We start from the raw sequence: 72,089 nt of genomic DNA, 5'->3' as shown, positions 1-72,089 counted from the left end.
ATGTGTCGAAAGCCGAGCGCGGCTTACACGTGATCACCAGGATTTTGAACTTTACGGGTGTCACCCAGAACGGCTGCAGTGGTGTGCGCCACATTCCGGGCCTGTGAGGATGCCCCGGTTTGGTGGGACATGGTGTCTCGCATTCACGACGTCACCACCATGACTTGGGAGAGGTTCCAGAACTCTTCAACGCGAAGTACTACAATGAGGCTAGAAGCGCCAAGAGAAAGGAATTCGTTCACCCGACTGGCCGGGAGAACATGAGTGTCACCGAGCATACTACCCGCTTGACCTACTGGCGAGGTTAGCCCTCGGCATTGTGCCGACCGACTTCGCAGGAAGGAGAAGTATCCGGACGGGTTGAATCCCAAGATCGTGCATGACCCGATGATTACCATCGACTACGCACCACCTACGCCGCATGGTGGGAGAAGGCACCGCGAGCCGAGGGCGCAAAGTGATGTATGTCGCATTCGCCCAAGATCTCGGCTGGTGGCGAGCTCCTACCCCTCCCGCATCGGGCGCAGCGGGGGAGTAGTGGTTCGGCCATTGATCGCAGGAAGAGGGCACCCACCGGCTCCGGCGCTCGAGTCAAAACAAGAGGTTCCGTGGGAACCGTAACTCGCAGGAGTCGTCCCGGTGTGGTAATGAGACTCGCTTCTCCTATCCCGAGTGCCCTATCCGCAAGAGGCATCATCGGGAGAGTGCAAGGGCAGGATGCTTCCATTGTGGCATGCCCGGCACTTCAAGAGGGAATGTCCCCAGCTCCGCCGGAGGCACCGAGAGCTCCAGCCGATGCCCACTCCGGCCTGTGGTATTCACGATCACGCAAGCCGATGCATGCCACCATCACGCCTGTTACTGTGTCGATTTTTATTAACGACTCGTTTATTCAGTTGCCGTTTGATTCGGGGCTACACGTTCTTATGTGGCGGCCGCAGTCTTTAGTAAGTTGGTGACCCTTTGATAGATATGAGTCGTGGTTTGGAACCCCGTTACTCCGGCGAGAATTGGTTATCTCCAATAGGTGGATTAGGTCTATGCCGATCGATGGATAGATGGTAGAGAGTTAAGCGCCGATCCGGATAGAGATGAGCTTAGTCGAATTTGATATTATTTTAGGAATGGATTTCCTATCTAAATATTCTGGGCGAGCATTGATTGCAAGAGGAAGATGGTGGTCTTCCAACCTAAAGTGAAGAACCGTTCGTGTTTGTGGGTTCTGCCTGTGTGATCTCGGATCCCGTGATCTCGGCCATGTCGGGCCGAGAGAATTATTGCACTGGGTGCTTAGGTTTCGGCCGTGGTGGTGGACACCACTCGGCCGTACACCATCTCGCCGTAGGACATCACAGGGTTCGGGAATTTTTGGACGTTTTTCCCGAAGAACTTCCAGTGGTTACCACCTCAGCGGGAGATTGATTTCGTGATTGACTTGGCACTGTGGGTGGATCCGGTTTCTAAAGCCCCGTATAGGATGGCTCCAAACTCGAACTTAAGGAGTTAAAAATTCAGCTCCAGGGGTTGCTTGACATAGGGTTCATTCCGCCCCGTTGTATCACTGGGGAGCCCCGCTTTGTTCGTGAAGAAGAAAGATGGCTCTATGAGGATGTGCATCGACTACGTAGAGTTGAACAAGCCGACGAGGAAGAATAAATATCCATTACCTAGGATCGATGACTTGTTCGATCGCCCTGTGGGAAGACTCGTCTTCTCTAAGATTGATCTCCGGCTCGTTATCATCGGGCTGAGGATCCGAGAGGAGGACATTCCAAAGACGGCTTTCCGCACTAGGTATGGACACTACGAGTTCCCGGTTATGTCATTCTGACTAACCAATGCTCCCCGCAAAGATTCATGGACCCGATGAATAGAGTATTCAAGGATTTCCTCGATATCCGTGTAATCGTGTTTATCGACGACATCCTCGTGTACTCTCAATGCCGAAGAGGAGCATGAGTTACATCTTCGCATGGTACCGCAACGACTTCGAGAACATAGACTCTACGCCAAGTTCAAGAAATGTGAGTTTCGTTGTCTCAAGTGTCCTTCCTAGGGCACATAGTGAGTAAAGATGGGATCAAGGTGGATCCCTAAAGATCGAATCCGCTCGTGATTGGCCGAGAGACCGAAGACAAGGATGCAGATCGAAGCTTTTTGGGATTAGCCGGGTATTACCGTAGGTTCGTGGAGGGGTTCTCCAAAATTTCAATGCCCCTAACCGAGCTTACAAAGAAGAATCAGCGATTTATTCGGTCGATAAATGCGAAGCTAGTTTTCGTGAGCCGAAACAGAGGTTGATTACCGCTCCGTACTAGCTTCGCCTTCGAACGAGGAGAAGTTCGTGGTCTATTGTGACGCATCCAAACAAAGGTTTGGGGTGCGTATTGATGCAAGCCGATCGGCTATCGCTACGCCTCCCGTCGCTAAAGGATTATGAACAGCGATACCCGACTCATGATTTAGAATTGGCCGCGTGGTTTTTGCACCGAAGATTTGGCCGCATTACTTGTATGGAGAGAAGTGCGAGATCTATATCGATTCATAAAAGTCTCAAGTATTTCTTTACTCGTCGAAAGATTTGAACATGAGACAGAGGCGTTGGTTGGAGTTAGTGAAGGATTATGATTGCGAGATCCTCTATCATCCCGAAAAGCCAATGTGCTGGGCCGATGCCCCGAGTAGAAAGCGGCCCGGCAGGTAGCTAGCATGGTTCGCATCTCACCTCCGCCAGCGAGGATATGGTCGTCCAGCATTGAGTTTGTGGTAGGTCGCCACACAACTTAACGCCGCAATCCGATCTGTTAGAAAGAATAAAAGTTGCTCGTACGACTGATCCGAGTTAGTGAAGATCCGAGATGAGGTATCACGGCCGGCTGCCAAGGACTTTTCAAATCGTATAAAGGGGATGCTTTTGTATAAAGCCGTGGTTTGCGTCCCGAACAAAGGTGGACTTGAGGAACGAGATCTTTGAGGAGGCTCATTCTACCCCGTATTCTTCCGCATCCCTAAGCACCACCAAGATGTACCAAGACTTGAAACCGTACTTCGGTGGAACTGCATGAAGAAGAATTTGGTAGAATTCGTATCGAGATGCCTCACGTGTCGCGCATCAAGGCCGAACATCGAGACCAACAGGTTGTTGCAGCCTCTAACCCTACCGTAATGGAAATGGGAGGATATTGCTATGGATTTTGTGGCTCGGGTTACCTAGGACCACGGTATGTTTGATTCCATCCGGGCAAGGGTGGACCGATTTACGAAACTCGGCTCATTTTCTCGCCTAGAACAACATTTACAAGGGATCGGGCCAAGGCGTAATTATACGTCGTGAGATAGTGAGACTTCACGGGTACCGAGTTCATTGTTTCTGACAGGATCCGAAATTCACCTCCAAATTTTTGCGAGTTTGCAACGGCAATGGGTACGAAGCTAGAAATTCAAGCAAGATTTCATCCTCGGACAGATGGTCATCCGAAAGGACAATTCGATATTGGAGGATATGCCGAGAGCCTCGTGTTATGGACTTTGAGGGTTCATGGAATAAATACCTACCGTTAGTAGAGTTCTCATATAACAAATGCTTATCGTAGCACGATAGGATGGCACCCTATGAACCGTTGTACGGTAGAAAGTGTAGATCCCCTATCCACCGGGATGAGACGGGAGAGGAAATATCTAGGTCCGAGTCGGGCCGCCGGATCAATGAGGCAATAGAGAAGATTAAAGCTAGAATGCTTGCCTCCCGCAGCGTATTTAAGAGTTACGCAGATCCGAAACGTCGAGATGTCGAGTTCCGAGCAGGGACCATGTGTTTTTGCGAGTATCTCCGATGAAGGGGATTAAACGTTTCGGAAAAGAGGCAAGTTATGCCCTAGATTTACGTGACCTTTCGAGATTCTCGAGAAGATAGGTCAAGTGGCATATCGGTTAAGAGCATTGCCTCCAGTCAAGAGTCAGCAAAGGCACAACGTATTTCATGTCTCAATGTCGAGAAAATACGTTTCGTACCCCTCTCATATAATCAAGCATGCGAGCCTTCAAATGATATGTCCTATGAGGAACAACAAGGCATCCCGGATAGAAAGGATAAAGTCCTTCTGGAATAAGACCATAGCGTTGGTCAAGGTTCTCTGAGAAACAGTAAGGTGGAAGAAGCCACTCCCGGAGCTAGAATCGATATGCGAGCTCAATATCCCGTAGTTATTCAGTTAGATTTCTGGGACGAAATCCTTTTAAGTGGGGATAGTTGTAAAGCCCGCTTTAGTTAATTTGGAAATTAGCGTTATTTATGTTAATCAGAAATTATTTATAGCTATTTAAATAATTTATTATGGAATTCGTATATGCATGAGTATGTTATCGCCAGCTTTTATATTTTGCATTTCCGTGGTCCCGTATTTTGGAACGCGCGTTTGGCTCAAATCACAACTTAGTATGTTAGTATTTTGGGGATTCGGTTTTAGACATTGGGAATGTCTAGAATGGCCGGAGTTTAGAATGTCCCAAAAATACCCCTTTAGTATGATTTTAGTGATTTTATGGTGGAGGGGCAAAAATGGTCTTTTGCCCCATTAGTGTTTGGTTTTATGTGATTTATTAAATGAAAAATAAGTATTTATTTTATTAAATGTTGGCTGAAATGAGTTTAATTAAATGGCTTTATTATTTCCAAGTTCCTTCATTTTTAACACTTAGACAAAAAAATAGAAATTTCAAAAAAATCACACATTCAAGCTCTCTTTTCCTTCTCTCCATTTCTATTGGTCTTGGCTGCTAGGGGCAGAGGTTTTTCTCTTCAATTCTTGTGATTTTCTTCTCATCTAAGTGTAATCCAATTGTAGTTAAGATCCTTGAACTTATTCTTCTATGTTTTCTTGAAATTAAGTGAAAATAGTCGAGTAAATGCATGTGATTTTCGAGAGATGTTACTGCTGTGTTATTGTTGTTGATTTATGAGGATTAAAGCATGATTATTGTTGTTGTTTAAGCTATGTTAGAAGCATGTAGGTTAGATTGTTAAGCCTTGAGTTTTCTTTGCAAAAGTTATGAATTTTGAGAGAAAATGCCATGCTTTGTTTCTGTGAATTGCTGGTTGTTGTTGTTTGTTTTCAGAGCTTATATTATGCTAGTTTAGGTTGATTTTAGTTGGTTGGCATGCTTGTCTTGGTGGTTGGCTCAAGCTTGAGTTTGGAACTCAAAGCTTGAGCTCCAATGGTGAATTTTGCATGTGGGGTTTCTGGGTAGGTTTGATACTCTAGAATGGTTATTTGGGACCCATGAGGAGGTCCGGAAAGTTTGGGATCAATTGGGTTCGAATTGGTCAAGATGTGAGAATTTTTGGTTGTTGCCATGCGAGGAACCGACTCCATGAGCATCCGAATTCTCGATGGGGGTTCGTATTTTCTCTAACCGGAATTCGGCTGGCAACCGACTCCTGATGGGGGATTTTTCGTAACCCTAGTTTTCCTCGTTTTTGGGTTTTTAGGGGTATTGCCATGCTTTTTATCGATAGGGAAACTTTTAGTTTCGAGTTTTAGTCCCCGGGAAGTGATTTAGCGTGTCACTTATAGCGTTGTGGTTTTTATGGTTTAGGAGCCAGTAATCCGCCGTTCGCCTTCGGGCCTCCAAATGTTGACCGCAAGACACCCGAAATCTAATCCAGTAAGATTAGTATAACAAGATGCATATGTAGATTACATGTTTAGCGTGCATGTAGAAGCTCATAGATTACATTAGATATGTATTAGGCTTCGAACCATCCAACCCTCGTCACGTCGGCAGCCGGAGTATGACCAAAGAATGTGAGTATGACCGGCTTGACCGATCAAAGTCGACACTTGGTTGGTGGTTCCGTGCTATTGACGTATCCCGTCTGCAGACAGGCCGGAGTATGACCAGGGCCGAGTATGACCGGCTCGACCGATCGTGAGGATATAGTAACACGTCTGCACAGTCGGAGTATGACCAAGCAATGGATGACCGGCTCGACCGATCAGCAGTTGTTACGTGTCAATAGTACCGTCCCCCGAACGTTCAAACCCGCACCATGTTGACATGGCGTAGTGCTCGCACCATGTTGGACATGGCAAGAATGACTCGCATCGTGTTGGACACTAAGCTAGTTTTATGTATGATATTATTATGCTTTTTCATCGAGTCCGTCGACTCACGCTTATGTGCATGTGTAGGTAAAGGCAAGGCGCTTGCCGATGGACCGTGAGCGAGCTTATGAGATTGTACATGTCTGCTGGGCTTAGGGCCCCGGAGCGTACGATCTCTGGACAAGACGGCCGAGATTTTGTAATTGTCGTTAGACGACTTTATTTTGATGTAAAAGTTGAATGTGCAAAGGAAAACGTTTGTAAATATTTTATAAATCGGGATCCCGTGACTTTTTGTAAAATGGTTTATAAGTTATTGAAAAAGCAAAATTTTAATTAATCACGTTTTTCCATAAACCTCGTTGATTAGCAACGAGCTGCACAGTACGTTTAAAAATCACGTAATACGCCTAAGTTAGTTAGGGTGTTACATGTTCCTTCTGGTGATGCTACACTTAAAGGAAAGTGTTTCTACTGCAATGAAAAAGGTCATTGGAAATCCCAGTGTCCTAAACTTTTTGCAAAGAAACAAGGTATTTCCATTAATAAACTTTAAGAGTTTTAGTGAATTATTATCCAATTGGATTTATGATTCTGGACTAACTTTGTTTATTTTTTTTCTTCTTCTTATAGGCCAAGCTACTTGAACTCAGATGAGTTGGATCAGAAAGCTAGACCAAGGGTGAAATCGTCCAGATGAAGATGAAGCTCTTCAATTTATTTTTTGAATTAATTGTTTTAGTTTAAAGACAATTTGGATTTCAAATTTTAGTTAGGGATATTTATCCCTGTTTCTCTCATATTGTTGCAATACTTTTTTTTTCAATTTATTATTAATAAAGTTTCTTTATTTTCGAAATTCAATATTGCAAATTATGAGATTGAGCTATATTTAATTTATCTTCATCAATTATTACCACATTATATTTGTATGTTTGTATGTGTAAGTGTTTTTATTATTGATGCAAATTCTATAATATTTACAACTCTTCATAGAGTTATATATATAAACACTAGAAACTATTTCTATGTTTATTAATAATTGTTAATTCTAATACAATTATTAAGAATTTGTTTAATGAAAAGATATTTTGATCTGATAGGGGTGGAGAAAAGTTAAGAAAACTATGCAGTTCAACGACCTTTTATATTTAATGAACTCTGGATAGTATTCAACTCCACATAAACTCTATCACACTAAGAGAATCATGATCTTTACAACCTTTAGGGGTGGATCATAATCTCTATATACTTAGAGGTGGAGGTTATCCATAGTACCCTATATGTATATTTTTAGGGGTGGAGCATGTTGGGTTTTATGCCCTAAATAAAACTCATTTCAATATAATCAGATTTACTTATTAATATAGATCAGAAATAACATTTAAATGTTGCATGGTTCACATGATTTATTTCATGATTATATGTACATAATGTATAAATTCATCTGAAACCCTTTTCACATACTTGATCCTGTTTATTGTGCCGTCAACACATTGGAAAGTAAACATGACTATGTGAATAAAGTTTCCTAGATTTATCAGACATAGGGTTTTACTGATATGATAATCTACCACAGAGTTTACTTGCATTTGGAGAAATGCTATGTTCTTTCCAGAGCATTGGTTAAAGTAAAGCTCAGGTTGGATGCATGGAGTATGCATCGAAAGGGACCGATATTGAACTTTGACTTAGATTTATTAAACTTACCGTAATATCTATTCAAGTCAATATCGCCTAATTGATCCTAGATCAAATGTTCTTAATCCTGTTATGATTAGGCTCAATCTTGAAAGGCTATTCGTGTTCTTTGATTTGTTAGTTAAGCCTACTTTTAGGTCAGGGTGATACGTACATTTTGGGAACACGGTAGTGCAATTGAGTGGGAGCGCTAGCATAAACATGGAATCTATAGCTTCTATCTGGTGAATAGTAAGCAAAGGATGATCTCCTTCGAGCTTGACCAAACGAACATAAATGGTGGAGTACTCATTTCACATAAGCTGAAATATCATTTATACGGGGTCAAGTGTTTTAAGGAATAAGTACATTGTAGGGTGTAACGGTAATTTAATCCCTTTACAGTGTAGATCATTCATATAGAGGATCATTGATCACATTAGGATTATAACAATGGATAACTAATGATGTGTCCATATGGTGGAACATATAGAGCATTCTATATACTGAGAGTGCAATTCTGAGTTCTATGCGTGGATTCAACGAAGAATTAATAAGTTAGTGAATTTTAGTAATAAATTCTTGATCTACTTATTGGAAGCTCGGTTATATAGACCCATGGTCCCCACACTAGTTGAGATAATATTGCTTGTAAGACTCATATAATTGGTTTTGATTAATCAATTATAATTCTCAAATTAGACTATGTCTATTTGTTAATTTTTCACTAAGTAAGGGCGAAATTGTAAAGAAAGAGTTTTAGGGGCATAATTGTTAATTATGATACTTTGTATGGTTCAATTAATAAATATGATAAATGACAATATTATTTAATAATTATTTATAGTTATTAAATAGTTAGAATTGGCATTTAAATGGTTGAATTAGAAAATTGGCGTTTTTGAGAAAATCAGATGCAGAAAAGATAAATCTGCAAAATTGTAAAAAGTGAGGCCCAAATCCACTATGTAGGGTCGGCCACTTTTATAGGTTTTTTCCCTCTGATATTTTCATTATTTTAATGTCAAATAATTCAAACCTAACCCTAGTGGAATGCTATAAATAGATAGTGAAGGCTTCAGGAAAATTACACTTTTCTTCTGACACTTCTGATTCAAAAAAAACTGAGCCTCTCTCTCTCCCTATCTTTGGCCGAACCCACTCTCTCTTTCTTCTTCTCAATTTTGAAAATCCTTAGTGTATGAGTAGTGCCCACACACAGCAAGTGATACATCAATCATAGTGAGGAAGATCGTGAAGAAAGACATTCAGCAAAAGGAGTTTCAGCATCAAAGATTCAGAGAAAGAGATCCAGGTTCAGATATTGATAATGCTCTGCTACAGAAAGGAATCAAGGGCTAGATATCTGAACGGAAGGAGTCATTATATTCCGCTGCACCCAATGTAAGGTTTCCTAAACTTTATATGTGTTTATTTCATCGTTTTAGAAAGTTCATATTTAGGGTGTTAATAAACATACTTGTGAGTAGATCTAAGATCCTGGTAAAATAAAATCCAACAACTTGCCTCAGAGCCATGGTAATTGATTTACTTGTAAGAAATTTGGACTTTAAAACGATTGTTTGTTTGTTTTTGGATGGTATCATGTTGTATTGAGTGTTATTTGATGATTGATTGGTGTTTGTGAATTTTCGTTAAAAATAATTGAATATCTGTTTCTGGAATTATTTTTATTGGATATTATGGAAAAAATTAAGCAAGTTACTTTTTTATAGAACTCAATTTCGATTTAATTTGAATTAGTGATGATTTTTTGAAGATTCGAAAAAATCGGAATTGTGCTGAAATTTTCCTGCGATCGCGAAAACTGTCCGTACAACTCACAATTTTTTCGTTTTTCTTCGTTTTTTCATGCTTTTTCATAGAATTAACTTCCGATTTTTTGTGTAGTTCTGTATTTATACTATGACTATTCCTAATTCAATTCTAATTATCATTTTGAATTAATTTAAATTTTTTTAAATTTAATTCAAGATATTAGTGTAATTTGAATTTAAAAATAGTTAGTATCTATCTTTTTTGCTTAATAATATATCTTATTTTTTAAATTTGATTATATCTTATCTTATTTTTAAATTTAAGGTCAGATTTAAAATATTTTAAATTAAATCTTTCTTAAATAATTTGACCTTATTTAAATTTAAAATAAGATAACTATAATCATGTAATTTTAAAAAGGTGTAAGATATTTTGCTAACTTTTAAATTTTGTTATTTTATTATTAAATTACATTTAAAATCTGAAAAAAGATATTCATTTATCTTTTCTAATTTTTTATTTATAAAATAACATTTAAATTTGAAAAGTAGTTAGCAAATTTTGAAATGATTTTAGGTTGGTTGAAACCTAATTTTTCAAAATTGTAGGTTTAATTTTAAATTTTAATTTTTTTTTAATTTTCGAAATTTTTTATTTTATTTTAAATTTTCGAAAATAAATATTTTATTTATTTAATTAATTATTTCGAAATTATTTATTTATTTAAAATTAAATAAATCCTACATCCAACTATGTAGCTAACCTTGTTGCAGGAGTATGTGTTTTAGCTTGTTTGTAAGTTTTCAAAACCTATTATTACTTGATTGCAAATAGCCATGGTTACTTTTTGCCAGATCTAATGAATTGATGGCTCCCTTGGTCAAGTACATAATTTGTAACATGTATATTTACAATCTTCTTTCATCTGTGTATGACCTAGCAACATGATAGGACCCATCCAAAGTGTGCATGTGTGAGCCTATGTGTTTAATTTCATTATAGATGCATATAGGTTGTTGTTGCTAAATAAAATATCATAGTTCTTGATAGATTTTATTTAGGCCCATTTAGTTTTTGGGCCTATTCAATTAATCACAGTTGTTCATTTTAAGGTTAAATTCCTCTCTTTTGGGCCTTGTGTGAGAGTTGGGAGCCATAGTAGTGGGTACGACATACTGAACCCAGCACCCCCTTACATAAACCACCCCAATTGTGAAGGCCCATTTGCAAGAAATTTGGACTTTAAAACGATTGTTTGTTTGTTTTTGGATGGTATCATGTTGTATTGAGTGTTATTTGATGATTGATTGGTGTTTGTAAATTTTCGTGAAAAATAATTGCGATTCTGTTTCTGGAATTATTTTTATTGGATAATATGGAAAAAAATTAAGCAAGTTACTTTTTTACAGAACTCAATTTCGATTTAATTTGAATTAGTTATCATTTTTTGAAGATTCGAAAAAATCGGAGTTGTGCTGAAATTTTCCTGCGATCGCGAAAACTGTCCGTACAGCTCACAGTGTTTTCGTTTTTCTTCGTTTTTTCATGCTTTTTCATGAAATTAACTTCTGATTTTTTGTATAGTTTTGTATTTATAGATTTACTATTTCTAATTCAATTCTAATTATCATAATGAATTAATTTAATATTTTTTAAATTTAATTCATGATATTAGTGTAATTTAAATTTGAAATTAGTAAATATCTATTTTTTGCTTAATTATTTATCTTATTTTTAAATTTGATTATATCTTATCTTATTTTTAAATTTAAGGTGAGATTTTAACTATTTTAAAATTAAATTTTTTTTTAAATATTTTGACCTTATTTAAATTTAAAATAAGATAACTATAATCATGAAATTTTAAATACATGTAAGATATTTTGCTAACTTTTAAATTTTGTTATTTTATCTATTTAAATTAAATTTAAAATTTGAAAAAGATATTTTATTTATCTTTTCTAATTTTTATTTATAAAATAACATTTAATTTTTGAAAGTAGTTAGCAAATTTTGAAATAACATTTTAATGTGTTCTGTTGTAGAGTTCTGAGCTCTGTTCCTTGCGACCTATTTTCGCTCGTCATACGAAGTTCTTCCTCTCTGGGTTCTTTCACACTTTCGTGTTCTGCTTGACCAGGTTGACTTTCATACAATCTTGCTCTTCTGCTTTGGTTAGTCTTTTCCCAAGTCTTTTGAGCTGGCTTCAAAATTTCTTGTCATGCTCTAATATGTTTTGTTCTAGTTGATCTGTTTTGCAGAAGGCTTGGGAAGAGACTAACCAAAGCAGATTAGCAAGACTATATGAAATAAATAGTTAGTTTTCCTTGTGAAAATAAGTACGATTTATCAATTCTTAAGCTCATTATATCTATTTTTGTCCTTGCTTCATTCAAGTCAATTATATTATATCTCACTTTATAAAATAAATAATTAGTTTGCCTTGTAAAAATAATAATTGATGAAAAGTTGAGCAATTCGAACAAGTATTTAAATTTATTTTGTTAGTTTTATACTTGTTAAATTTGAATAGGTACTTCCTTAGTCTTTTTGAGCTTTTGAACTGAATGTAGAGTTGAATGATTTGAGCTCTATTCTTATGCATAATGAATGTCCAATCTTTTTGCAATTTTGCCTGAGCATTTCTAAGCTTTGTCACATATGGTACTTTTTGAACAAAAGCAGTTTAGATTTATTAAGAAATAAGAATCGAAAGTATTACACAATCACGTAAATTTATTCAAGATAAACAAGAACATTAAATTGTGTACACTTGTCATAACTAAATTTTGATACAAATAAATATTCATTCATTCTCGATTCCTATAACTGAGCTCAAGCTTGATCATTCTTGCAGAAAGTTCTCTGATTCACTTGTAGAATTGATTGACATTGTTTCCTTGAACAAGAGAGATGTCCAAACTGCTTGCGTATTTATAGGCTGGACTTTCAACAGTTTGTAGTATTGCAATTTTCCCAATGACATAAGCTCTGCATGTAACGTACAATTTTTCCGTATGTATCTAAAGTGTCTTTTCTGGGACTAGTAGGTCAAGAATGGATGAATTATGTGAATTCTATGATAAATAGTTATTTTTGTGTTACTCTTGCCACTTTTAGAATTTTACGCGAAATGACTTGAAGCCGAAAACCTTAACCAGGTAAAATATTAAAAAATCGTAAAATTGGTAATTATACAAGTTATGACAACTATTAGGCTTAGAATGGTATTATTCGGGTATTGGAAATTATATCGTGAATTTCCAAGTTATAAAACTTCAAAAATGAGATTTTCAATAAAACAAGTTCGTCCATGTCCATGTGAACCTTGTATTAGAATAATTATTTGAAATAAATAATTATACAACTTAGTGTTAAATAGAAATAATTTCTGATAATTATTTTAGTTATCACACAAATAAACTAAATTTTTTTAGCTATAAATTATTTTGTTTTATTTTAATTAGCTTTATAGTATGGTTTTTGGTGGAAAACTAATTTTTTTATTTTAGGATAATGACAAAAGATAGACAATTGAATATCTTTATTCATATGGTTTCTGCATCAGCAGACGAATATAACAAAAACACAGAAGTCAAAGATACTAACAAAGCTTATGTCAAGTCTCCTGGTTAAATATTCCCCCCTCCAAAGATGTTCTCAGAATTAAATTGCATCGCAGAAAGTGATTTAAATTGTGTACCAACAGTATGCCAAAAAGTGTATAGCAATAACAAAATGATCTCCAAAAGAGATCGGAATATTTTAAATGGGAAATTTCATTATTTGCCCTTAATAATATAACCCATATCAAAATTTATACCCTCCATTAATTTGTACAAATTTAGTCCATTGATTACATGACCTTCTCAGTTTACCCTTTTTTAAAAAAAAAAAATTGTTAAAAACTAAAATTGGATCTTTCTCTCTCTCTTCCCTCTCTCTCGTGCACCACTCTCTCTCTAGAAAAAACTGAAAAAACTTCCGAAAAACTTCCCTCTTTCTCGTCCCACTCTCTCGTACCTCTCTCTCTTCCCTCTTGAATGGTTGTTTCTCGGTGGGCGCGGGTGGAAAATCGAAGCACACCCCAATATCACTCAAGAATCTTACACCATTACAATGGGTAAGTTGTGTTTTAAGCATTTTGTTAGACTTTATGTAGTTTAAAATTGTTATATGTGTCTGTTGGAAATTATTTTACCAGGATCTTAGATCTCACAAGTATGTTGATTAACACCCTAAATATGAACTTTCTAAAACGATGAAATAAACACATATAAAGTTTAGTAAACCTTACATTGGGTGCAACAGAATAATATGACTCCTTCTGTTCAGATCTCTAACCCTTGTATCCTTTCTGTCGCAGAGTATTATCAAGATCTGAACCTGGATCTCTTTCTCTGATTCTTTAGTGCTGAAACTCCTTCTTGCTGAAGTCTTTCTTCACGATCTTCCTTACTATGATTGAGGTATCACTTGCTGTGTGTGGGCACTACTCTAATCACTAAGTGTTTCGAAATCTTAAGGAAGAAGAGAGAGAGAGTGTGCTCGGCCAAGGTAGAGAGAGAGAGAGGCTCAGGTTTTTCTGAATGAAAAGTGTGTTTTTCCTGAAGCATTCACTATCTATTTATAGCATTCCACTAGGGTTAAGTTTGAATTATTTAGCATTAAAATAATGAAAATATCAGAGGATAATTCCTATAAAAGTGACCGGCCATGGCAGTGTGGATTTGGGCCTCACTTTTTGCAATTTTACAGTTTTATCACTTTTGCATCTGATTTTCTCAAAAACGCCAATTTTCAAATTCAACCATTTAAATGCCAATTCTAACTATTTAATAACTATAAATAATTATTAAATAATATTTTCATTTATCATATTTATTAATTGAACCATACAAAGTATCATAATTAACAAATATGCCCCTAAAACTCTTTCTTTACAATTTCGCCCTTACTTAGTGAAAAATTCACAAATAGACATAGTCTAATTTGAGAATTATAATTGATTAATCAAAACCAATTATATGAGTCTTACAAGCAATATTATCTCAACTAGTGGGGGGACCATGGGTCTATATAACCGAGCTTCCAATAAGTAGATCAAGAATTTATTACTTAAATTCACTAACTTATTAATTCTTCGTTGAATCCACGCATAGAACTTAGAATTGCACTCTCAGTAAATAGAATGCTCTATATGTTCTACCATATAGACACATAATTAGTTATTAATTGTTATAATCCTAATATGATCAATGATCCTCTATATGAATGATCTATACTGTAAAGGGATTAGATTACCGTTACACCATACTATGTATTTTATCCTGAAGACACTTGACCCCGTATAAATGATATTTCAGCTATATGAAATGAGTCCTCCACCATTTATTTTCGTTTGGTCAAGCTCGAAGGAGATCATCCTTTACTTACTATTCGCCAGATAGAAGCTATAGATTCCATGTTTATGTTAGCGCTCCCACTCAATTGCACTACCGTGTTCCCAAAATGTACGTATCACCCTGACCTAAAAGTAGGCTTAACTAACAAATCAAAGAACATGAATAGCCTCCTGAGATTGAGCCTAATCATAACAGGATTAAGATCATTTGGTCTAGAATCAACTAGGCGATATTGACTTGAATAGATTTTACAGTAAGTTTAATAAATCTAAGTCAAAGTTCAATATCGGTCCCTTCCGATGCATACTCCATGCATCCAACCTGAGCTTTACTTTAACCAATGTTCTGGAAAGAACATAGCATTTCTCCAAATGCAAGTAAACTCTTGTTGTAGATTGTCATATCAGTAAAATCCTGTGTGTGATAAATCTAGGAAACTTTATTCACATAGTCATGTTTACTTTCCAAAGTGTTGACAACACAATAAACAGGATCAAGTATGTGAAAAGGATTTCAGGTGAATTTATAAATCAAATAAACAAGCAATTGATAAGGTGAACCAAAACATACACAAATGAATGAAAAATACTTCTGTTTCTTTATTGATGTTGAATAAAATAGATTACATTGAAATGGAGTTTTATTTAGGGCATAAAACCCAATAAACTCCCACTTGCACTAATATAAAACTAATCAGTACATATCAATTAATCCTAAATTCTGACGGTGCTTTTCAAATGCAGTCACGGCCAAGACTTTGGTGAATGGATCAGCTAGGTTGTCCTCTGTGTCCACTTTCTCAACTAGTACATCCCCTCTTGCCACATATTCTCTGATAATATGATACTTCCTTTCAATGTGTTTGCTTCTCTTGTGGCTTCGAGGTTCCTTACTGTTAGCTATCGCTCCATTATTATCACAAAGTAGGACCAGAGGCTTTTCCATTCCAGGTACGACACCGATGCTGGTGAAGAACTTTCTTAGCCAGACAAGTTCTTTAGCAGCTTCACCGCAGCCTATGTATTCAGCTTCCATAGTCGAGTCCGATATCGCGATTTGTTTTGCACTTCTCCAAACCACTGCTCCACCCCCAAGAGTAAACACCATCCCAGATGTAGATTTCCTATCTTCAAGACTTGCCTGGAAATCTGAATCAATGTAGCCTATGGGATTTAAAGCACCACCCTTGTAGACTAACACAAGATTCCTTGTACTCTTTAAGTATTTCAGAATATACTTAACTGCATTCCAATGTTTCTGTCCTGGATTAGACTGATACCTGCTCACGATTCCCACTGCATAGCAGATGTCATGTCTAGTGCATAACATTGCATACATTAGACTTCCAACTGCAGAAGCATAGGGAATTTTCGCCATGTCCTCTATCTCTTGAGGATCAGTAGGAGACTGTTCCTTAGATAGACGAATACCATATCTAGAAGGCATGTTTACCCCATTGGTGTTGTTCATGGAGAATCTCTCTAAAACTTTTTCAATGTAGGTTGTTTGAGAGAGAGTAAGAGATCTGTTCTTCCGGTTTCTGATAATCTAAATACCAAGAACATAGGCTGCTTCACCCAAATCTTTCATATCGAATTGTGTGTTGAGCCATTCCTTGATGTGAGTCATTTTCTTGATATTGTTTCCAATAATTAAAATGTCATCAACGTAAAGGACCAGGAATACTACTACTTGGTCTTCCTTGAGTTGGTAAACACAAGGTTCATCTTCATTTTGAAGAAAGCCGTAGGTCTTGATGATTTCATCAAACCTTTTGTTCCATGAGCGAGAAGCTTGCTTAAGTCCATAGATAGACCTATTTAGTTTGCAAACTTTCTTTTCCTGCCTTGGAAGAACATAGCCTTCTGGTTGCTCCATATAGATGGTTTCTTCAATTACCCCATTAAGGAAGGCAGTCTTGACATCCATTTGCTAGATTTCATAATCGAAAGCAGCAGCTATGGAGAGAAGAATTCGGATGGATTTGAGCATGGCAACAGGACTAAAAGTTTCCTCATAGTCCACGCCTTCTCTTTGGGTATAACCCTTGGCTACAAGTCTAGCTTTAAAAGTTTCGACTTCGCCTCCAGCTCCTCTTTTCTTCTTGTAAACCCACTTGCATCCTATCGGATGATAGTCGTCAGGTGCGTCTACATATTCCCAGACTTTGTTCTTTTTCATGGAATCCATTTTTGAATCCATGCCGGCCGACCATCGTTTCCGTTGCGGACTAGCCATTGCCTGTTTGTAGGTTAATGGATCGTCTTCAATACCGTCACCAGCGACCATATTGATTTCACCATCGAAGCCATAACGAGTTGGTTTTGTTAAAACCCTCCCACTACGACGAGGAGCGGTGATCTTCTGAACAGAAACTTTGGTAGTAGATTTGTCAGTTGGTTCGACTGAGGGAGTGGGGTTGTCCTCTTCTTGAGTGGAAGAGGACGGAACATTGGAAGGAGTTATATCTGAAAGCAATTCCTCTAGAATAACTTTACTTTTCGGTTTGTTGTCTTTAATATAGTTCTCTTCAAGAAAAGTAGCATTTGTAGAAACAAACACTTTGTTATCCTTGTGACTATAAAATAGTCCACCCCTAGTCTCTTTAGAATTTTCGACAAACATGCATACTTCGGTACTTGATTCAAGTTTGCCATCTTTCTCTCTTAAGACATGAGTAGGGCACCCCCAAATTCTATAGTGGCGTAAACTAGGTGTATGACCATTCCAAAGTTCGACGGGTGTCTTAGGGACTGCTTTAGATGGAACAACATTTAAAATGTCATTTGCCATCTGTATAGCGTATCCCTAGAAGGACGTAGACAGAGTTGAATAACTCGGCATAGACCTAACCATTTCCAAAAGAGTGCGATTTCTTCTTTCTGCAACTCCATTTTGTTGTGGAGTGCCTGGGGCAGTGTATTGGGATTCAATTCCAAGTTCAATTAAATGATCTTTGAACTGCATATCCATATATTCTCCACCCCTATCAGTTCGAAAGATCTTTAATGATTTACCTAATTGGTTTTGAGCCAAAGCATGAAACTCCTGAAACTTTTCAAACGTTTCAGATTTCTTTTGCATTAGGTAAAGAAAACTATATCTAGAGTAATCGTCAATGAAAGTGACAAAATACTCATAGCCACCTCGGGCTTTTACATTCAAAGGTCCGCAGACATCGGAATGCACTAACCCTAGGGGAATTTTGGCACGCTCTCCCTTTGTAGAGAAAGAACGTTTAGTCATTTTTTCCTTCTAGGCAGGACTCGCATACTGGCAGTTCACCTAAGACGACATTTTTCAATGGACCGCCTTTGGTTAGCCTATTGAGTATATCAAAGCCTATATGACCTAAACGTAAATGCCATAGATAAGTTTGATCATCATTATCAATCTCTTTTCTTTTGAGGTTTCTAGGTTTAGCTACATTGAAAAGTTCACTGTTTAGTGAGATTTGTGTATTTGGTCTTAAAACATAAAGCCCTTGTTCCATGGTAGCAACACATATTTGAAATCCATTACGAGAAATTGAACAATTTGTACTCGAAAAATTCAATATGAGACAACAATCAAGTTTCTACTAAAGTTTGGAATAAATAAAATATTTTCTAAAATTAAAAATCTTTGTTGAAACTTGATGCGGGCTTTTCCTCTAGCTTTGACCGACACTAACTCGCCTTTACTAACTTTAAGCTTTAACTCTCTTGGAAGCAGATTTTCCCAAGTTTCAAGCAGCTGCAGTGAAGAACATACATGGTTAGTAGACCCAGAATCAACAATCCAAACGGATTTGTCGTTCTCTAAAACACATGATTCAAAGACAAAAGCATTACCTTCGTTTGAATTGTTTAGAAGCCGGGGACATCGTTCTTCTTGATGTCCCTTTTCATTACAATTCGAACATAGAAGATTACGTCTGATAATTGTACTTGAAGAAGCAGCTTTGCTAGAGCCTTCATGCTTAATCCTTTTCCTCTGATTATGAATCGCAAACCCAGGGGGACCCATTGCAATCAGATTTCGTTCATGGGCTCGTAATTCTGCTTCGAGCTTGTCCATGTCGGAGGAGTTGAAATTGTTGATCATGTAAGAAATAACAAATTCATTATACTCCGGAGGAAGACTATTAAGAATGAGTTGGACCCATTGCTCTCTTGATAAATCAATTCCTAGTAGATTTGCCTTTTGGAATTTCAGATTCATCATCAAGAGGTGCGAGTTTATGCAACTACCAGGATGTATTTTCACACTATAGAGTTCTTTTGCTAAGATATTAACTAGGAGAGGATCGGGGTGAGGGTTATTCATATTGGCACTACAACACATCAATAAAACAAAAGTAAGGTTTTGGTTCATAAATTCACACACATGTTCAGAAAATAACAAATAATCACATATGTTATAAAAATACTAAATCTAACATAGTTTATTTTCCAAGGTCTTTCAACAAACTGATACAGTGTCCCGTTTAGGCGAGAGTCAAAGCATCATCCATTGAATAGAGTTGTCAACTCATCTAAAATGATAATCATTCTAGCAACCTTTTATTCGATCAAGATTGGAATTCAGCGTTGTCCCGTTTAGGCGAGAGTCAAGGCAATTCTATCTTATGAGCTTCCACTATTGTTTCATAATTTGCAAGTCAAATATGGTCACCACCATTAGGGTGATCCATACCATATAAAACACTTACAAACTACTTATCTTTCGAGATTAAACGGTGCGAAATTGCTAATGAACGTTCCTCCATTAGGGAGGATTACTCACTAAAACAAACGCGATGTAAAACCAACAATGGAGATCGAATGTCTCTTGATTAAAAGCTCATTATTTTAAAATATGTATTTTGTATAATCATTTATTCCATATTATAATAATGAAAAATTACAAATTAAAGTTGGTTTAAATAAAAAATTAACTTTAATGAATTTTCAATTATTATTTAAATTCGAAAAATAGATTCGAATAAAGATCGAACAAATTTGAAAAAATCTTGTTTAAGTTGTTTTAGAAGAATCTAAAAAAAATTAACTAAAATATTTTTCAAAATAGACTTAATTAAATTAAAATTAAGTTGTAACCACTTAATTTGAAAATATTCCATTTTAAGTTAATATTTAAAAAAATATCAACTTAAAAAATATCTAAAGAATCTTAATAACCAATACCTAAAATTCCTCAACTTAATTTTGAAATTTTAAATCCAAAAGATATTCAGATTTAAGCTGGTTAGTTGTAGATAACTAAATATCAACTTAAATAGGAATATTTAATGAAAAATTTAAATTAAGCTTCAGAAAGAATCTAGATAGTTATAATTCTATATTTAATTAAATACAAGAAAATACATATAGTTTAGCTTAGAATACAAAATTCTTTAAACTATGGTTTTCTTAAATTAATTTCAAAATAAATGAAATTAATTATGTTGCTAATCAATTTTATTAGGTTAAACTAATTTAATTAACCTAGTACAGTTATTCAAATCAAGCAAATGGGCCTTCACAATTGGGGTGGTTCATGTGAGGGGGTGCTGGGTTCAGTATGTCGTACCCACTTCTATGGCTCCCAACTCTCACACAAGGCCCAAAAGAGAGGAATTTAACCTTAAAATGAACAACTATTATTAATTGAATAGGCCCAAAAACTAAATGGGCCTAAATAAAATCTATCAAGAAATATGATATTTTATTTAGCAACAACAACCTATATGCATCTATAATAAAATTAAACACATAGGCTCACACAGGCACACAATTTGGATGGATCCTATCATGTTGCTAGGTCATACACAGATGAAAGAAGATTGTAAATATACCTGTTACAAATTATTTACTTGACCAAGGGAGCCATGAGTTAAAATCTGATCATTGGATCTGTCAACAAGTTAACCATGGCTATTTGCAATCAAGCAATAATAGGTTTTAAAAAACTTACAAACAAGCTAAAACATATACTCCTGCAACAAGGTTAGCTGGATAGTTGGATGTAGGATTTATTTAATTTTAAATAAATAATTTCGAAAAATTAATTAAATAAAAAAAATATTTTCGAAATATAATAAAATAAAATAAAATTTAAATATTTTTTAAATTAATAAAATAATATTTGAAATTAAAGCTACAATTTTGAAAAATTAGGTTTCAAGCAACCTAAATATCATTTCAAAATTTGCTAACTACTTTAAAAAATTTAATGTTATTTTATAAATAAAAATTAAATAAAAATTAAAAAAGATAAATAAATATCTTTTTCAGATTTTATGATTTAATTTAAATAAATAAAATAACAAAATTTAAAAGTTAGCAAAATATCTTACATCTATTTAAAATTCCATGATTATAGTTATCTTATTTATAATTTAAATTAGGTCAAATTATTTAAAAAAAATTAATTTAAAAATTTAATATTTGACCTTAAATTTAAAAATAAGATAAGATATAATCAAATTTAAAAAATAAGATAGATAATTAAGCAAAAAAGATAGATATTTACTATTTTTCAAATTCAAATTACACTAATATCATGAATTATATTTAAAAAATATTAGTTAATTTAATTATGATAATTAGAATTGAATTAGGAATAATAAATGTATAAATACAGAATTACACAAAAAATCAGAAGTTAAATCCATGAAATAGCATGAAAAATTGAAGAAAAACAAAAAAATTGTGAGCTGTACGGACGGTATGCTGTGCATACCCGTCCGCGCGCGCAATGGGGATGCATGGGCGAGAGGACACGGCGCAGGGGGGATTTGCATGAAATCCGCGCGCGTAAGCCCTCTTGCTCGATCCCGGTTTTTTCGGAAACTTCAAAAAATCATAACTAATTCAAATTAAATCGAAATTGAGTTCTGTAAAAAAGTAACATGCTTAATTTTTTCCATACTATCCAATAAAAATAATTCCAGAAACAGATATTCAATTATTTTTCACGAAAAATTCACAAACATCAATCATTCATCATATAACACTCAATACAACATGATACCATCCAAAACATCAAACAATCGTTTTAAAGTCCAAATTTCTTGCAAGCAAATCAATTACCATGGCTCTGAGGCCAGTTGTTGGAAATTATTTTTCCAGGATCTTAGATCTACTCACAAGTATGTTGATTAACACCCTAAATATGAACTTTCTAAAACGATGAAATAAACACATATAAAGTTTAGTAAACCTTACATTGGGTGCAGCGGAATAATATGACTCCTTCCGTTCAGATCTCTAACCCTTGTATCCTTTCTGTCGCAGAGTATTACCAAGATCTGAACCTGGATCTCTTTCTCTGATTCTTTAGTGCTGAAACTCCTTCTTGCTGAAAGTCTTTCTTCACGATCTTCCTCACTATGATTGAGGTATCACTTGTTGAGTGTGGGCACTACTCCAATCACTAAGTGTTTCAAAATCTTAAGGAAGAAGAGAGAGAGAGAGTGCTCGGCCAAGGTAGAGAGAGAGAGGCTCAGGTTTTTCTAAATGAAAAGTGTGTTTTTCCTGAAGCCTTCACTATCTATTTATAGCATTCCACTAGGGTTAGGTTTGAATTATTTGGCATTAAAATAATGAATATATCAGAGGATAATTCCTATAAAAGTGGCCGGCCATGGCAGTGTGGATTTGGGCCTCACTTTTTTGCAATTTTGCAGTTTTATCATTTTTGCATCTGATTTTCTCAAAAACGGCAATTTTCTAATTCAACCATTTAAATGCCAATTCTAACTATTTAATAACTATAAATAATTATTAAATAATATTGTCATTTATCATATTTATTAATTGAACCATACAAAGTATCATAATTAACAAATATGCCCCTAAAACTCTTTCTTTACAATTTCGCCCTTACTTAGTGAAAAATTCACAAATAGACATAGTCTAATTTGAGAATTATAATTGATTAATCAAAACCAATTATATGAGTCTTACAAGCAATATTATCTCAACTAGTGGGGGGACCATGGGTCTATATAACCGAGCTTCCAATAAGTAGATCAAGAACTTATTAATTCTTCGTTGAATCCACGCATAGAACTTAGAATTGCACTCTCAATATATAGAATGCTCTATATGTTCCACCATATAGACACATAATTAGTTATCCATTGTTATAGTCCTAATATGATCAATGATCCTCTATATGAAATGATCTACACTGTAAAGGGATTAGATTACCGTTACACCCTACTATGTATTTTATCCTTAAAACACTTGACCCCGTATAATGATATTTCAGCTTATGTGAAATGAGTACTCCACCATTTATTTTCGTTTGGTCAAGCTCGAAGGAGATCATCCTTTACTTACTATTTGCCAGATAGAAGCTATAGATTCCATGTTTATGTTAGCGCTCCCACTCAATTGCACTACCGTGTTCCCAAAATGTACGAATCACCCTGACCTAAAAGTAGGCTTAACTAACAAATCAAAGAACATGAATAGCCGCCTGAGATTTAGCCTAATCATAATAGGATTAAGATCATTTGATCTAGAATCAACTAGGCGATATTGACTTGAATAGATTTTACGGTAAGTTTCATAAATCTAAGTCAAAGTTCAATATCGGTCCCTTCCGATGCATACTCCATGCATCCAACCTGAGCTTTACTTTAACCAATGTTCTGGAAAGAACATAGCATTTCTCCAAATGCAAGTAAACTCTTGTTGTAGATTATCATATCAGTAAAACCCTGTGTGTGATAAATCTAGGAAACTTTATTCACATAGTCATCTTCACTTTCTAAAGTTTTGACAACACAATAAACAGGATCAAGTATGTGAAAAGGGTTTCAGATGAATTTATAAATCAAATAAACAAGCAATTGATAAGGTGAACCAAAACATACACAAATGAATGAAAAATACTTCTGTTTCTTTATTGATGTTGAATAAAATAGATTACATTGAAATGGAGTTTTATTTAGGGCATAAAACCCAACAGTGTCGTATTTGTTGGAACTTTTATTTTTTGGTCTAAAATGGTTGAGATCTGGCAGATCTGGTTTTCAGTCGAAATCTTGGTTTTCTAAATGTTATCGATGATATATCGATAACATGTCAATGGTTTGTCGATATTCTGCCAGGAAAGGTCAGTGATGACCATTATCGACGTGTTTTCGACGGTTTGTCGATAGCATGTCGACAAAAAGCAAATCAACCTATTATTTAGAAGTTGTCAAGGGTTTGTCGATAGCATGTCGACGTAAAAGCAATCAACCTATTATTTAGAACTTGTCGACATTGTGTCGATAGTATGTCGACAATATATCGATGCAATTGAAAAAAAGCCATAAATAAAACATAAAATAACATTAAATATCATAATCCATAAAATAAAACAAACAAACATAACATAGAGTTCATAAAAATAACATAAAAAAAAGTTCATTAAAAAAAACAAACAAACATTAAATAAAACTCACCACAAGCCATAAAATAACAAATTATTAAAATTGTTTGGCTTGTGGGTGAGACTTGCAATACTTGCATAATGTTCCAGGCTTCACCGGTTTACTGTTAAAGATGCCTAATTTGCAACGACGGCATCCTTCGGGGAACCCTGGTGGTGGAGCCGGCCATACACCAGTTTTGCTAAATTGAGCTTCAAGTTGTATCAACCTTAACTCATTCCGATTTCGTTCTTTTTTGAAAGCTCTATCGGCGTCAAAAACTTTCTGCATTTGAGGAGTAATTATGCCAATATCAGGCTCCTACTTGAGCTCTTCAGGAGTTAGGATTAGGAATTTGCCCTTGTTCTTTCTAGGCGCCATATTTGGAACTTAAGAATAAGAGAATTTTCCCTTTAATTTTTAACTGTAAGAGAGAAGTAGAAGACAAGAGCACTTATGAATAAGAAAGGGATTTGCTTTTATAGAGCAGTATACATGTTGGGAATGTAGGAAAATTTAATGGCCATTAAATGTGTAGCTGTACAGGTGAAATGCATGAAATGGTGTATTTGTCGATAGAATATCGATACTATGTCGATATTATGTCGACAACTTGCCAATTTAATGACACGGTATACTTATTTGTCGATGCTATGTCAACGTTACGTCGATATCTTATCGACAAGACACGTGTTTGACATGCAACGTGGCAGTTGGGAAGGGTTGTTGGGAACGTAAGTAAAATTTATTAACATTAAATGTGTAACCGTAAAAAATGAAACGCATGCAATGTGTATTTGTCGAGTGAATATCGATACTATGTCGATAGCTTGTCGACATAGGAATGGATTAATTACTATTGTACACGTGTTTGACATGCAAATTCCATTGGGAGTATATGTCGATATTATGTCTATTATATATCGATGAGGACTTCCACCTACATGTCTGGTAATGTTGTCGACATAATGTCGATAGTATGTCGACACATTGTCGATGATACTTGTCATACTTTCTGCTGTTGCTGTTATCGACATTATGTCGATTGATATCGATGGGATGTCGATATTTGTTGTTTTTTTTTTTGGTGTTTTTTCCTTTACTCACCTTGTTTGGTTTGAAATTGCAGGAGACAAAGTGTTTCTTATTGTATCGTACAATGGTGTTTGGTTATGTGAGAATTATAATTGGATTTACAAAGCAGTAGCAGCTTCACGTTGACAGTTACAACTGAGACAACCCTACAAGAACTGCGCCAAATTTTATATGAAGAGTTGGAGGTTGATCCTTTAGCGTATGATTTAAAGTTGGAGATTTGTTCCTTGTACATGAAGGGACAAATGGTTGGGCCAGAGGTTATTAAGAAAGAACGCCAATTGAGAACGTTCTTAGAGATGAGGGCAACAATGTCAAATACAGAGTTTATGCCATTATTCGTGACTAAGGTGAGAAAAGTTGGGAATTCGGAGCCTACGGCGCCTACTAATCCTCTCCCTCGGACTGTGGTAGGGTCTTGTGTTCCCGAAACAGATGTTGGGATTGGTGTGAATGAGGAGGTTCCGACCAATGTAGAGGTTCCGACCAATGTAGAGCAAGAACAAGAAGCGACAGGATTTCATCAGTTTGAGGAGTTCGATACAACCTTCTACAATAACGATCCTATTGTAGATTTGAATATGGACGATGAACATGATTTGGTAGTCGATGAAGCTGTAGCAGGACCTTCCTTGAGGTTAGAGTGTGTACCGAGTAACCATGGTACACAGCGAGAACGACAACCTCGTAGTGAAAATCGCACTACACCTGGAACTAGCAGTAGTTGACACGGCAGAACTGAAGAACATGCTCATTCTCGTCATGCAACCTTCTCAACGTTCTCCTCTTTTGAATTTTGTACCAAGTTCAAAGCTCCTATGTGGACAAAGGAAGATATAATGGAAAATCATGAGCTAACTACTTTTTTACAAAGTAAGGAAGCAGGGTTGATAGAGCTTGGTATTTTTTATGAAAATAAGGAAGAACTGAGACAAGTAGTGGGTAGGTTTGCACTTAATAACAATTTTGAGTGGATGGTGAAGAAGTCATCCCCTGATGTGTTGTACGTTACATGCAAGGCTCCAGATTGTAAATGGAGATTGAGGGAGAGGAAGAAGATGCATTCTGACAACTTCGAGGTCACTGTATTTCACAATGAACACACATGTAACTTGAATGCGAGACATTCAGATCACCGTCAAGCAGCACCATGGGTGGTTGGCCACCTTATTAAGGGGAAGTACACCCAAGATGGAACTAAGTACAAGGCTAAAGACATACAGAGGGACATGTTTGACAACTATGGTATCCAGATGAGTTATGTGAAGGCGTGGAGGTGCAGAGAGATGGGACTTACGTATGCTAGGGGTACACCTGAGTTTTCATACATGAAGCTTCCTGGATACTTGTACATGCTGGAGCAAAAGAATCCAGGTACCATTACTGACTTGTATTTAGAGGATGAGCGGTTCAAGTACTGTTTTATATCACTCGGTGCATGTAGAAGGGGCTTTTCTTATTGTCGTCCTGTTTTGAGTATCGATGGCACCTTCTTGAAGACGAAGTACGGCGGTATAATGTTAGTTGCTGTGGCATACGATGCGAACAACCAATTGTTGCCGGTTGCTTATGGTATCGTTGACAGTGAGAATAACGACTCTTGGACGTATTTCTTACAGAAGTTGAGGGTAGCAATTGGCGTGGTTGAGAACTTAGTGTTTGTGTCAGATAGGCATCAAAGCATTGATCATGCTGTTGAACTCGTTTTTCCCGAAGCAGTCCACTGTGCATGCTATCACCACATTGTTATGAACGTGAACGCCAAGTTCAAGACTGATGCTTTTCACAACCAAATATATAATGTTGCTTAATCTTGGTCGAAGACTGAATGTGATAGAGAGTTCGAGAAGCTTAGAAAGATGAATCCGGCCATTGCTGCATATGTGGAGAGTATAGGGTTTGAGAAGTGGGCTCACCCTTATTGTTTGGGCGATAGATACAACATCATGACGAGCAACGATGCTGAAAGCTTCAATAGTGTTACAGAAGAGTTCAGGAAATATCCAATAACTACTTTGGTTGAATTTATCAGGTTCACACTGCAATCGTGGTTCACTGATCGCCTCGAAAATGCTGACAAATGTACAACCCCATTGGCCACGCTCTTTGAAAAAAACTTGGCAAAAATTCATGAAAATGCAAGGTACAGGGGCGTCCAACGAAATAGAGCCAATTTGTATAACGTTGGTAGGGGACCTAACGGTGAAAGAGGTGGTGATGTGAACCTAGTTGAAAGAACATGCACCTGCGGCGTGTTTACGTTATTGAAACTCCCTTGCCTTCATGCATGTGTCGCGGCATTGAAAACGAATACAAGTGTGTACACGCTTTGCTCACCTTATTATTCAAAAGAAACGTGGAAGAAGATTTACAATGATACCATCAATCTTGCTGGTGACGAGGATGATTGAGTTCTCCCAGAACACATCAAGAATATGAACGTTGGGGTACCTGTGGAAAAGAAGCCTGTAGGTCGTCCAAGAAAAAGCAACGCTGGAAGAAGACGGGAGAACCGTTTCCCGTCTGGTGATAAAAAAGGTTTTGTACCTCGAAACTGCAGCCGCTGTGGCAGTTCAGGCCACAACAGAGCAACATGCAAAGCCCGCATTTGAGGCGTAGTATACTTATTCGTTGTAATAACATGTTTTCTATTTCAGGTTCGAAACTGCTTTAAAATAATGTCGAGGTTGAATATTTTAATTATTGTAGGTTTAATAGTCATTTTTGTATGGGAATATATGTGTATATATCGATATTTTATATTTGAAACCACGAATAATTATCAAAATTTGAACGAAGAGAAAGTCTATATATACATAACTGTAATTTTAATTACACAAAATATACAATGTCACCATAATTACACATATAATCAGCCGATATTCTGGTAAAATAAAGCAACACACCACCGTTCACGAAACAACTTGATCCGGCGTTGCGTGACATCGGTTAATCCACGTTTCATCATGAGATGCTCCACATACTCAATGCAATAAATGCCACAATCACCACTAAATGCAACATAAAATATAAAGTTAGTCCAATGTAAAACATATTTTAATACTATAGTACTTTTTTATCGCTATGTACCTGATTGTTGCCTTCGGAACTAAGTCGTGAGTGGCTCGACTCGCATGCATTTTTGGAAGCACGGTGATGTACTTATTAGTTAATGTCATGATCTGGTTGTTACGTGGACAATCCCCGGTTGCATGGATTAGCGAGGGTAGCAGTTCTTCCCAAGTCTTCAAGACGGGTGCCATGGCGGTCCAATGACAAACGCTGGAATCACAGTCATACACATTAATTTTCCACAGCTCTATGTCAACTTCAACTGTGACCCAGTGCCTTTGGTCGGGAAGATGCAAAATGAAGTAAATGAACTCATTACCCATCCATCTCGGAAAGAACTTGTTTTGTAATTATGGGGAAAATCAAAATAATTAACAAACCATAATAAACTTATAATCATAGTTCAACATTTAAAATCTTACTAAAACAATACCTTATGAACCCCTCTGCAGTACTCCAAGATATAATCCTCCCACACAAAGTTTCTCCTCTCACCCCTGTGATTCATCCATGCACTGCTGATCATGGTGGTCACGAATGTGGAGAGAATGATACCCTTCTGAGGAAATGTCAGTGGATAGTCGGCGCGTCGCCTCCTCAGCATATGCATTGCTGCATCTATATGCTGCATATAAAGGTTAGAGAAATCAGTTAGACAACAAAATATATTAATTGCACATTAGTTGTAAAGTAAAGTAAAATTATAAAATACATTACTTACGTCATCTGTAAGCAATTCCAGTGGTATCAGCAGCTTCCAAAAGAATGATGGACCGTAATCACCACTTCTCAAATCTCGAAGTCGGTGGTTTGGAATGAGTCCACAACACCACTTTCGGAAAGTATCAAACAATTGCTCATCCGGTGGCGCCAGGGGATCAAACGTCGAAGAAGGCCTCTGTTTCTTCTTCATCTCCGTGTAGTCACGGAACCATACAAGAGGATTTCTCTTCCTCTTCCGACTCTTAACCCCTGCAGGTTGTGCCTCTATCGCCAAAATTTTACCCTGGGACTCCTTGTCATGTACATGGATAATACATGTATCGATGGGAGTCGCTGGAGCTCCCTCATAAGGATCGTACCCGTCAGGGAAGACCTCCTCCTCTTGTAGTGGGGGTGATGCAACTGATAGTGGGGTAGATGGATCTGCTGGGGCCTCCGGTGCTGAAGATGTCGTTGGCGGACGATTCAACATGGCCAATATATGTTTGAGCTGCTCCATAATTACGTTCTGACCGCCCTTCAGCTCTATATGGCTGGTCTCATATGCCTTCTTCAGCTCGGCATGACAAACGTACATACCCTTCTAGTCAGCCTTGATCCTATCCAACCTCCCCACTAAATCACTGTAATCGGCACCACGAACGCCTGATGAAGATGGTGCACTAGGCTGAGGGTCTGAACCAGTGGCCTGAAAAAAATATAAACCAAAAAAATACGGTAAGCATACGATAATTCCACAATGTAACAAATATCACATAACAAAAACAATAAAACAATCAAGTTATACAATCATAAAAAAAAGTTCCAAAAATTGGTACCTGAGTGTCTGGTACCTGAGTGTGTGGTACCTGAGTATCTGCCTCAGCCTCTGTGTCATCCACACCATCGTAAGAGATGGTCCTCACAAATGCCTCCTCTTCTGTCCGTGGAAGTAGCCCCTTCACCACTTCAAGATTCTGTTTATGGTTCAAAAAATATCAGAGTAAAACCATTTAGCAATTATCACAAGCATTTATGTTAAATAATTACTCTAAACATAAGTTAAACTCATACCCGTCTAGAAAATATCGAACTGATTTCTTTCTTCCCAATATCACCCTTGCTCGTCCAGCTAAGCATCCTGGGAAGCCGAATCCCATGATTCGTGCCATACCTCTTCCCAACCTCCAAAATGGCCTCATACGCCCAATATTGTACCGCAGGTGCGAAGCCATAAGTTGTGTATTTGCACTCATGCTGAACATCCGAACTCAGCTTCTTCTCCTAGTTGGCCTTCTGTTTCAACATGTCTTTTTGAAGCGAGTGCATGAGTCTAGCGAATGACTGCTTCCCCCTAGGAATCCGGAAGAAGAACTCGAGATCTTCGACATATCTAAGTATGTCAGGCGTAATCAGCGCGTTAGCCTCGCGACCCAGAAGCACTGACTCGACAAACAAGCACAAGCCAATCTTGTACAAGTCTTCCGGGTTCTGACAGTTTGTGAACCTATCTTGGAGTGCTTCTGTCTTCACACTACCAGACCGGTTGAAATATTTGTTGATCAATTGGTCTGACCCTGAGCGAGCAACCTGCTCAGCCTTCTCCTCTTCTGTTGGCCCCGAGGAGAAGTCCAGGCCTGTAATGAGGGCAAACTCAAGCACTCTGAATCTGACTTCCTTCTGACCAATGTAAAACCGCATCTTCAACTCCTCTTGAGCATCAACCTTCATTTTGTGGAGCATCAGCTGGTGAAATAACACCGAGGAGAATGTCAGGGGTACGGCATTCCAAAAGTTGCTAAAACGGCTTTCCTTCGCCGTGTTATTCAAGTTGTACTCCTCAAACCGAGCCTTGATTTTTGCAAAAATTCCGGTGCCTCTACATGTCACGCGGCCAGTAAAATGCTCGGGTGCTGGAATTATGAGTCTAGGAGCCATTTGAAAAAACAAAAAATAAATCAATATTACTGACAAAAAATTAAAAAAAATGGTCGACATAATATCGACATGATGTCGATATTATGTCGACATCATCAAACAGCCAATACAATTAAATTATGTCGACAAAATATCGACATCCTGTCGATATTCAGTCGACAATTTTAAGAAGACAACAATTTCACAAGGGAAATTTGATTTTTTATGCTTACATTTGGTTAAAAAAAATTTTCTAAACAAATAATAACTAATATTTGTAAAATATGACAATTTTTATGATATCCCTAAAATACCCCTATTTACATCACCCCATTTACACCATCGGACCACCCATCGGACCATCCATCGGGCCACCCCATCGGGCCACCATCGGACCACCCATCGGGCCACCTATCGGACCCATCGGACTACCATCGGACCAAATCTGTTGCCAATTTTTTTTTTATGTTTTTGTACATACAAAAGTAGCATCAGGTGACCATCGGACCACCATCGGACTACCATCGGACCCCATCGGACTACTAATTTTTTTTTTTTTTTTATGTTTTTGCACTAAAAAAAAGTATGGAAAATTTGAGAGGGGTATTTTTGGGTTTTAGATAAAGTGGTCATATATTTTCAATGATGATATGTATTAGTTTAGAAATAAAATATTAAGTATATGTAAGTATAGAAAATCAAATTTCCCTTTCACAACATGTCGACAAAATATCGACATCCTGTCGATATTCAGTCGACAATACAAACTTAAAAGCAATATCCTAATATAGTCGACAACACATCGACATACTGTCGACAAGTTGTCGATAATTAAGGGCAAAAAATAAACTTAGCCCTCAGTCGACATCCTATCGACATACACACGAAATCCTATCGACATACAAAAACAGCAATACAATGCTAACATACACCAATTCTATCGACATCCTATCGACATACAAACGATATCCTATCGACATACAACAACAGCAATACAACACAGACACCAAATCCATCGACATCCTATCGATATTCTATCAACATATCATCGATAACCCTGTAACAATCACATATACCATTGAAACACCAACATCTACAACCTAAAGAGCACAAAATCTACAAAAATTCCACTAATCTCAACAACATACAATAATTGGCATCAAAATCTATGAAAAATATATTTTTTTTTCAAAAAAAATACTTACCTTTGAACGAAATTCGTGGTGGTGGCGATGGCCTCTGTTCGGTGTCGACGACCACGGGTAGTGGTGGTTCGTCGTGGTTTCGACGGGCACGGGTCGAATTCGCTACTGACCGAGAGAGAGAGAGAGAGAGAGAGAGAGAGAGAGAGAGAGAGAGAGAAAGAGAAAAAGAGGGTTGGGTTGGGGTCGTGGGTGGATGGTCGGAGTGGGGTCGTGGTCGTGGACTGCGTTGTTGGGTCGTTGGGTCGTCGTCGTGGGGCAGCGTCGAAGTCGAAGAGGGAACGACAGAGAGAGAGGGAAAGAGACAGAGAATAGGAAAATTAAATTTGAGGGGTATTTTGGGTAGAAATGAGTAATAGTGGAATTGTTTTATACAAATTGGTATAAATTTTGATATGAGATATTTTATTAGGGTCAAATAGTAAAATTTCCCTATTAAATACCATTATGTTACCAAGGAACGCCACAGTGATTACAAAAAGAAATAAATAGCCATAAAGATAGCGTTAAACATGTAACCATTTCTTGTATAGCTTGTAAATAAGTGGTAAGACATAAATAGCTAAATTTATCTCAAAATTTTAACCGTAAAAATACTTCTATTAGAATTCTAAAACTTCCGTAGGTACTTCTCCATTAAGTTACATATAAGTATTCACATGTCATCCTCACATTGATCCATGTCATTTAATTATTATTTTTACTATTTAAAATTCATTAAAATATTTAAAAATCATTTTAAAATTAAAAATTAAAATTAAACCTAATTATAAATCTAAATACACAAAATAATAATAATATTAATAAAAAACTAAATCTATTCATCTCCCTCATCATCGTGTTCTCCATTGTTTTCTTAACAAAGGCATCCCCAACCCAAAAAAATTTCTCAGCCAAAAATCTTAAAAAATTTCCTCACCCGAAACCATTCACCCACTTAAACTCAAAAACATTCTCAATAAGAGAAGGTTGATCTAACTAATCCAACAAACAAAGCTCTACTCAAATTTCCCAGAACCGACAAAAAGAACCTTACAAATACAACATCAATCAAACGTATATAAGTAACGCCACACAAAAACCTTGCACAAAAATTAACATCCTTACAAATACAACATCAATCAAACGTATATAAGCAAAGCCACACAAAAACCTTGCACAAAAATTAACATCCTGTCCCTACTCCTTTAATTCGAACCTATTCGTCTACAAATACATATAGAATCAATCTAATTTAGATCTACCCAACAAACAAAGTTCCACTCAAAATGCTCAGATCTAAATATACCTCAAAATCTAAATGCATCAACCCATAGTAAATTTCCAGTTCTACACTAGTAACGAAAGGTATTTTTATTGTCAAAAATATAACTTACGTACTTATCTACTACCTGACGTAAAACTTAGAATTTATAACGCAAATTACTTATAGTAAAATTAAAAAAAAAAAAAAAAAAGATATACATTCTAATATATAATGGGAAAAATGCCAATAACCCTTTCAGTTTTTCTATCACATAGTTTTTCTACCCTTTGGATATGACATTGCACTGAATACTACACTACGTATCGATAGGTGATATATCGCCCTGCTGTCTCACTCGGACGGATTATCTTCACAACTTGACCACGCTTCAGTCCATAATATCTAGCCACTGGATCAGTCACTTGAATACGGGGAAGCTGAACAAACAACCCATGAAAAACAGTGAGCAAGGGGAAAACAAGATAAGGATATCCAATGAAACCTTCTAACTAATAAATGCATGATGACGAGATATGTAACCAAAACTATCGTGACAAGAGCAACTACACAAAATGCAACTAGTAGAGACAACATTTCTTAAGTTTTTATATTCAGCAACACATCTTGAAAAACGTAGGATAGTGATCAACCGTATGTCAGCACCATATATCTAGCTAGCAGACAAAATTAATGTCTGGGATATACTTAAAAAATAATACAATGTACAAACCTGGGTTTCTTTCACAGTATACCGCTCCAATAATGTCTTCTTTTCCTCGTTTGTGAGGACCTGATGCTCAGGAACAAGAACATGTTCTTTGATATTGATTAACAATTCAGCTTCCTGCATGAACGGGTTAAAAAAACCAAGGTAGAGTCATGTTAGATAGAGAACACAAATAGTTCCATATCAAATATCATAGGCGTTCTATCAAACCTTTAGAGCAAAATATAGATCCAACTTGCAAAACAATTTGATACTTAAGTGCATCTAAAATAAAATTATTTCAAAGGGCAAAAAAATAACCTAGTTAAATAAAACTTATTGACGAGGTTAGTCAAACTACACTACCTATATAAACAGCCTAGTGTATGTATTACACGATATGATCTCCCAACCCTAGTCTAAGAACTATAGTACAATTCATTCTATTAGAAAGAAACAAAAAAAGAGCTTAAAATAAAAGAAATTTAGGCAGGTTACTAAAATTGAGATCACAAACTTCATATAATAACAACATTGACCTGAAAAACCTCCAAGTGGAACTTGGAAGATATCTCGCTTATACAAGTGCGAGCAAAAGGGGTCAAATTCTGCTGAACAACTAGCATTGCTCTGACAACATTTTCTGACTTCATCCGGTTGGTGTAACTCTTCATTGTCTTGACACCCACCTTAGGTTCCTCTGGGAAAAACACATAAATCTGGTACATAAGAACACAGATTGATTTAGTATCATAAGATTCAGGCCATGCTAATTGTAACAGTCTGCTATATAGCAACACTTAAACGCAGAGTCAACCAATGAATATTTAAAAAACCATAAGAAAATAAGCAAAACTACCTGATCAGAACTATCGTTCCTCTTAGCTTTACTGATGGTAAGGTCTTCCCTTTTCATGCTCTCACCATACTTGTTTCTGAATTGTTCTCTGGTCATGTTAATCTCAAAATCTCCAACTAAATAATTACGATCCTTAAGCATTTGCATCACCGTTTTTCTAACCCTGAAAAGCCTTGTAATTTCATCTTCTGGCAGAACCATCTCTCCCTTTCTGGAAGAGGGTTTTTCTAATTAGTAAGTATGAAATACTTAAACCATAAGTAAAGCATCTATCTTGGTTTTATCTTGTTCTTCCGAATATGAAATCTCAATGAATCAAGAAATCTACTACATAAGTTTATGACATTCACATATATACAAATCAAAGCAACCAACTACAAAGAAAAGCCCCACATGAGGAATCTAAGATGCATCAACAGAAAATACTTGGAATGAGTACGAGAGAACCAAAAAATAGGGCTGATGTCTCACCGTCGTCTGAGAAAATAATCGCCAAGAGAGAGGGAGAAATGCGGCTTTGACGCAGCGTCTGAAGAGACTCGTACGAGAGAGAGAGGCTGGGCTGGGACAAGCAGGACTAAAGATTAGGGTTTCCTTCTTCTTCCTCTTTTCTTTTTTCTCTTATATGCGTTAATAGAGCACTCCTCTTGGAAAATTTTATAATGCAGACATTTAGAAGGGATTCATATATTTCTATTTATTTTAGTATTCGAAATAATTTTAAAAAAAATAATTTTTTATGCATCTTATATACCCAAATTAAAATATTAAACATAAGTATACTAAAATTGGCCAAATAGGTCAGCTTTTTCCTAAACCCCCAAAATATCCCTCCCATTTTCTCCAACTGTCCTTCTCTCTTCCTCTTTTCTCTCTCAAATTTTCCATCCCAAAACCCATACCGTACCGGTCGAATCACCACCCACCCACCCAAATCTCTTCCTCGTCAAACCACCCACGCGATCCCTCTCTTCCACGCCGATCCCTCTCTTCCTCGTCGAACCACCCACGCACGGCGATCACCACCCACGCCCATCCATCTACACCCATCTCGACCGAACCACACACGCCGATCCACCACGCACGCCGAACCACGAAAACCGGCCGAACACCACCGGAGATCAAAGGCAAACTCATGGCCGAACTCGCAATGTCAGCCAAGATTAGATTTTATGGTATTTTTAATTTTTTTAATTGTTGATTTAGTTTTAAAATGCTTTTTCTTGATAGATTTAGGGTCTGTGATTTAGGGTGTGATTGGGGTCTGTTCCATCAAGGAAGAAGAAGGTCCGATGTGGGCCCAATAGTCGGTCCGATGGTCATTTAGTGAGTCTGATGCACCAAAATGGCTTGCAGGTCCGACGGGCCCGATACATAGCACGATGTCCTATATGCAATTTTAATGCATCGGGCACGATTTTTGGCACGATGGTGGCCGATATATGGCCCGATAAACAAGAGCAATTTGAATATCGGGCCCGATTTTGCACCCGATGGTGCCCCCGATATATGGCCCGATGGTCATGTAGAAGTTGAATGTATCCGGCCCATTTTAGGCCCGATGGGGCCCGATATAGGGCCCGATTGGCTTTGGTACAATAATATATATCGGGCCCATTTTAGGCCCGATGGCCTTGCATAATTGTAATTAGTTTTGGCCCGACATATGGCCCGATATAATTTTTTTAATTTTTTATTTTTTATTGCTGGATTGTATTGTGTATTGTTAATTTTTTTGTTATATTAGATTTTAAATTAATATTAGATTTTTAATTAATATTTTTTTTTTGTTTAATTGAAAATATATATTGGTGGGTTGAGACATAACTTTGATAATTTATTTAATTAGTTATTATACTTAATATTTTGATTAGTTAGTAAGTTGTTACTAGGTCAAAATAAATTTGTTGAATAGCTAATGTTTTATTTTATGGGGTTGGAATTTACAGTTTTATTATTTATGTTAAAACATAAAAGTTTATTGAATATTATGGAGTTTTAGAATTGACTTTCAAATAAATAATCCATTCATACTTGTAATAATTAATAAAAAAAATATAGAAACCCAAATTTTTACTTCCAGCTATTTTTTTTACAGCTATTTTTTCTGGTGTTTTTTCGCAGTCTTCCAAAGTTCCACGCCTTTTACTTTCTTTGTCAGAACATTACACTGGTCGTGTGACTTGGCGGGGTGGTAGTTGGTATTATCCCAAAGTGAAAGCTAAGTTTGTGGAGATGCAGTTGTTGGAAAGGGTGAAGTAGGTGTTGGAAATTATTTTACCAGGATCTTAGATCTACTCACAAGTTTGTTTATTAACATCCTAAATAAGAACTTTCTAAAACGATAAATTAAACACATATAAAGTTTAGGAAACCTTACGTTGGGTGCAGCGGAATATAATGACTCCTTCCGTTCAGATATCTAGCCCTTGATTCCTTTCTGTAGCAGAGCATTATCAATATCTGAACCTGGATCTCTTTCTCTGAATCTTTGATGCTGAAACTCCTTTGTTGAAAGTCTTTCTTCACGATCTTCCTCACTATGGTTGAGGTATCACTTGCTGTGTGTGGGCACTACTCATACACTAAGGATTTCGAAATTTCAATGAAGAAGAGAGAGAGAGAGTGGGTTCGGCCAAAGATAGGGAGAGAGAGGCTCAGTTTTTTTTCTGAATCAGAAGTGTCAGAAGAAAAGTGTAAATTTCCTGAAGCCTTCACTATCTATTTATAGCATTCCACTAGGGTTAGGTTTGAATTATTTGGCATTAAAATAATGAAAATATCAGAGGAAAAAACCCTACAAAAGTGGCCGGCCCTACATAGTGGATTTGGGCCTCACTTTTTGCAATTTTGCAGTTTTATCTTTTCTGCATCTGATTTTCTCAAAAACGCCAATTTTCTAATTCAACCATTTAAATGCCAATTCTAACTATTTAATAACTATAAATAATTATTAAATAATATTGTCATTTATCATATTTATTAATTGAACCATACAAAGTATCATAATTAACAAATGTGCCCATAAAACTCTTTCTTTACAATTTCGCCCTTACTTAGTGAAAAAATTCACAAATAGACATAGTCTAATTTGAGAATTATTATTGATTAATCAAAACCAATTACATGAGTCTTACAAGCAATATTATCTCAACTAGTGCGGGGACCATGGGTCTATATAACCGAGCTTCCAATAAGTAGATCAAGAATTTAGCACTAAAATTCACTAACTTATTAATTCTTCGTTGAATCCACGCATAGAACTTAGAATTGCACTCTCAGTATATAGAATGCTCTATATGTTCCACCATATAGACACATCATTAGTTATCCATTGTTATAATCCTAATTTGATCAATGATCCTCTATATGAATGATCTACACTGTAAAGGGACTAGATTACCGTAACACCCTACAATGTATTTATTCCTTAAAACACTTGACCCCGTATAAATGATATTTCAGCTTATGTGAAATGAGTACTCCACCATTTATGTTCGTTTGGTCAAGCTCGAAGGAGATCATCCTTTGCTTACTATTCGCCAGATAGAAGCTATAGATTCCATGTTTATGATAGCACTCCCACTCAATTGCACTACCGTGTTCCCAAAATGTACGTATCACCCTGACCTAAAAGTAGGCTTAACTAACAAATCAAAGAACACGAATAGCCTCTCGAGATTGAGCCTAATCATATCAGGATTAAGATCATTTGATCTAGGATCAACTAGGCGATATTGACTTGAATAGATATTACGGTAAGTTTAATAAATCTAAGTCAAAGTTCAATATCGGTCCCTTCCGATGCATACTCCATGCATCCAACCTGAGCTTTACTTTAACCAATGCTCTGGAAAGAACATAGCACTTCTCCAAATACAAGTAAACTCTGTTGTAGATTATCATATCAGTAAAACCCTATGTCTGATAAATCTAGGAAACTTTATTCACATAGTCATGTTTACTTTCCAATGTGTTGACAGCACAATAAACAGGATCAAGTATGTGAAAAGGGTTTCAGATGAATTTATACATTATGTTCATATAATCATGAAATAAATCATGTGAACCATGCAACATTAAATGTTATTTCTGATCTATATTAATAAGTAAATCTGATTATATTGAAATGAGTTTTATTTAGGGCATAAAACCCAACAGTAGGAATCTCCTTTCAAACATTTTTTTGAGAGAGAGTCATTAGCATTTTCGAGTGCACTTATCCATCAGCTCTTTATGCATAAGATCAAATCAGATAAGGATGATGAGGTGCATTTTTACATTGCAAAGAAGATATGCCGATTCGCTCGAGCTGAGTTTGCCCTAGTGACTGGGCTTAACATGTTACGTGGACCTACTGAGGCTGAGGTTGAAGAGAAGGCAAAGTCAGACCGTTTGATAGTAGAATACTTTAATGGGGATCGATCCATCAGCATTGGTCGACTGCACAGTGTCTTTGAGAGTTGCACTGAGAAGGATGATGTTTACAAGTTGGGTTTGGTTCTGTTTGTGATGGGTGTTTTGACTGGGAAAGAGGAGAAGACCCTAGTTCCGCCATTTATCATGAGAATGGCTGACGACCTTCCTTTTTTCTACCAGTACCCGTGGTAGAAAATTTCTTTCAACTTGTTGAAAGATACTTGGAGTAAGGACTTCGTAGAAAAGAAGAAGCATATGGATAAGAAGATTGAAAAGGGAATGACTCAGAAGGAGTCAAAGTACTCTGCCTATGGATATGCTGTAGCATTGCAATATTGGGCATATGAGTCCATCTTGGAGCTTGCTAAGAAATTTGCGATCAGAAAATCGCACAACTTTCCTAGAATGGTGAACTGGGAGAGTAAGAAGGTGCCACTCGGTAAAGAGGAAGTCATTAGATTGTTTGCAAGAAACGTAAGTTTTTTAATTCATTTTATTTGTTCAGGTTTATTTATTTATTTCAATTTAATCCAAGTCTAATAATCTTTTTGTTCTTATTTGCAGTTGACAGTGTACTCCGTTTTATGTCCGCAAGCTCATGAGGCTAAGTTTTTGAGCAACGTCACTAGAGGTGAGGCGCCTCTATTTGTAGATATGGAAGAATTGGTTATTGGCAGTGATGGAGAGCCTACTTAGGATAGTTTGCACAGCCAGGCTTCGAAGCTTGCACAGACGCTAGAAGAACAAGCGGAGGAAGCTGGAATCTTCAGAGCTGATACACCACCACACTTTCCACAATCATGGGCCCGTTCTGTTCCACCGCCTGCATCAATGCCTCATTCTGCATCTATGCCTGAGTCAGCATCTATTCCCAGTACTTCACAGCCTCAGGAACCAATATCTTCTGCCATATTGGCAAGATTGGAGCGTGTTGAGAAGGAACAGCTTGCTTTGAAGCAAGGGCAGACTGATATTCTGAAAGGGCAGACAGAGATATTGAGTTACTTGAAGACCCTATTGGCACTCATGGGAGATCCGAGAAGGCCCAATGTAGAGGCAGAGCCACAACCAGACCCCGTCTCTCCAAGAGATGAGTTCATTCTTCCCAATGACTACAGACCTAATGATGTGGAAGATGTACTCCATACACCGCAGAACATGTCGATCACGTCCATTGGAGATACGGAAGATTCAAAGGTACAGGTTTTAGAGGCCGTTCCAACACCGGTGGAGAAGAGACCGAAGAAAAGGCCAAGGTGGTTTGACGAGTATACCGAAATGAAGAAGAAGATGAAGCCATTGATAGCCAATGTGAATGTTGACCCACTTCGACCCGTTGATGAGAAGTTACTACATAGTTTTTGAAATTGGAAGTATTCGAGGGACGTCTTCACCGGTGTACATGCCGTGACTTGGTTCCAGAAGCTACTGACGAACAAAGAATGGCTTTTTGATGATGTAAGTTTATTAACTAAGTATTATGATTTGTTATTTACTGTTATTTACCGTTGTTATTTGTTTTTTTTTAGTGTTCTAATGTGGTTGTGCTGACTTATTTGTATGTGTTGTGCAGCATTTGGATGTGGCTTTCCATATGATGAGGAGGCGGCAACACTTCTTCCCAGAGTTGTACCCACGTAAGTGTACTGTCATGACATCTTGGTTTGCTTCATCGTTGAAGGGTCGGTGGGACGCTTGGAAGACCAATACTGACCATGCTGGCTTTGTCTGGGATGAGTCCCTCTTGGAACTCGTTCGTGGGGATCCAAACCAATTCATGTCGTCTTGGAAGGATATGGAGTGCATATACATGGCCATCTTCTTGGACCGACAGAAACATTGGATCGCTATGGAGGCGAATCTTGAGTTGTGGAAGCTATTCGTCTTCGATTCGAGTATTGGAACTCTAACGGAAGACGAACTGAAGACGTTGATGGATGCTTGGTTCCTTATATTGTCCAAATTGGTGGACCAGTGTGGTGTATGTGACACCCATTACATGGTGATGGTCCCTCAAATGACAGCCTTCGAAACCCAGGTTAAAAAATTCGACTGGGATATCATGGACAAAAAAGTTGTACCTTAGACAAAATCGAGGTAATTTAAATACAAAAAAATTGAGAATATGTTTACGAATTAAATTAAAAAAAATATTTGTTTATTAAATTTTGCGTTTAACTACTATTGCAAAATGTACGTCATAGAGCATATGAGCATAAGTTATTGGATCGACCATTCGATGGAGTAGATGATGACCATATGCCGCTCTTCCACCAGAGATGGGGAGTAGATTTATTCTACCAGAACTTGTTATGAACTTTAGATGTTTTATTTATTATATTTGTTGAACAATCTTTACTTTTACGCTTTTCTATTTGAACAATCTACTTATAACCCGAGTCCACTTATGTTTGTTTTAATAGGTTCAAAAATTTGTAAAATTTTGGTTTTTTTAGTTAGTTAAGCACTTCATTCCATGCAAACTGAACGAATAATTACAATAATAGATTCAAAAAAACTAAAAGTCCATGTTTAACACATAACAGTATAAGCAGTTCATGGAATACATAATGGGAATAGTACAACACATAATAAATATTATAGTCAACATTCATTTTTAACCTCGATAGGTGCAAGTGCTTATGTTGTGCCCCTTCGCACCGCACTTGCTACAATTTCGTGATTTGATAATCCTTTCACCATTACAAGCAGTTCGGTTGTTCTTGATTCTTCCAACCTTTTGCTTCTTAGGTCACCCTACTAGTTGCTTCTCAACAGGCACTCCAACTGTCATGTTCTTTATGTCATCAAGCAATTCCCAATCATCCTCGTCACCAACTGGCATAATTGTACCTTCATATGTCCTCCTCCAATATCTTGTTGTGTTATATGGCGAGCATAGTGCGTACATGCTAATACTTCACTCCTGAGATGCAGCACATGCATGAGGACAAGGAAACTTCATGCACTGGAACAAGCCGCAAGTGCAAGTCTGTTCCTGCAAGTCCACTACGCCACCGGTCTGAACTGTTCCTTCAGGGTGAACTTGCAACGTGTAAGGTCCACATGAGTCAACGTTCAAATATTGAGATTTTTCAAAATGGAATGCCAAGTCCTCCTCCATTTCTGGTGCTAAGGGTCTCGTCCACTTGTCAGCTTTTTCTTTTCCTGTAGCAAACCACTTTTGGACTTTGGACCTCAGGAATGTTGGAAATATTTTACCAGGATCTAGATTTACTACCAAGTATGTTTTATTAACATCCTAATATGAATTCTAAAATAATGAAATAAACACATAAGAGTTTAAGAAAACCTTACATTGGGTGTAGCGGAATATTATGACTCCTTCCATTCAGATCTCTAGCCCTTGATTCCTTTCTGTAGAAGAGCATAATCAAGATCTGAATCTGGATCTCCTTCTCTCCTTCTTTGATGCTGATTTTCCATAGTTTTACATACTATGATTGTGTTGGAATTTATTTTACCAGGATCTTAGATCTACTCACAAGTATGTTGTTTAAAAACATCCTAAATATGAACTTTCTAAAACGATGAAATAAACACGTATAAAGTTTAAGAAACCTTACATTGGGTGCAGCGGAATATAATGACTCCTTCCGTTCAGATATCTAGCCCTTGATTCCTTTCTATAGCAGAGCATTATCAATATCTAAACCTGGATCTCTTTCTCTGAATCTTTGATGCTGAAACTCCTTTTGCTGAATGTCTTTCTTCACGATCTTCCTCACTATGATTGAGGTATCACTTGTTGTGTGTGGGCACTACTCATACACTAAGAATTTCGAAATTTAAGGAAGAAGAAAGAGAGAGTGGGTTCGGCCAAAGATAGGGAGAGAGAAGGCTCAGGTTTTTCTCTGAAGGAAAAATAGAAAATTTAAGTGTAATTTTCCTGAAGCCTTCACTATCTATTTATAGCATTCCACTAGGGTTAGGTTTTAATTATTTGGCATTAAAATAATGAAAATATCAGTTTAAAAATTCAAACCAAGTGGCCGGCCATGTAGAGTAATGGGCCTTACTTGGATTTTGCAGTTTTCTCAATTCTGCATCTGATTTTCTCAAAAACGCCAATTTTCAAATTCAACCATTTAAATGTCAATTCTAACTATTTAATAACTATAAATAATTATTAAATAATATTGTCATTTATCATATTTATTGATTGAACCATACAAAGTATCATAATTAACAAATATGCCCCTAAAACTCTTTCTTTACAATTTCGCCCTTACTTAGTGAAAATTTCACAAATAGACATAGTCTAATTTGAGAATTATAATTGATTAATCGAAACCAATTATATGAGTCTTACAAGCAATATTATCTCAACTCGTGCGGGGACCATGGGTCTATATAATTGAGCTTCCAATAAGTAGATCAAGAATTTAGCACTAAAATTCACTAACTTATTAATTCTTCGTTGAATCCACGCATGGAACTTAGAATTGCACTCTCAGTATAATAGAATGCTCTATATGTTCCACCATATAGACGCATCATCAGTTATCCATTGTTATAATCCTAAAGTGATCAATGATCCACTATATGAATGATTTACACTGTAAAGGGATTAGATTACCGTAACACCCTACTATGTATTTTATCCTTAAAACAATTGACCCCGTATAAATGATATTTCAGCTTATGTGAAATGAGTACTCCACCATTTATGTTCGTTTGGTCAAGCTCGAAGGAGATCATCCTTTGCTTACTATTCGCCAGATAGAAGCTATAGATTCCATGTTTATGATTGCGCTCCCACTCAATTGCACTACCGTGTTCCCAAAATGTACGTATCACCCTGACCTAAAAGTAGGCTTAACTAACAAATCAAAGAACACGAATAGCCTTTCAAGATTGAGCCTAATCATAACAGGATTAAGAACATTTGATCTAGGATCAACTAGGCAATATTGACTTGAATAGATATTACAGTAAGTTTAGTAAATCTAAGTCAAAGTTCAATATCGGTCCCTTCCGATGCATACTCCATGCATCCAACCTGAGCTTTACTTTAACCAATGCTCTGGAAAGAACATAGCACTTCTCCAAATGCAAGTAAACACTATTGTAGATTATCATATCAGTAAAACCCTATGTCTGATAAATCTAGGAAACTTTATTCACATAGTCATGTTTACTTTCCAATGTGTTGACAGCACAATAAACAGGATCAAGGATGTGAAAAGGGTTTCAGATGAATTTATACATTATGTACATATAATCATGAAATAAATCATGTGAACCATGCAACATTAAATGTTATTTCTGATCTATATTAATAAGTAAATCTGATTATATTGAAATGAGTTTTATTTAGGGCATAAAACCCAACAAACTCCCACTTGCACTAATATAAAACAAAAGTGCGTTTCAAATAATCTTAACACCTTGATATACAAATCAAGTGTAGTAGTAGTAGTAAACTCCTCATAATTGGATCTGAAAGGTTGAATTAAACACAACCTTTTCTCCACCATTACTCTTCCTTAATCACAAAATCATTGATAATGTGAAATTCCTCTCTGTATGTCTACTCTCTTGGGATACTGGATTCTGTATCTTTGGCAACTACTTTTGGGTTAATCAAGAAATTAACACTAGTAGTTAAGGCAATTTGGAATGATGCCAAAAATGTATAGAACTTTCCTTAGACTGAATAAGTACCTTTCCTGTAACTTTAACATTCAGTCCCTTCCTGGTAGACCTAGAGACTTCAGATAGGTTTTTACACTTCTCCAAAATCACTATTCCACCCCCAGAGTAACCACCATCTTATCAGAAAGATTTTCTAGCACAAAGGCAAATTTCGAAATCTGATGTGGTGTAGTCTAAGAGTTTTAAACACACCCTTATAGACAAACATATAGTTCCTCTTCTTAATCTTAGGATTTACTTGATTGTCTTCCAATGTTCTTCTCCTGGATTAATTTGATACCTACTCATTACTCCCACTCAACAGCAGGTGTCTGGTCTAAGGCATACTAAAGCATATCTGAGACCTCTCACTGTTGATATAAGAAATGGCTTTATCTTTTCTAAAATAGTTGAGACTTTTCCTTAGATAAATAAAATCTATGCCTAAGAAGTTGTGAAGCTTCTATAGATTGCCATTAGAAAGAAAATGCTTCAGCATCTTACTAAAGTAAGTTGCTTGCATTAGAGTAAGTAATTACCAGGTATACCACAAGCCATAGGTTTAGATAAACTCAAACCTATAATACTAGGAACAGGAAGTTTTGTTGAGTCCATTGAATAGACTTATAAACGAAAATTTCCTTTTATGTCCTTGTAATAGAAAACTTTAGGTTATTCCATGTGAATGGAATAAACCATAGTTCTATTGGCTTTTCTTCTTAGTTTCTTATCTTGACAATCCATTACTTGTTTAAACTCACAATGGATTTTAATCACTAGTGTCTTCCAAGTCACAATAAGGCGGATTCCTAGAAACCCTCCCACTACGACAAGGTACTGTGAATTATGTCTAAGAAAACTAAATGGTATTGACCTCTTCGGTTGTGTCAAGACAACAGAGGCAGTGGGATCATCATATGTCAAATAAGATGATAGAACACTTTTGGAATCAAGAAATAAAATTATCTCCTTTATTTGCTACTTTATTTTCAGACTTAGTCATTTTCTTAGAAAAGTAGTATTTGTTTAAACAAACACTTTCTTATCTAATGGCTATGGGATGGTCTACCCCTAATCACTTAGAATAGCTAACAAACATGCAAACCATGGTTAACAGTTCTAGCTTATCTTAAGATTTCGATTAGGTCATCCATGAATCTAGTAATAATTTACATTAAGTATACAACCATTGCATCATTCTGAAATTGTATTTGTTGGGTTTTATGCCCTAAATAAAACTCTATTTCAATGTAATCCATTTTATTCAATATCAATAAAGAAACAGAAGTATTTTTCATTCATTTGTATGTTTTGGTTCATCTTATCAATTGCTTGTCTATTTGATTTATAAATTCATCCAAAACCCTTTTCACATACTTGATCCTGTTTATTGTGTTGTCAACACAGTGGAAAGTAAACATGACTATGTGAATAAAGATTCTTAGATTTATCAGAACCCGGGGTTTTACTGATATGATAATCTACAACAGAGTTTACTTGCATTTGTTAAAATGCTATGTTCTTTCCAGAGCATTGGTTAAAGTAAAGCTTGGGTTGGGTGCATGGAGTATGCATCGGAAGGGACCGATATTGAACTTTGACATAGATTTATTAAACTTACCGTAATATCTATTCAAGTCAATATCGCTTAGTTGATCCTAGATCAAATGATTTTAATCCTGATATGATTAGGTTCAATCTTAAGAGTGTTATTCGTGTTCTTTGATTTGTTAGTTAAGCCTACTTTTGGGTCAGGGTGATACGTACATTTTGGGAACACAATAGTGCAATTGAGTGGGAGCGCTAACATAAATATGGAATCTATAGCTTCTATCTGGCGAATAGAAAGTAAAGGATGATTTCCTTCGAGCTTGACCAAACGAAAAATAAATGGTGGAGTAATCATTTCACTTAGCTGAAATATCATTTATACGGGGTTAAGTGTTTTAAGGATAAAATACATTGTAGGGTGTCACGGTAATCTAATCCCTTTACAGTGTAGATCATCTATGTAGAGGATCATTGATCAAATTAGGATTATAACAATGGATAACTAATGACGTGTCTATATGGTGGAACATATAGAGCATTCTATATACTGAGAGTGCAATTCTAAGTTCTATGCGTGGATTCAACGAAGAATTAATAAGTCAGTGAATTTGGGTTATAAATTCTTGATCTGTTTATTGGAAGCTCGGATATATAGACCCATGGTCCCCCACTAGTTGAGACAATACTACTTGTAAGACTCATTTAATTGGTTTTGATTAATCAATTATAATTCTCAAATTAGACTATGTCTATTTGTGAATTTTTCACTAAGTAAGGGCGAAATTGTAAAGGAAGAGTTTTTAGGGCATATTTGTTAATGAAGATACTTTGTATGGTCCAATTAATAAATATGATAAATGACAATATTATTTAATAATTATTTATAGTTACCAAATAGTTAGAATATGCATTTAAATGGTTGAAATTGAAAATTGGTATTTTTGAGAAAATGAGATGCAGAAATGATAAAACAGCAAAATTGCAAAAGCGAGGCCCAAATCCACTAAGCCATAGTCGGCCACCTTTGTAGGTTTTATCACCTGATATTTTCATTATTTTAATGCCAAATAATTCAAACCTAACTCTATGTGGCATGCTATAAATAGATAGTGATGGCTTCAGGAAAAATAGACTTTCACATCTTGTTTCCTTCAGAAAAAAAACCTGAGCCTCCTCTCTATACCTAGCCGCCACCTTCCTCTCCTTCTTCTTCCTTGAATATTTCGAACCTCTTAGTGATAGAGTAGTGCCCACACACAGCAAGTAGTACCTCAATCATAGTGAGGAAGATCGTGAAGAAAGACATTCAACAAGAAGGACATTCAGGCTCAAATCTTGATAATACTCTGCGACAGAAAGGATACAAGGGTTAGAGATCTGAGTGGAAGGAGTCATATTATTCCGCTGCACCCAATGTAAGGTTTCTCATGCTTTATATGTGTTTAATTTATAATCGTTTTAGAAGTTCATATTTAGGGTGTTAATCAACATACTTGTGAGTAGATTTAAGATCCTGGTAAAATAATTTGCAACAGTATTACCATAAAAGAATTTAGGCAACGACTAGTAACTAACTATCAATATGCAAATTGAATTTCTGGGGAGGTAAGTTTGGATATAATTCAAAAATCAAATTAATGATCTTTAAACTGTTGGGTTTTATGCCCTAAATAAAACTCATTTCAATATAATCAGATTTACTTATTAATATAGATCAGAAATAACATTTAATGTTGCATGGTTCACATGATTTATTTCATGATTATATGAACATAATGTATAAATTCATCTGAAACCCTTTTCACATACTTGATCCTGTTTATTGTGCTGTCAACACATTGGAAAGTAAACATGACTATGTGAATAAAGTTTCCTAGATTTATCAGACATAGGGTTTTACTGATATGATAATCTACAACAGAGTTTACTTGCATTTGGAGAAGTGCTATGTTCTTTCCAGAGCATTGGTTAAAGTAAAGCTCAGGTTGGATGCATGGAGTATGCATCGGAAGGGACCGATATTGAACTTTGACTTAGATTTATTAAACTTACCGTAATATCTATTCAAGTCAATATCGCCTAGTTGATCCTAGATCAAATGTTCTTAATCCTGTTATGATTAGGCTCAATCTTGAAAGGCTATTCGTGTTCTTTGATTTGTTAGTTAAGCCTACTTTTAGGTCAGGGTGATACGTACATTTTGGGAACACGGCAGTGCAATTGAGTGGGAGCGCTAACATAAACATGGAATCTATAGCTTCTATCTGGCGAATAGTAAGCAAAGGATGATCTCCTTCGAGCTTGACCAAACGAACATAAATGGTGGAGTACTCATTTCACATAAGCTGAAATATCATTTATACGGGGTCAAGTGTTTTAAGGATAAAATACATTGTAGGGTGTTACGGTAATCTAATCCCTTTACAGTGTAGATCATTCATATAGAGGATCATCGATCACATTAGGATTATAACAATGGATAACTAATGATGTGTCTATATGGTGGAACATATAGAGCATTCTATATACTGAGAGTGCAATTCTAAGTTCTATGTGTGGATTCAACAAAGAATTAATAAGTTAGTGAATTTTAGTGTTAAATTCTTGATCTACTTATTGGAAGCTCGGTTATATAGACCCATGGTCCCCGCACTAGTTGAGATAATATTGCTTGTAAGACTCATATAATTGGTTTTGATTAATCAATTATAATTCTCAAATTAGACTATGTCTATTTGTGAATTTTTCACTAAGTAAGGGCGAAATTGTAAAGAAAGAGTTTATAGGGGCATATTTGTTAATTATGATACTTTGTATGGTTCAATTAATAAATATGATAAATGACAATATTATTTAATAATTATTTATAGTTATTAAATAGTTAGAATTGGCATTTAAATGGTTGAATTAGAAAATTGGCGTTTTTGAGAAAATCGGTATGCGTAAAAGGTAAAACTGCAAAATTGCAAAAAGTGAGGCCCAAATCCACTAAGCATGGCCAGCCACTTTTGTAGGCAATTTAAACTGATATTTTCATTATTTTAATGCCAAATAATTCAAACCTAACCCTAGTGGAATGCTATAAATAGATAGTGAAGGCTTCAGGAAAATTACACTTAAATTTTCTATTTTTCCTTCAGAGAAAAACCTGAGCCTTCTCTCTCCCTATCTTTGGCTGAACCCACTCTCTCTCTCTTCCTCATTGAGATTTCGAAATTCTTAGTGTAAGAGTAGTGCCCACACACAGCAAGTGATACCTCAATCATAGTGAGGAAGATCGTGAAGAAAGATCATCAGCAAAGGAGTTTCAACATCAAGGATTCAGAGAAAGAGATCCAGGTTCAGATATTGATAATGCTCTGCTACAGAAAGGAATCAAGGGATAGATATCTGAACGGAAGGAGTCATTATATTCCGCTGCACCCAATGTAAGGTTTCTTTAACTTTATGTGTTTATTTCATCGTTTTAGAAAGTTCATATTTAGGGTGTTAATAAACATACTTGTGAGTAGATCTAAGATCCTGGTAAAATAAATTCCAACATAAACTGCATATCTACTAACTTTTTCTCCACCCCTATCAGTTCGCAAGATCTTTAACCACTTACCTTAATGGTTTTCCACCATTGCTAGAAATTCATGAGATTTGTCAAACATTTCAAATTTCTTTTGCATAAGGTAAAATCTAGAGTGATCGTTTTAAGAATACAACGAAAACTCATATCCACCCCTGAATGTACATCCATCTGCGAATGAGATGAACTTACTTTCAGTGGATATAGGCATATTAACTCTTTGCAGATATTGATCTTGTCAAAATCACTATGAACAAGATACAAAAGCCATAGATTTATTTGGTTGTGTCTCTTGATGACTTGATTTAGTTACATCAAAGAGTTCTTAGAATAGTGCAAGTGGATTCTGGTCACAGAATATTCAACTCATACAGTTGGAATCCATTGATAGAAAATGGTTATTAAACACTTGTGAAAGTGTAACTGTATGATTTGTAATTCTTTCTTGGACCACCACTACTAATTTAACTCTAAGTTTATTTGCCCATACAAGTAGGATATTTCTAAGATTGAGGATTTATATCATTTTGAGATAGAATTTCGGGAATATAATCATATTCGTCATTTAATTTCTTAAGAGAAAATATAGAATGACTTTATATGATTTATAGACCATTCATCCAATAATATGTCATTGAGCTAATTCGAAATGAATAAGCTAAGAGGAATTAGGATAATTTCGTTTTAAATAAGAATCTAACGATGCTCCGATAAGCAAGAGTCAAAGTAATCTTATTTATACAATCTTCTTGTTTCATATTGTAAAATACTAGTCTAAGGTGTCATCAATTGATGAACAGCTAGCTGTTGCATAAACAATATTTATCTTTCGAGATCTAACACTATTATGTTTGTCTAATGGTGAAAATCCATTAGGGATTTATCTCATTAGAAAAACAAACCAAGTTAGACCAACAATGAAGATTCGAAATTAAACTACAATTTAATAACAGAAAATAACATGGTTCAATATAAATTCATACACAATTCAGAAATTATTAAACATATAGCAAGTAGGAATGACAAGTGAAAATACTAAAACATACAATCCTAAATAATTTCCAAGGTCTTCAACAAACTGATATCAGTGTCCCGTTTAGGCGAGAGTCAAAGCTACCATCCATTGAATAGAGTTGTCAGCTCATCTAAAATGATAAACATTCTAGCAACCTTTTATTCGATCAAGATTGGAATCCGCGTTGTCCCGTTTAGGCGAGAGTCAAGGCTATTCTATCTTATGAGCTTCCACCATTGTTTCATATTCTTGCAAGTCTTATACAGTCGCCACCATTATGGTGATCAATACTATATAAAAAAACTTACAAGATTACTTATCTTTCGAGATTAAACGGTGCTAACTTGCTAATGAACGTTCCTCCATTAGGGAGGATTACTCACTAAAACAATAGCTATGTAAAACTAACAATGGAGATCGAATATCCTAATAATAAAGCTCATTATTTAAAAGAGTTGTATTTTCTTCTAATATTTATTTTAATCAATTTATTTTAAATATATATTTGTTTAATTAAAATTTCTAATTTAGAATGAAAAATTCTAAATACAAATTTTAATTTAATATTTATAATTTATACTTAGATGGATATGAAAATAACGTGAATTATTTCCATCTTAGTAATAATTTCCATAAATATTTAGAAAATTATTCAATTTAAGTTGTTTCAAAATTAATTTAAATTAATTTACAACTCAAATTTAATTTTCTATAAATATATATTGCATTTCGAAAAATGAAGTGTATAAGAATACTACTTTCGAAAATGCTTTAAAATAAAATAAAAATAAATCCTGGAAAAATTATCTTAATTTTATGTTGGCCCAAAATTAATTAATAAAATTAATTTACAACAAAAATATAATTTTCTTATTTAATTAAATATTAAAAAAAATTCAAATATTTAAGTGTCATGATTAAGAATCAACTTAAATATTAATTTTCTATTTAATTAAATACACTAGAAAAATACTTCAAGCAAAACAGAAAATATCTATCTAGACTTTCATTGACTAATTAATTCAATTTCGAATTATAATATATTTCTGTTTATTTATTTTAATTAATCATTAAATGAAAAAATCATTGATTTAAGTTAGTCCAAAATTAGAATAAATAATTTTCAACTTTAATCTATTTTTCAAATAAAATTTGAAATTTTTGCATTAAAGAAATGCAATTTCGAAATTTTGGGAAAAAGATTAATAAAATAAAATAAAAAATATATTTTGAAAATTATTCAAATTTAAGTTATTCTGAAATAAGATTCCAAACTTAAAATAATTTTCAACTTTAATTAAATGACATGAAAATAACAATATTTAAGTATCATGATGAAAATCAACTTGGATATTGAAATTTTCAATTTAATTAAATGTATTAAATTCAAGAAATAAATAATTAAGTATAGAGAAAACTTAATCATTAATTCTAGTTTAATACTAGGAAAATATATTAAACTTAGATTGTACCAAAATTAATTATGAAACAATTAATTTCACAATCAATGATATTTTCCTATTTAATATTAGAAAATAATCTAGAATATATATCATTGACTAAGTGTTTTTCTAAAATTAACTTTAAAATATTAAAATGAAAAAAAAAATCATATATTTTAAAAGTTAATTATGTTGCTAATTCAATTTTAATTAGGTTAGACTAATATAATTAACCTAATACAATTATTTAAATAAGGCAAATGAGCCTTCACAATTGGGGTAGTTCATGTGAGGGGGAGCTGGGTTCAGTATGTCGTACCCACTTCTATTGGTCCCCAACTCTCACACAAGGCCCAAAAGAGAGGAATTTAACCTTAAAATAAACAATTGTTATTCATTGAATAAGCCCAAATCTAATTGGGCCTAAATAAAATTACTTATGTCAAATTTTATTTTAGCAACCTAGTCCATTTACTTAGTAAAACTTAAATGGGCTTCCTATATGCATCTAAGCCCAATAGCAAATATATAGGCTCACACAGGTCAAATGATTTGGATGGGCCCTATCATGTTACTAGGTTTACACAGATGAAAGAAGTACAAAATTTACCTGTTACAAATTATTTATAAGATCTATTAACAATTGGACTATGATTAAAATCAGATCATTGGATCTTTCAACAAGTTAATCATAGCAATTTAGATCAGATAAATAATAGGTTTGTTAAATTTTTTTTTGAATAAACAATATAAATTAAATAAACAAACATTGTCCATGTAACAGATGTGAAATAAGATATTAATATAATTAAATTATTATTCTTAAACTAACCAAATAAATTTTGAAAATTTAGGGTTGTTAAAACAAACCTTAAAATCTCAAAATAAAGGAAACTAATTTTAAAATATCTAGGTTTATTTGAATCAAAATAAATTAAATATCAAATAAGATCAATGATTTGAAAGAAAGAATCTTCAATATCACTTTCAAATCTTATAATTTAATAAAATAAACCAATTTTAAACTAGATCTGGTTAGATAATTATTATTTTAGGAATAAAATAATAAATAAATAATAGTTACCATAATTATATATCAAAATATCTAAATTAAGCAATATTCAAATTTCTACAAAATATCTAAATTATTTAAATATTTAAGATATGATTTATAAATTTCCAATAAGAAAAAAAATGATATATATAGAAAAATATCATTTTTAAACTTATAATTTATAAATAATTAAATATTTAACAAAATAACAGACTTTTGAATTTGAAAATATTATGGTAAGTATATCTATAAAAATATCTATGTTAATTTCAAATTTATTAATTATTTAATTTGTCTTATAAGAAAATTTTAATATAATATTTTAAATAAAAAGACAAAGTTATTTTTTAATTTAAAATATGTTAAATATCGAAATTTCTAATCTTATAATTAAATATTATATAAATATTAAAGAAGTTAACAAATTTTTAAATCTGACCATAATAGGAAATATTTAAAATTGGAAAAATTCCTAATTTAAAATATTTTAAAATTGGAAATATTTCAACTTAGAAATATTTAAAATTGGAAAAATGAATTTTGGGAAACAATCCCATGAAAAAAATCAAATTTTGGGGAAAAATCCCACAAAATTCGAGATTTAGGCTGGCTGCCCAGGAGGGGCTACAAGCAGCAGCCCAGGAGGCTGCAAAAGCCCCCGTACGCGCGCGTTGGAGGAGATCACGCCGAGGATCTTCGGTACCTGCAGCATCCCTGACCGAGAAAACTCGGTCAGCTGCAGGGTGACGGGCGCGTGCGTGTGCCTGGCTCGTCCGAGTGCCTGGTGCACTCGATGCACCCACTCGACAGCCATGGCACCCAAATTTCAAAAATTCATAACTTTTCCAATTTTTATCAGAATCGAGTTCCGTAAAAACAAAAATTGCTTATTTTTTCACAAGGAATCCAAATAAAATATTTAAAAAATTGAAAAAATATTTTTCATTGAAAAAATTCGTACAACACAAACTTTCATCACATAAACACATAAACCAACATGAAACCATCCAAATCAACACAAAACATATAAAACATCATTTTAATTCATATTACATGAAAGTAAATCATTACCATGACTCTGGTGCCAGTTGCTGGAAATATTTTACCAGGACCTAGATTTACTACCAAGTATGTTTTATTAACATCCTAATATGAATTCTAAAATAATGAAATAAACACATAAGAGTTTAAGAAAACCTTACATTGGGTGCAGCGGAATATTATGACTCCTTCCATTCAGATCTCTAGCCCTTGATTCCTTTTTGTAGCAGAGCATAATCAAGATCTGAATCTGGATCTCCTTCTCTCCTTCTTTGATGTTGATTTTCCATAGTCTTACATACTATGATTGAGGTACCACTTGATGTGTGTGGGCACTACTCTATCACTTAAGGGATTTCAAAATTTAGAGAAGAAAAGAGAGAGGAAAGTGGTGGCTTAGGAATTCACTCTGAAAAGAATGAGATGCAATTGTGTGTGAAAGCTGAAGCCTTTACCTTCTATTTATAGAATACCACACAGGGTTAAGGTTGAATTACTTGGCATTTAAAAATGAAAAATAAAATGAGAAAAGGGAAGCAAAGTGGCCAGCCATGGAAACAAGCCTCTCACTTTTGCAACTTTCCTATTTCATCATTTCTAGTTTCCCATTTTCTCAAAGATTGCCAATTCTCTCATTCAACCACATAAATGTCAAATCTAATTATTTAATAAATATAATTAATTTTTAAATAATATATTGTCATTTATTTTATTTATTAATAAAACTAATCAAAGTTTTCCAATTAATAATATATACCCTGCAAACTCTCTATATACTGTTTTACCCTTAATAAGTGATAAATTCACAAATAGACATAGTCTGATTTGAGAATTATAATTGATTAATTAAAACCAATTAAATGAGTCTTACAAGCAGTATGGTCTCAACTAGTATGGGGACCATGGGTCTACATAACCGAGCTTTCAATAAGTCGAACCGAATTTACCAAGTAAATTCCCTAACTTATTAATTCCTTATTGAATCCACTCTTAGAACTTAGAATTGCACTCTCAGTCATATAGAACGCTCTATATGTTCCATGATATAGACACGTCATTAGTTATCCATTGTTATAATCCTAATTTGATCAATGATCGTTTATATAGATGATTTACACTGTAAAGGGATTAAATTACCGTAACACCCTACAATGTATTTTATCCTTAAAACACTTAACCCTGTATAAATGATATTTCAGCTAAGTGAAATGAGTACTCCACCATTTATTTTTGTTTGGTTAAGCTCGAAGGAAATCATCCTTTACTTTCTATTCGATAGATAGAAGCTATAGATTCCATATTTATGTTAGCGCTCCCACTCAATTGCATTACCGTGTTCCCAAAATGTACGTATCACCCTGACCCAAAAGTAGGCTTAACTAACAAATCAAAGAACACGAATAACACTCTTGAGATTGAACCTAATCATATCAGGATTAAGATCATTTGATCTAGGATCAACAGGTGATATTGAATTGAATAGATATTACGGTAAATTCTAATATATCTAATCAAAGTTCAATATCGGTCCCTTCCGATATATACTCCATACATCCAATACTGGTAAACTTTGCCAATGTCCTGGAAAAGACATAACACTTTTCCAAGGTGTAAGAATACCTATTGCTCATTATACCATGTCAGTCTAAATCCAGTGTTCTGACAAATTAGGGAATAAACTTTCGAACATATAATTAAGATTATATTCCACTGTGCTGACAACACTATAATCTTTAACAAATTCATATGTTCTGGACTTAAATAGAATTCATACATTATATATATAATCATGAAATAAATCATGTGAACCATGCAACATAAAATGTTATTTCTGATCTTTATTAATAAGTAAATCTGATTATATTGAAATGGGTTTTATTAGGGCACAGAACCCAACAAGGAATGCTACAGCAGCAGTGATCAGGAAGCCTCTTGCATCCTTAGTTGTGTTGTTGAAACTCTCAGCCCAGTTGCTCGTCATTACATTATAGCGTACCCTTGGAAAGTACGACCGAACCCATTTTTCAAATCCAATTTTCGCAAGATATTGTGCAACCGTAACATTCATTGCCCGAATGTTCTCAAATTCTCTGTGAAACTCTGATTTTGAATACGTGTAGGCACACGTGTAAATGTGATTCGTGAAGGCGTCAGTCTTGAACTTGTGGTTGACGTTCATAATAATGTGGTGGTAGCATGCACCGTGGTGTGCATCAGGGAACACGATCTCAAAAGCACGAACAATGCTTTGATGCCTATCCAAAAAAAAGGCTAAGTTCTCAACATCACCAATCGTTTCTTTCAATTTTCTCATGAAATAGGTCAAGGAATTGTGGTTTTCACTATCAACTATAGCAAAAGCTATCGGAAAGATATGGCTCCTTGCATCCAGTGCCGCTACACACAACATTTGCCCACCATACCTAATCTTCAAGAAAGACCCATCAACGCATACAACTGGTTGACAAAACCTAAACCCTCGAATACAAGGACCCAGAGAGAAGAAACAATACTTGAAGCGACCATCTTCTACCACAAAATCCGTGATGGTACCTGGATTTCTCAACTGTAGCATGTGCAAGTAACTAGGCAATTTCGAGTACGAATCTTTAGGTGTACCCCGAGCTAGGTGTAGTCCCTTCTCTCTGCACCTCCATGCCTTTTCATAACTCATTTGGATCCTGTAATCCTTGTGCATACTTTTTCTTATATCAGAGGCCAAATGATTCGAGCTGTCAGTTGCAAACTTATCCTTAATTAGATGGGCAACTATCAAAGGTGATGCTTGATGGTTATCTTTTCCTCGAAGATCAAGGGAACATGTATGTACATTATGAAATGTACTCACCTCAAACATGTTAGAAAGTACATTCTTCTTCGCTCTTAATCTCCACCCACAATCTGTATCCTTACATGTGACGTACCAAATATCAGTACCGGACTTCCTAACGTAGTAGTCAAACCCTTTCTTCATTACATACAAGCCAACAACCATCTTTAAATGCTCTTTGTCTCTAAAAAACGTTCTCACATGTAACTCCCCGCCTGATGTGTCAACCATAGATATATAATGACTATGATCCTCGATGTCTTCTCTTGTATAAATTTTCTCCTTGAATTTACCATAGTAGTAGGTGATGGAAATATTTTACCAGGAACTAGATTTACTAACAAGTATATTTTATTAACATCCTAATATGAATTCTAAAACAATGAAATAAACATATATAAAGTTTAGGAAACCTTACATTGCGTGGTGCGGAATATAATGACTCCTTCCGTTCAGATCTCTAGCCCTTGATTCCTTTCTGTAGCAGAGCATCACCAAGATCTGAACCTAGATCTCTTTCTCTCCTTCCTTGATGCTGATTCTCCTTCTTGTTGATTGGATTCTTCACAGTCTTACACACTATGATTGAGATACCACTTCATGTGTGTGGGCACTCACTCTATCACTCAAGTTCGAAAATTGAAGAAGAAGAAAAGAGAGGTAGAGAGTGGCGGCTAGGGTATAGGTAGAAGGCTTAGAATTTTTCTCTGAAGGAATGAGATGCATCATCTTTTTCCTAAAGCCATCACTACCTATTTATAGGTAACCACCTAGGTTTAGGTTAGAATTATTTGGCATTAAAATAATAGAAAAATAAATGGTAAATTCTTAGTGTAGCCGGCCATAGGATGTTATTGGGCCACTTTACAATTTTGCCATTTTGTCATTTTTCCATCCCATTATCTCAAAAACGCCAATTATCCAATTTAACCACTTAAATGCCAATTCCAATTGTTTAATAACTAAATATTAATTATTAAATAATATTGTCATTTAATATATTTATTAATTAGACATATAAAGTCTCTTAATTAACAAATAAAACATAGAATCTCTTTTCTTCACAATTTTGTGTTGGGTTTTGTGCCCTAAATAAAACTCATTTCAATATAATCAGATTTATTAGTTAATAAAGATCAGAAATAACATTTTATGTTGCATGGTTCACATGATTTATTTCATGATTATTATTTAATGTATAAATTCTATTAAGTCCATAACATATGTATTTGTTAATGATTATAGTGTTGTCAGCACAGTGGAATATAATCTTGATTATATGTTCGAAAGTTTATTCCCTGATTTGTCAGTTCACTGGATTTAGACTGGCATGATAATCAATGATAGGTATTCTTACACCTTGGATAAGTGTTATGCCCTTTCCAGGGCATTGGCAAAGTTTACTAGTATCGGAACTATGAAGTATACATCGGAAGGGACCGATATTGAACTTTGATTAGATATGTTAAAATTTACCGTAATATCTATTCAATTCAATATCACCTAGTTGATCCTAGATCAAATGATCTTAATCTTGATATGATTGGTTAGATATCAAGAGTATTATACATGTTCTTTGATTTGTTAGTTAAGCCTACTTTTCGGTCAGGGTGATACGTACATTTTGGGAGTGGGAGCGCTAACATAGATATGGAATCTATAACTTCTATAGGTATTTAGAAGCGAAACGATGATTTCCTTCGAGCTTGGCTAAACAGAGATAAATGGTTGAGTACTCCTTTTACCTCGCTGAAATATCATTTACACGGAGCTAAGTGTTTTAAGGATAAAATACATTGAAGGGTGTAACGGTAATTTAATCCCTATATTATGTAGATCATATATTAGAGGATCATTGATCAAATTAGGATTATAACAATGGATAATTTATAGCATATCTATATCGTGGAACATATAGAGCGTTCTATATGACTGAGTGTGCAATTCTAATTTCTGTGCGTGGATTCAACAAGGAATTAATAAGTCAGTGAGTTTACTTGGTAAATTCTTGATCTGCTTATTGGAAGCTCGGTTATATAGGCCCATGGTCCTCATACTAGTTGAGACCATACTGCTTGTAATACTCAATTAATTGATTTTGATTAATCATTATAATTCTAAAGTTTGACTATGCCTAGTTTATGAATTTTCACTAAGCAATGGCAAAATTGTAAGAAAAGAGATTCTAGGTTTTATTTGTTAATTAAGAGACTTTATATGTATAATTAATAAATATATTAAATGACAATATTATTTAATAATTAACTTTTAGTTATTAAATAATTGGAATTGGCATTTAAGTGGTTAAATTGGAAAATTGGCATTTTTGAGAAAATGGGATGGAAAAATGACAAAATGGCAAAATTGCAAAGTGGGGCCCAATCCACTATCCTATGGCCGGCCACACTTGTAGAATTTTACTATTTATTTTTCTATTATTTTAATGCCAAATAATTCTAACCTAAACCTAGGTGGTTACCTATAAATAGATAGTGATGGCTCACATTCACACTTAACTCTGTCAGATGAAAACTGAGCCTCTTTCTATTTACCCTAGCCGCCACTTCTTCTTCTCTTTTGCTCTTAAATTTTATTCAGCCTTGAGTGAATGAGTGAGTGCCCACACACATCAAGTGGTATCTCAATCATAGTGTGGAAGACTGTGAAGAATCCAATCAACAAGAAGGAGAATCAACATCAAGGAAGGAGAGAAAGAGATCCAGGTTCAGATCTTGGTGATGCTCTGCTACAGAAAGGAATCAAGGGCTAGAGATCTGAACGGAAGGAGTCATTATATTCCGCTGCACCCAATGTAAGGTCTTCTTAAACCCTTATGTGTTTATTTCATTGTTTTAGAATTCATATTAGGATGTTAATGAAGCATAATGGAAGGTTTGCTGAAGAAAAGAAGTCCCCCTAATGGCTGGTTACAGCTGCTCGAAGGAAGAGGAGAAGGGAGAGCTTGGTTCTTTTTTTTTCTTTAATGTTCCTTGCCTTGGAAGTTTGCTATTAATAGCTTTTCTTCTTTTTTTTTTATTAGTAATCAGCCCTAGAAAAGTCAAAAGGTCAAAAGACTAATTAATACCAAAAGACTAATCTACCCTCCAAACTTTTTAAAATAACTTAGGGTATTTTTGTAATTTTTCTAATTCCATTAAACCGACATTCTAAAATTTCTAACCTAGTCCGGAATATACCCAAAATAATTCTTCCATTAACGTCGTGAGATTACTAACCACATCGCTAAATTCACACAATTTTCGGGCCCGAAAAATATTTTATTTCATTAAATAAATTCTCAGTCATTACCCTAAGTAAGATCATAATCTTACTTCGTTTCCAAAATAATTACATATTTAATAAAATATGTCTATTTAAATATTATTTATTTTTTCGGGATATTACAACTATCCCCTCCTTATAGGAATTTTTTCCTCAAAATTTACCCCGGATAAAGCAGGAGGTAGAGCCAACCGATAAGCTACCTGACCTACTTTCTCAAGAATCTCAAACGGACCAATAAACCTGGGACTCAACTTTCCTTTCTTTCCAAATCTTCGAATTCCTTTCATTGGGGACACCCGAAGAAAAACAAAATCCCAATCTGGAATTCAACATCTCTACGCTTTGGATCTGCGTAGCTTTTCTGTCTACTTTGTGAAGCAAGCATACGAGCTCGAATCTTTTCAATAGCCTCCCCCGTTCTTTGGACAGCCTCAGGTCCAAGATACCTACGTTCACCCGCTTCCTCCCAGTGAATAGGTGATCGACATTTCCTTCCATAAAGCATCTCATACGGAGCCATGCCAATACTATTGTTATAAGAAAACTCAATCAGAGGTAGGCACTTGTTCCAAGAACCTTCAAAATCCATTACACATGCCCTCAGCATATCCTCAAGTATCTGGATAGTCCTCTCAGATTGACCATCGGTTTGAGGATGAAAAGCTGTACTAAATTTTAACTTAGTACCCATTGCTTGCTGTAAGCTTTCCCAGAATTTGGATGTAAATTTTGGATCTCGATTCGAAACTATCGACTTTGGGGCACCGTGAAGTCGAACTATCTCCTTGATATACAAATCAGCATATTGATCCACTGTATACGTTGTCCTCACTGGTAGAAAGTGTGCAGTTTTCGTATATTGATCCACTATCACCCAAATAGAGTCATAATACCCTACTGTTCTGGGAAACCCCACTACAAAATCCATGGTGATGTCTTCCCATTTCCATTCAGGAATCTTTAGAGGCTGAAGCAAACCTGCCGGCCTCTGGTGTTCTGCTTTAATTTGTTGACAGGTTAAGCATCTTGACACATATTCAACAATATCCCTTTTCATCCATGGCCACCAGTACAAAGCTTTCACATCATGATACATCTTGGTTGTTCCCGGGTGTAAGGAGTATGGTGTATTATGAGATTCATCAAGAATCTCCTGTCTGATATCCTTATCATTTGATACACAAATTCTATTCTTGTATCGCAACAATCCATCAGATGAAAATGAGAAGTCTTTTGCCGACCCAGCCTTTAACTTCTCCTTATACCCCTGTAACTCAGGATCACTTTGTTGAGCTACTCTAATTCTTTCCAATAGATCAGACTACAGGGTAATATTGGCAAGTTTTCCAAATACAAATTCAATTCCCGCTCTAGTCATATCCTCAGCCAGCTCTGCTGAAATTTTCTTTAGTTCACAAACTTGCCCTGGTCCTTTTCGACTTAGAGCATCCACTACCACATTTGCTTTACCAGGGTGGTAGAGAATCTCTCAGTCATAATCTTTGACCAGTTCTAACCATCTTCGTTTCCTCATATTTAAATCCTTCTGAGTGAAAAAGTACTTGAGGCTTTTGTGATCTGTATAAATCTCACACTTCTCACCATACAGATAGTGACGCCAAACTTTTAATGCAAAGACTACTGCTGCCAATTCAATATCATGGGTAGGATACCGCTGTTCATACTCTTTCAATTGCCTGGATGCATAAGCAATCACTTTCCCTGACTGCATAAGAACACAACCTAACCCTTGCTTGGATGCATAACAATAAATCACAAACTTTTCATCACTTTTCGGTAAGGTTAACACAGGAGCAGTATCAACCTTTGCTTCAAGTCCTGGAAACTACCTTCACACTTATTAGTCCAAACAAACTTGCAATTCTTTCGAGTCAATTCTGTTAAGGGCGTAGAAATCTTTGCAAAGCCCTCAACAAACCTTCTATAATACCCTGCCAATCCCAGGAAACTGCTAACTTCAGTTGCTGACTTAGGTCGAGGCCAGTCGCGTACTGCTTCAATCTTTACTGGATCCACTAAAATACCATCTTTACTTACCACGTGCCCCAAGAAACTCACCTGAGGTAACCAAAATTCACATTTCTTGAACTTGGCATACAACTTATGCTCTCTGAGACGTTGTAACACCATTCGAAGATGTCTTTCATGAGTCTCTTATGAGTCTGAATAAATTAGAATATCATCAATAAAAACAATAACAAAATCATCCAGAAAGTCCTTGAACACTCGGTTCATCAAGTCCATAAATGCTGTTGGGGCATTTGTTAATTCGAAGGACATTACCAGAAATTCATAGTGGCCATACCGGGTCCGGAAAGCTGTCTTGGGAATATCCTCTTCTCGAATCCTCAGTTGGTGATAACCAGACCGAAGATCGATCTTGGAAAAGATGATCTTTCCCCGGAGCTGATCAAATAAATCATCTATTCTTGGCAAAGGGTACTTGTTCTTCACTGTCAACTTGTTTAACTCCCGGTAATCAATGCACATTCGTAAAGTTCCATCTTTCTTTTTCACGAACAAAACTGGTGCACCCCAAGGTGAAGTACTAGGTCTAGTAAATTTTAAATCCATCATCCCCTGTAATTGAACTTTTAACTCTTTCAGCTCTGCAGGTGCCATTTTGTAAGGAGCTCTTGATACAGCTTCTGCTCCTGGTATTAGATCAATTTCAAAATTAATTTCACGTTTCGGTGGTAACCCCGGTAACTCTTTTGGAAACACATCCAGAAATTCTCTGACCACTGGGAGATGCTCCGGTCCCACTAGTGGTTCCCTGGTAATATCCACAACATTTGCTAAGAAACCAATGCACCCCTCACACAACAAATCTCTTGCCTTAAGCACTGAAATTAAGGGAATTCAAGATCCATGCATCTTACCCACAAACACAAAGGGGTCCTCACCCTCAGGCTGAAAAGTTACTATTTTTCTCTTGCAATCAATAGTGGCGTTGTATTTTGCAAGCCAATCCATACCCAAAATAACATCAAAGTCCTCCAATTTTAGTTCTATCAGATCAACTGATAACTTCCTTCCTTCCACAAATACTGGAAGGGATCTCACCCACCCGCTGGAGATAACCGACTCCCCAGTAGGCAGCAAAGTCCCAAAACCTTTAGAAAGTACACCACTAGGTCTATTCAATTTCTCAATTATTCTACTTGAAATATAAGAATGCGTCGCACCAGAATCAATTAGAACAGTCAATAAAGTACCAGCAACAGAAAGCTGACCTATCACAGTGGAAGGACCAGCATTAGCCTCAGCTTGAGTCAGGGTAAACACCCGGGCAAGAGCGGGTGTATCATCCTTCTTTTGCTCTAGTCGTAGCAGCTGTGGACAATTTCTCTTCATGTGACCCATCACCCCACAGTGGAAACAGACCCTGGCCTGACACTCGCCCTCATGGCGCCTTTTACACCTCGGACATTCAGGAAAAGTCCGCCAGTTTTTGTTCCCACCAGGACGGAACCCTTGGTTACCTTGGAACCTTTTGTTCGGGCCTGCAACTAGTAATTCACTAGGTCTTTTCTTGTGGTCACCGAGATCAGTACCCCCTACCAGAACCAGCACCTGATGTTTGCTTCCATGAATCTCTTCTAGCAATATTTTTCTTTCGTATCTGAGCTTCTGCACCCTCAGAAACTAGGGCTAGTTCAACTATCTGAGCATAAGTTCGAGCAACCCCCGGTTGTTTAGAAGTAACAATCACATCTCGTGCAATATGTTCATCCAACCCTCGAATGAACTTTGCTTTCCTAGCAGCTTCAGTAGCCACCTCATCTGAAGCAAACTTTGATAGTCGATCAAACTTAGTGGCATACTCTGTCACAGTCATGCTGCCCTGAGTTAATCGTATAAACTCTTCTGCCTTTGCCGCCCGAATAGACTCATTATAATACTTCTCATAAAACAAGGTTCGGAAGGCTTCCCAGGTCATGTTATTTAGATCATGACCCTGAGATACAATCTCCCACTAAATACGGGCATCATCTCGCAGCATATAAGTAGCACACCTAACCCGGTCATTATCTTCAACCCGCATAAAATAAAAAATGGATGTTATCATACTCATCCATTGCTCTGCCTTGAGTGGATCAGCACCACCCTCAAACAGTGGCGGGTTCTGCTTCTGGAACTGCTCATACAACGGTTCCAAACGGTTCCCTGCATCTGGTGGCACTACCAGAGGTGCCGGAGGATCAAGATTAGGGTTTAGAGCATGCTGAGCTCGCTGCTCTCTCAATTCTCTGATTTGCTCACCCTACTACCGAATAGTCTCTTGCATCGCAGCATATAACTCTTCCCAGTTGGTGGTGGTGGAGGGTTCTTACCCTCACCGGCAGCCCCGAGCCCAGCTAGCTCGCAGGTACCCCTACCAGTCCGCCTCGGGTGCATAATCTATACACATGCGATCAAATTCCAGGTAATAACAATACTGATAAGTATTTCCATATATTATAGTCCTGCCCACACCATTCCGATATCAACAGAATTCAGATAATCAGGCAATCAGAAAATTAACAAACTATCTTTTAACTAAAAGCTTACTGAACCATGAGTCGATCAAGTCCTTGCAGCCAATGTACATATCAAACCAGTCTTTAGGATCTAAAAACCTTGGCGCTCTGATACCATGTTGTAACGCCCTGTTCAATAGGGACGCCACGTGTGTGCTTTTATAAAATTTTTATTTTGATACTACATAATTATACCAAAAGTGTGGGTAATTAAATTTCTTGATAATTAAAAATTAGACATATAAACTATATGATAAAAGATAAGTGGTATTAACCACGGGGTCCCCCTGTTTTCAAAAATATTTACAAACTGGTTTAATAGTATTTTTACAACGTAAACTTTGCATTCCCAAAATACATTCAAAATAGAGCATCCTGTTCACTGGGTCGTGCCACTGCGGCTGATATGTACATCGCTGCTATGACCACAAACTCATGGCTGCTCAACCTTTGCCTTCCCTTTACCTGCACCATAAAGCACCCGTGAGTCACAGAGACTTAGCAAGAAAAGTGAACAAAACAATAATTGATAATGATCATCAATTCAATCTCATGTCATCATGCTTACACATTACAATATCATAAACACACAATCTTGGTACTTTATAAAGTACCCCTTTACCACTCGTTAACCATGAGCTGTATATGTCACTATCGTTGCCCGATGAAGCAAACGATAAGTATGAAACCTAACCGCGTTTTCAAGAGTAATTACTCATAACGGTATTAACCGTTTCCCACCCTAGGTCATAACCTAGGCTCAACAAATGTTTAATCAAAGTCTTGATAATAATCAAGGCCACTACCATTCAACCATTAATACTTAACCACATATGGTGCTTACCACTTTTCTTACCTTAGTTCAGAACTCAAGTGTACGGGCCGACCTGAGTGGAAAAACAAGCTAGGTGATCCTGGTCCTATGTCACGACAATTGAAATTCAATGAATACTTTAACTTGAAATTTTTCAGATTAAAACCCTAATTTAAAACCGATTATACTTAGCCCTAAACAACTTCAAAATAGTCCAAATAACTTAAAAACAATCAAAGACAGGTACTAGATTCCACCCCGAGTCAAAACAGGGTTCGGAGAAAACCCGAGAATTTTCCCTTGCTGGTGACCGAGCCGACCGGCCCGGTACACCGAACCAACCGGCCGACCGGTTCTTCAGAACCGTAAAACTTCTGGGTTTTCTTCCCTAGCTCGAACCAAAACCATCACAGACCTAAATTGCATTTCCAGAACAATTCAATATACCAAATACAACATATCTAACACATCATTTAATCACAATTCACTAACTAGCTCAAAATCATATGCTCAAGTGAAGCAAACTCAATTCCCTTAGCTTCCTCATTTACAAATCAAACCCAACAGCCATGAATTCAGTTAAAACATACACAAATAGACCTAATTCAACTAAGATATCATACTCAAACCTCACCTAAGCCTACAACCCTAAAAACTTACAAGAATTTACAAAACATAGCTTTAGAACCTAGGATTTCACCAAAAGCATAAGGAGGAACTTACCTCAAGATTCTAGGTTGGCTTGGGGGTTGAGTTCAGCTCTGAAATGGAAGGTTTGCTGAAGAAAAGAAGTCCCCTTAATGGCTGGTTGCAGCTGCTCGAAGGAAGAGGAGAAGGGAGAGCTTGGTTCTCTTTTTTTTTTTAATCTTCCTTGCCTTGGAAGTTTGCTATTAATAGCTTTTCTTCTTTTTTTTTTTTATTAATAATCAGCCCTAGAAAAGTCAAAAGGGCGAAAGACTAATTAATACCAAAAGACTAATCTACCCCTCCAAACTTTTAAAATAACTTAGGGCATTTTTGTAATTTTGCTAATTCCATTAAACCGACATTCTGAAATTTCTAACCTAGTCCGGAATATACCCAAAATAATTCTTCCATTAACGTCGTGACATTACTAACCACATCGCTAAATTCACACAATTGCAGGGCCCAAAAAATATTTTATTTCATTAAATAAATTCTCAATCATTACCCCAAGTAAGATCATAATCTTACTTCGTTTCCAAAATAATTACATATTTAATAAAATATGTCTATTTAAATATTATTTATTTTCCGAGATATTACAGTTATTTCTAGAACTAGTTATTTTTTCTAATATTGAATTAGGAAAATATTTTAGATTGTAAAATTAATTGTTTAATAATTAATTTTGGTACAATCTAAGTTAAGTATATTTTCCTAGTATTAAACTAGAATTAACAATTTTGAAAAATTAGGTTTCAACCAACCTAAATATCATTTCAAAATTTGCTAACTACTTTTAAAATTTAAATGTTATTTTATAAATAAAAATTAAATAAAAAATTAAAAAAGATAAATGAATATCTTTTTCAGATTTTAAATGTAATTTAAATAAATAAAATAACAAAATTTAAAAGTTAGCAAAATATCTTACATCTATTTAAAATTACATGATTATAGTTATCTTATTTTAAATTTAAATAAGGTCAAATTATTTAAAAAAAAATTAATTTAAAAAATTTAAAATCTGACCTTAAATTTAAAAATAAGATAAGATATAATCAAAATTAAAAATAAGATAGATTATTAAGCAAAAAAAATAGATACTAACTATTTTTAAATTCAAATTACACTAATATCTTGAATTAAATTTAAAAAATATTAAATTAATTCATTATGATAATTAGAATTGAATTAGGAATAGTAATAGTATAAATACAGAACTACACAAAAAATCGGAAGTTAATTCCATGAAAAAGCATGAAAAAACGAAGAAAAACGAAAAATTTGCGAGCTGTACGGACAGTCCTTGGGCGCGCATGGGCTTGCTTGGGCGTGAAACGTAGGCGCAGGGGGCTGCTAGCAGCCTCTCCGCGCGCGCACGTGGTGCAGCGACACCACCCCGATTTTTCGAAACTTCAAAAAATCATAACTAATTCAAATTAAATCGAAATTGAGTTCTGTAAAAAAGTAACTTGCTTAATTTTTTCCATACTATCCAATAAAAATAATTCCAGAAATAGATATTCAATTATTTTTCACGAAAATTCACAAACATCAATCAATCATCAAATAACACTCAATACAACATGATACCATCCAAAAAACATCAAACAATCGTTTTAAAGTCCAAATTTCTTGCAAGCAAATATTACCATGGCTTTGAGGCCAGTTGTTGGAAATTATTTTACCAGGATCTTAGATCTACTCACAAGTATGTTGATTAACACTCTAAATATGAACTTTCTAAAACGATGAAATAAACACATATAAAGTTTAGGAAACCTTACATTGGGTGCAGCGGAATATAATGACTCCTTCCGTTCAGATATCTAGCCCTTGATTCCTTTCTGTAGTAGAGCATTATAAATATCTGAACCTGGATCTCTTTCTCTGAATCTTTGATGCTGAAACTCCTTTTGCTGAAAGTCTTTCTTCACGATCTTCCTCACTATGGTTGAGGTATCACTTGCTGTGTGTGGGCACTATTCTCACACTAAGATTTTTGAAATTGAAGAGGGAAGGAGAAAGAGAAGGGTCGACCAAAGATAGGGAGAGAGAAGGCTCAGTTTTTCTAAATCAGAAGTGTGAAATTTAAGTGTAATTTTCCTGAAGCCTTCACTATCTATTTATAACATTCCACTAGGGTTAGGTTTGAATTATTTGGCATTAAAATAATGAAAATATCAGTTTAAATTGCCTACAAAAGTGGCCGGCCATGCTTAGTGGATTTGGGCCTCACTTTTTGCAATTTTGCAGTTTTATCTTTTCTGCATCTAATTTTCTCAAAAACGCCAATTTTCTAATTCAACCATTTAAATGCCAATTCTAACTATTTAATAACTGTAAATAATTATCATATTTATTAATTGAACCATACAAAGTATCATAATTAACAAATATGCCCCTAAAACTCTTTCTTTACAATTTTTTCCCTTACTTAGTGAAAATTTCACAAATACACATAGTCTAATTTGAGAATTATAATTGATTAATCAAAACCAACTATATGAGTCTTACAAGCAATATTATCTCAACTAGTGCGGGGACCATGGGTCTATATAACCGAGCTTCCAATAAGTAGATCAAGAATTTAGCACTAAAATTCACTAACTTATTTATTCTCCGTTGAATCCACGCGTAGAACTTAGAATTGCACTCTCAGTATATAGAATGCTCTATATGTTCCACCATATAGACGCATCATTAGTTATCCATTGTTATAATCCTAATGTGATCAATGATCCTCTATATGAATGATCTACACTGTAAAAGGATTAGATTACCGTAAGACGCTACAATGTATTTAATCCATAAAACACTTAACCCCGTATAAATGATATTTCAGCTTATGTGAAATGAGTACTCCACCATTTATGTTCGTTTGGTCAAGCTCGAAGGAGATCATCCTCTGCTTACTATTCGCCAGATAGAAGCTATAGATTCCATGTTTATGTTAGCGCTCCCACTCAATTGCACTACCGTGTTCCCAAAATGTACGTATCACCCTGACCTAAAAGTAGGCTTAACAAACAAATCAAAGAACACGAATAGCCTTTCAAGATTGAGCCTAATCATAACAGGATTAAGAACATTTGATCTAGGATCAACTAGGCGATATTGACTTGAATAGATATTACGGTAAGTTTAATAAATCTAAGTCAAAGTTCAATATCGGTCCTTCCGATGCATACTCCATGCATCCAACCTGAGCTTTACTTTAACCAATACTCTGGAAAGAACATAGCACTTCTCCAAATGCAAGTAAACTCTGTTGTAGATTATCATATCAGTAAAACCCTATGTCGGATAAATCTAGGAAACTTTATTCACATAGTCATGTTTACTTTCCAATGTGTTAACGGCACAATAAACAGGATCATGTATGTGAAAAGGGTTTCAGATGAATTTATACATTATATACATATTGTTTGAAATTATTTTCCGAGGATCTTAGATCTACTCACAAGTATGTTGATTAACACCCTAAATATGAACTTTCTAAAACGATGAAATAAACACATATAAAGTTTAGGAAACCTTACATTGGGTGCAGCGGAATATAATGACTTCTTCCGTTCAGATATCTAGCCCTTGATTCCTTTCTGTAGCAGAGCATTATCAATATCTGAACGTGGATCTCTTTCTTTGAATCTTTGATGCTGAAACTCCTTCTTGCTGAAAGTCTTTCTTCACGATCTTCCTCACTATGGTTGAGGTATCACTTGCTGTGTGTGGGCACTACTCATACACTAAGAATTTCGAAATTTAAGAGGGAAGAAAGAGAGAGGGAGTGGTCGGCCAGATAGGGAGAGAGAAAGCTCAAGTTTTTCTGTGAATTAGAAGTGTCAGAAGAAAAGTGTAATTTTCCTGAAGCCTTCACTATCTATTTATATCATTCCACTAGGGTTAGGTTTGAATTATTTGGCATTAAAATAATGAAAATATCAGTTTAAATTGCCTACAAAAGTGGCTGGCCATGCTTAGTGGATTTGGGCCTCACTTTTGCAATTTTGCAGTTTTACCTTTTCTGCATCTGATTTTCTCAAAAACACCAATTTTCTAATTCAACCATTTAAATGCCAATTCTAACTATTTAATAACTATAAATAATTATTAAATAATATTGTCATTTATCATATTTATTAATTGAACCATACAAAGTATCATAATTAACAAATATGCCCCTAAAACTCTTTCTTTACAATTTCGCCCTTACTTAGTGAAAATTTCACAAATAGACATAGTCTAATTTGAGGATTATAATTGATTAATCAAAACAAATTATATGATTCTTACAAGCAATATTGTCTTTTTTTTTTATGAATTTTTCACTAAGTAAGGGCGAAATTGTAAAGAAAGAGTTTATAGGGGCATATTTGTTAATTATGATACTTTGTATGGTTCAATTAATAAATATGATAAATGACAATATTATTTAATAATTATTTATAGTTATTAAATAGTTAGAATTGGCATTTAAATGGTTGAATTAGGAAATTGGCATTTTTGAGAAAATCAGATACAAAAGGTGTTAAAATTGCAAAATTGCAAAAACAAGGCCCAATCCACTAAGTGTATGGCCAGCCACCTTTGTAGCTATTTTAAGTTGATTTTTTCATTATTTTAATGCCATATAATTCAAATCTAACCCTAGTGGAATGCTATAAATAGATAGTGAAGGCTTCAGGAAAAACACTTCTTCTGATTCAGAAATACTGAGCCTCTCTCTCTCCCTATCTTTAGCTACCACTTCTTCTTTCTTCTTCCTTTAAATTTCGAAATCCTTAGTGTATGAGTAGTGCCCACACACATCAAGTGATACCTCAATCATAGTGAGGAAGATCGTGAAGAAAGATCATCGGCAAACGAGTTTCAGCATCAAAGATTCAGAGAAAGAGATCCAGGTTCAGATATTGATAATGCTCTGCTACAGAAAGGAATCAAGGGCTAGATATCTGAACGGAAGGAGTCATTATATTCCGCTGCACCCAATGTAAGGTTTCTTAAACTTTATATG

At 35.5% G+C, this 72,089-nt stretch overlaps 3 protein-coding genes across 3 annotated transcripts; all 3 read right to left on the bottom strand.

The window, feature by feature from the left end:
- Positions 1–28,243: 28,243 nt before the first annotated feature.
- LOC133034957 (uncharacterized) lies at positions 28,244–31,235 on the bottom strand. The gene is made up of 4 exons (XM_061110523.1): positions 29,248–31,235; positions 28,960–29,151; positions 28,545–28,864; positions 28,244–28,465 (listed from the first exon to the last, which is right to left on the bottom strand). Exons 1-4 carry the CDS (start codon positions 29,824–29,826, stop codon positions 28,327–28,329), a joined length of 1,230 nt encoding a protein of 409 aa, XP_060966506.1. The 5' UTR covers positions 29,827–31,235; the 3' UTR covers positions 28,244–28,326.
- A 2,442-nt stretch (positions 31,236–33,677) lies between these two features.
- Positions 33,678–35,875, bottom strand: LOC115719771 (DNA-directed RNA polymerases II and IV subunit 5A). The gene is made up of 5 exons (XM_030648959.2): positions 35,630–35,875; positions 35,159–35,369; positions 34,839–35,018; positions 34,324–34,437; positions 33,678–34,030 (listed from the first exon to the last, which is right to left on the bottom strand). The coding sequence occupies exons 2-5, from the start codon at positions 35,357–35,359 to the stop codon at positions 33,905–33,907; spliced, it is 621 nt and encodes a 206-aa protein (XP_030504819.2). The 5' UTR covers positions 35,360–35,369; positions 35,630–35,875; the 3' UTR covers positions 33,678–33,904.
- A 20,895-nt stretch (positions 35,876–56,770) lies between these two features.
- On the bottom strand, positions 56,771–57,973 carry LOC133034307 (uncharacterized). The gene is made up of 2 exons (XM_061109366.1): positions 57,336–57,973; positions 56,771–57,167 (listed from the first exon to the last, which is right to left on the bottom strand). Exons 1-2 carry the CDS (start codon positions 57,971–57,973, stop codon positions 56,771–56,773), a joined length of 1,035 nt encoding a protein of 344 aa, XP_060965349.1.
- Between the last annotated feature and the right edge of the window lie 14,116 nt (positions 57,974–72,089).

Source organism: Cannabis sativa, chromosome 2 (genome assembly GCF_029168945.1).
Source record: "Cannabis sativa cultivar Pink pepper isolate KNU-18-1 chromosome 2, ASM2916894v1, whole genome shotgun sequence".
Taxonomy (NCBI): domain Eukaryota; kingdom Viridiplantae; phylum Streptophyta; class Magnoliopsida; order Rosales; family Cannabaceae; genus Cannabis; species Cannabis sativa.
The sequence above is the reverse complement of the archived record's forward strand: the minus strand, read 5'-3'. Positions and strand labels throughout refer to the sequence as shown.

Coding starts and splice junctions, on each gene's coding strand:
- LOC133034957 (XM_061110523.1), bottom strand. CDS start 29,826: ATGTACGTTTGTCATGCCGAGCTGAAGAAGGCATATGAGACCAGCCAT. Junction 29,152..29,247: donor TGGAATTGCTTACAGATGAC/GTAAGTAATGTA, acceptor CTTTATATGCAG/CATATAGATGCAGCAATGCA. Junction 28,865..28,959: donor ACTGCAGAGGGGTTCATAAG/GTATTGTTTTAG, acceptor TTACAAAACAAG/TTCTTTCCGAGATGGATGGG.
- LOC133034307 (XM_061109366.1), bottom strand. CDS start 57,973: ATGGTTGACACATCAGGCGGGGAGTTACATGTGAGAACGTTTTTTAGA. Junction 57,168..57,335: donor GGGTCTTTCTTGAAGATTAG/GTATGGTGGGCA, acceptor TTTTTTGGATAG/GCATCAAAGCATTGTTCGTG.
- LOC115719771 (XM_030648959.2), bottom strand. CDS start 35,359: ATGGTTCTGCCAGAAGATGAAATTACAAGGCTTTTCAGGGTTAGAAAA. Junction 34,438..34,838: donor TCCACTTGGAGGTTTTTCAG/GTCAATGTTGTT, acceptor CCGTTCATGCAG/GAAGCTGAATTGTTAATCAA. Junction 34,031..34,323: donor ATACTGTGAAAGAAACCCAG/GTTTGTACATTG, acceptor TTGTTTGTTCAG/CTTCCCCGTATTCAAGTGAC.